General features: G+C 31.8%; 6 protein-coding genes across 8 annotated transcripts; 4 read left to right on the top strand and 2 right to left on the bottom strand.

Moving 5' to 3' along the window:
* Positions 1-22,142: 22,142 nt before the first annotated feature.
* On the top strand, positions 22,143-26,110 carry LOC113846682 (ribonuclease P protein subunit p25-like protein). The gene is made up of 9 exons (XM_027475206.1): positions 22,143-22,261; positions 22,412-22,534; positions 23,241-23,321; positions 23,424-23,512; positions 23,623-23,697; positions 24,240-24,301; positions 24,378-24,437; positions 24,804-24,986; positions 25,634-26,110. Exons 2-9 carry the CDS (start codon positions 22,412-22,414, stop codon positions 25,711-25,713), a joined length of 753 nt encoding a protein of 250 aa, XP_027331007.1. The 5' UTR covers positions 22,143-22,261; the 3' UTR covers positions 25,714-26,110.
* An 8,144-nt stretch (positions 26,111-34,254) lies between these two features.
* LOC113847040 (probable 26S proteasome non-ATPase regulatory subunit 3) lies at positions 34,255-37,983 on the top strand. 2 transcript variants are annotated; one of them, XM_027475879.1, is made up of 8 exons: positions 34,255-34,481; positions 34,570-34,766; positions 35,199-35,336; positions 35,430-35,566; positions 35,692-35,746; positions 35,822-35,932; positions 36,139-36,378; positions 37,158-37,981. In XM_027475879.1, exons 1-8 carry the CDS (start codon positions 34,403-34,405, stop codon positions 37,668-37,670), a joined length of 1,470 nt encoding a protein of 489 aa, XP_027331680.1. In that variant the 5' UTR covers positions 34,255-34,402; the 3' UTR covers positions 37,671-37,981. The 2 variants fall into 2 exon arrangements, with proteins under 2 accessions (XP_027331680.1, XP_027331681.1); XM_027475880.1 differs by lacking the exon at positions 34,255-34,481 and having other exon boundaries at positions 34,710-34,738; positions 37,158-37,983.
* Positions 37,984-39,014: 1,031 nt separating this feature from the next.
* LOC113845855 (expansin-A11-like) lies at positions 39,015-40,024 on the top strand. Of its 2 annotated transcripts, none has more exons than XM_027473503.1 (3): positions 39,015-39,132; positions 39,258-39,579; positions 39,718-40,024. In XM_027473503.1, the coding sequence occupies exons 1-3, from the start codon at positions 39,015-39,017 to the stop codon at positions 40,022-40,024; spliced, it is 747 nt and encodes a 248-aa protein (XP_027329304.1). The 2 variants fall into 2 exon arrangements, with proteins under 2 accessions (XP_027329304.1, XP_027329303.1); XM_027473502.1 differs by having other exon boundaries at positions 39,015-39,153.
* A 2,473-nt stretch (positions 40,025-42,497) lies between these two features.
* LOC113845854 (peroxidase 64) lies at positions 42,498-44,085 on the top strand. Its single transcript, XM_027473501.1, has 4 exons — positions 42,498-42,695; positions 42,894-43,082; positions 43,222-43,384; positions 43,688-44,085. Exons 1-4 carry the CDS (start codon positions 42,498-42,500, stop codon positions 44,083-44,085), a joined length of 948 nt encoding a protein of 315 aa, XP_027329302.1.
* A 2,818-nt stretch (positions 44,086-46,903) lies between these two features.
* On the bottom strand, positions 46,904-48,884 carry LOC113846277 (UPF0496 protein At1g20180). Its single transcript, XM_027474353.1, has 2 exons — positions 48,658-48,884; positions 46,904-48,316 (listed from the first exon to the last, which is right to left on the bottom strand). Exons 1-2 carry the CDS (start codon positions 48,698-48,700, stop codon positions 47,226-47,228), a joined length of 1,134 nt encoding a protein of 377 aa, XP_027330154.1. The 5' UTR covers positions 48,701-48,884; the 3' UTR covers positions 46,904-47,225.
* Positions 48,885-51,121: 2,237 nt separating this feature from the next.
* Positions 51,122-54,820, bottom strand: LOC113846278 (probable cinnamyl alcohol dehydrogenase 6). Its single transcript, XM_027474354.1, has 6 exons — positions 54,548-54,820; positions 54,332-54,445; positions 54,025-54,252; positions 51,860-52,148; positions 51,527-51,680; positions 51,122-51,322 (listed from the first exon to the last, which is right to left on the bottom strand). The coding sequence occupies exons 1-6, from the start codon at positions 54,640-54,642 to the stop codon at positions 51,123-51,125; spliced, it is 1,080 nt and encodes a 359-aa protein (XP_027330155.1). The 5' UTR covers positions 54,643-54,820; the 3' UTR covers position 51,122.
* Positions 54,821-71,890: the final 17,070 nt, after the last annotated feature.

Below are 71,890 nucleotides of genomic sequence, written 5' to 3'. Positions count from 1 at the left end.
GCTTGTTATACGATTAAGAACAAGGCACAATTCAATCGAACAATGCTTTCTATGCAATCGCAAAAGTGTGAGATCAGGAAACAAACTCGAAGCATCAAAAACATCTTGAACAAATGCGATCTGGACTTCAGCAACATAATTGAAATGGAAACATGGAAGAAAACGTCATAAACTTGCAAAAACTTAATCGCCTTTCAATTGTAAAATGTAGAGCAATGCAAATTCGAAGTGGGAAAAAAATGCAAGAGAAGAAGAGTATGGGTAAAAAAATTCAGAGGTTCTATTGGAAGCGAAAAAATTATTACAAAACTGAAAAACAAAAAAAATGAATTAAAGGTGCTTCCAAATCAGCCCCTGGCCTCTATAAATAGTAGTCCTAAAAGAGAAAAACTGAATGGGCCAAGGCTGGGCCAAAAATAAATACAACAAAACGGCAAAACAAAAGCAAAATAAAAACTATACAAAAGTTAAACTAAAAGTCTAAACTTCTAAAATTCGTAGAAAATAGCTCCAAACTCCAAATAGCACGATCCATATGTCCAAATTGAAGCCCTGAAAGTAAGGAATCCAATGCAAAAAGGATATCTACAGAAAAAGTTATGGTCAAATTAGTAACTAAAGGTCAGAATAGAAAACATGAACAAAAGTATAGTATTTACGAAAGTTCCTAATTAACATGATAAATGTAAAAACACATTAAATGGAAGAAATAAGGGAATGAAAAGACATGTAAAGGATACAATAAGACTATAAATGTGGGAACAAAATATGAGCTATCAATAGGCAAGCTTATGGTTAATCATGCTTCATATTGTGCATTTTGAGTGATACATTTTACCTTATACACTTGAGTGATTGAGAATATGTCATATGAAGATTCTATCTTTTATGGTTCATTCACTTGGTTTGATGAGTTCATTTGTAAAATTTGGAGTGAGAGGATTGATTTCCATTTAGCCATGACATTTGAACTTGATAGAAATTGTGCATACCTTAATTTATTTTACGTCCCCTATGGTTTGATTTTGTGATTTGCCCCAGAGGACAAAGTCTTAAGCGTGGGAAAATTTGATGTAACATATTTTAGGTTTACATTTATAATTTTATTTTACTTAATGAACACTTTTCATATGCTTTATTTTAATATGTTTTACTATTTTCTACTTATTTGAATAAATTAGGCCTATTACAAATAAATGCTTTAATTTTGTATTTTCGGTTATTCTGACCTTTGACTACTATTTCAGCTATAACTTTTTCTACAATAATTGCTTTTGGCTGATTCTAGTTGCAGTGGATAGGAAATTTTTTTCTACCCGAAAGTCATGTGTGGTAGGTTAAATTCTGACATTCCTAGCAAAATTTATGACACTTTTAAGTTTCACAAAAATTTTCTTCACTACCAAAGTGTATCTCTATTTCTACAAAAGCTTTTTCAAATCTACCAACTCTACACACTAATAGACAGTAAATGTAATGTGGACACAAAAATTTAGGTCAAAACTCGAACTCTAACTATTTTTTTAGAATTTTTCAAAATATGATGAATAGTATATGAATAGTGCAATCAGCAAGTGCAATGCATGAAAAAGGATTTCTACTACTCCTCTATTTTCTGTTTTTAGCATCAAGGTAATGCAATATATACAATATGCTATTACGAACCTATTGGAATTAATCACAATTATACAAATTTAACTACAATATAGCAATTATACACCATGCAGGCACAAACATGAATTGTCACAAAATGCACAATCCACAACCACAGAACTACAGATATGAGTATAACATAGCAAAATGCAAACGAACTATACTGAACATAGGACACTAAACACACTACAATGAACAATGCAATCAAAAAAATTGGTCCACAGAACAGAATTATACAATTACAGAATTCAGAACAACAAAATGCTACAGGTATACGACATAATCCAATACAAATGAACTATACACAGATCACAGATATAATTCACACATTATGCAGAACACAGAAAACACAATACAATTCACAATTGAACTACACAAACACAACCAATTTTTTATTTTATTTTTTTAAACACACAATGCAGAAAACACAATGCACCATTGAATCAAAGCAATATGAAATGCATCCTCGACAACGGCGCCAATTTTGATAGCCAAGTCGCAGTGGTATCAAAAGTAACTAAATTCCTCACAAAAATATGTAGTTTAGGGAGCAACCTAGGTCATCTCTCACAATGATGCAAATACACATTGCTTTAATATCAATTCCGTGTTCATGGGTTAACTGGCAACTATTATCTAGTTGAGTAAGACCTCGAGAAGTGCTGGAGGCATCAGTATCTGTGATTATAGTGCACTAGAAGTGCGTGTTGGAATGAGAGAAAGGAAAATGAATGATAAATTATTAAATGTTATGTGTGGTGTGAATATGTTTGCAAATATGAATTTATGAAATTGAATGTTATATGTGTGTAATATCATGATTATATACTAAATATTTATAAAGGATAGAATGGATACTCATCCTTACTAATAATTTCAAGGAATCAGGATGACAGTCTTGGGGAAGAATTAGATTAGTAGATAGATTTGTACATTTTAGATTAAATTATGTATTTAATGAATACCAAAGACTATGTTATTTTAAATTTGCTATTCTTGTAGAGAATGAGCCTAGAACTTTTGTTATGTTAGAATTGGAGTACTTTTACAACATTCCTTTTGACTTCCCTAGGAATAGAATATACCAAATTCTATGTGTATGTATGTATAGAGGTAGTGTTAGGAGTTCGACACCCCTTATGTACCTATTTGTCTACCATGATCACGACTCTCTCGGAAGACTGTCCAGATGGACCTTTGAGCGCATCACTGGCACAAAGGTCAAAGCTGATTCAGGCGATCTCTACTTGGGATCGGACGAGGATCTGGATTCAGAGGACTTAGCTGAGATAGAGTTGGCATAGAGTTGATGAATAAAACTGATCTTCAGTGTTGGTTCATAATTTGAGACTGCTCTGGGACTTCTATTAGTTTATGTGATGTAAATATTATTTTGAGACCCATATATTTTAGATAAGTGGTTTGTAAATTATTATACTGGGTCTATAGAATGTATGTACAGTCTTTTAATTTATGAATTTTGATTATGTGTATACAGAATTTAAAAATTTTGGCGTACTATTTATACTCATTTGAATGGAAATATTTATACAAATTACTATATTGTTAACGAAAAATTTCAGTAATTATTCATAATAAAACCCATTATACACAAATCTCGTATTTTACATCAAATTATAAAGTATAATATATACATTGTATGGATTTCTAAGAATAAGTACACCATTGTTCTAAGCTAAACCCAAAAATTGAGTTTAGAAATTATCAATTTAAAGCCTTATGAATGTTGTATCAAAGCTTTTATCAGATTATGCAATTTCTTCTAACTCAAAATAAAAAGAAAGTGTTGTCTTAGAGCTTATGCATCAATCATCAATATATTCAAACAAGCAAATCATAGTAATGCTCAGTGTATAGAACAATATTTGTAGGCAATACAAATCTCAAGTGAACATGTGCAATGTGTAAATGCAATGCAATTGTGACCAAAATACTATTCCAATTCAACTTTTTTAACTGTAAACATGTGAGTAACAAATTAATTAGATGCAATACAGCAATTTAGCAATTTAGAATATCATGATCAAGCTATGGCAGCAAGGAAAATCACATTAGCACCCACTAAAGCGCACAATGAAAACCTTCTCTACACACCCAAATATTAAAGAATTTTTTTTTTTAGAATTATGCAGAGTGTATTGATGATTCATATTTTATACTCACATTTATAGCCTTATTGCATCTTCCAAAATACCTTTTCTCTCTTTATTTATTTTATTTAGCATATTTTTGCATTTCTTGCATTAAATTGGAGTATACATGAATACTTGTTATCTTTACTTCATATTTCATATTTTCGCTATTTTGACCTTTGTCCACTATATCGGCCATAACTTTTTTTTCTAGATCTCCTTTTTGGCTAATTCTTATTGCAATGGATTCCTGACTTCCTGGGCTTCAATTTGAACATATGGATCATGTTGTTTGGAGTTCAGAGCTATTTTTTATTAATTTTTGAAGTTCAAACTTAAAACACATCTTTTATATTTAGGGTTTTTATTTAGGACTTTTATTTTAATTACTTGCAGCAGTCTTGGCCAATTATCAAAAGGTCGAGTTTTAACTTCTCTCCTTTTGATAATTTTCATTTTCTGTAAGACTTTTTTTGGCTTTTGAGAGAAAATCTTTTTCATTCCATTTACTTCCCTCTTTTCAGATTCTACTACGTTCTCAATTATTCTTTTCTCGTAAATCATCTCGTCGCAAACGTGGATTGCAAGATCCATTGATCGCTCTGAGTTTGTCTTTTCACTTTCTCGCAATTCTTGATTAAGATTGGCGCATACATAATTCGATTGAATTTGGATTTTATTCTTTAGTGTAAAATTGATCGATTGATATCTTTTGCATTTGAGATTAGGCAAATTCGGCATGATACTTATAGTTTGTGTCTGTGATTCATGATTTCAATTTGTGGCTTTAAGTCATGTTAGTCTTAATTGCATTCGTTCCTCTTTGCATTCGTTTTTGTTTTTAAATTCATTTTTATTTTTAGAACCATTTTTGTTTAAATTACTTTCCTTTTGCCTTTAATTCATCTTCAATTTTTGGGTTCAATTCATGGTCATTTTAATTGTTTTTAATCTGCATTTTCATTCTAATCTGCATTCATTCATTTTGATTTGCACACATTTTAATTGCTTTCTTTCTTTATTTAATTTTGGGTTTAATTCGATTTCTGCATTTTTTGGGTTTAATTTAATTCGTTGTTGCCAATTTTATGTTTATGTTTAAATTCTTAAAAACCACAAAACTCCCAATCTAACCACTGTTGCATGCTTAAAACTGGAACAGAATGGATTTATGTCCTTGTGAGATGACCTAGGTTTGCTCCCTATGTTGAAAAATTATTTGAGAAATCTAGTTTTGTTTAAAACCATTACGACGTGGTTGTCAAAATGGCGCTATTGCTGGGGATACAAGTTATTTTCTTTTGATTTTATTGTGTGCGCTAACTGTTTTGTTTAATTTCCTATGTAGTTCATTTGCGTTTGTTTGTTGTGTTACTTTTTGTGTGATTTGTTTATGCGTGTGGTATCCTGCATTATTGACCAAATTAAAGAATAATTTGTGCCTTTTAAGTCATAATAGAACACTTGCATGCTCAAAACAAAGGAGTAGTAGGCGTGAAAATTAGAGGAGTTAGTCTCAAAAGTGGTCGCTACTATAGTTACTATTCACCCGATTTTAGAAAAATCAAATAAAATAGTTAGAGATTGAATTTTGAGTTGAATTTTTGTGTTTACATTTCTTTTAGTGTCTTTTAGATAGTAAAGTTGGTGAATTTGCAAAAATAGTCGTAGTAAAAAAATTCCAAGTGAGTAGCAAAGAAAAAATTGTGGAAACTTAAAACAGACATAACTTGGGCTAGGAAACTCAGAATTGACATTATTGTGTATGCATTTGGGGTAGAAAAAAATTTCCTATCCATTGCAACCTAGTTTGGTGGTTGAGGTTTCCCAGATTTTCAAAAAATTTCTGTTTTCTAAAAAAATTTATTTTCTGCCATTTATTGACCTATTTTTTGTGATTTTAGGAATCTTGTTTACGTAGTTGTGCATTTCAAAAAGTTCTGAAAATTTTTGTGGGGTTTTCTTATACCAAAAAGAGATTTATCAAGGTTTCACTTCATCCATATCTCACATTTTCATGGTACTTGCTTTGTAAACTGACACTGCTCACTTAATAAGTGCTTATTAAGTGCAGGATGTTCTTGGTAATTGTAAACGTGCATGACCAGGTCTAGAGTAGGTACACTGTATCCATTAGATCCTAATATTGGGAGGACACGTTCACGGCTTTAGAGATTACAAAGAGAACATAGTACAAGACAGATGGCTGCAAATAACCAAGAGAGAACCTTCAAGGAGTTGGCTACCCCTGATGTTGGTCACTAGCCACTTTGCATCCAAGTGCCTTAGTTACAAGAAGGCGCAGCTGATGAATTCATATTTTTACTGATATTTTAGTGTAATTCTAACCCATTTGATAAGAAAAATATGTTAGAAAAGCATAAAAACTTAGAAAAATAGAATGGTTGAAGGTTTTCTTTGAATACTTAGTTATTTTAGCATTTGTGAGATTTCTGCTTAGAAATTAAAAAATTAATCTTGTTTTTGTAGGAATAATCTGAGCAAGGTTCATGGAAATGGAAGATCAATGGAAAGGAAGAGGAAGAGTAGCAATTCTGGACTCAAGACACAAGAGTTATGGAATGCAAGCTGGGCGTGATCACTATTATCAGTGAAAGTGATCACTCCAGAGCTTAAAGGAGAAGTGAAGTCTGGGCGTGGTCACTCTTGCTGGCGAAAGTGAGTGTTCCAGAGAGTTATTCAGAAGAACAAGCCCTGCGTTAACACTCTTGCTGCGAAAGTGAGTGTTCTAGAGAGTCAGAATTTCAGCGAGCTCTGCGTTAACACTCTTGCTGGCGAAAGTGAGTGTTCCAGAGAAGGAAAAATTTCAGACAGCTCTGCGTTACCACTCTTGCCAGCGAAAGTGATGTTTCAGAGAGGAGTGAATCAAGGCAAGTTGCACGTGGTCACTCTTGCTCTCGAAAGTGATCACGCGCAACCACTCGACCTCCTGCATTGCAACTCTTACTACTGAAAGTGATAGTTCCAGTTTCCAGAAACCACATGAGCTTCTGCGTGGCCACTCTTATCGGCAAGAGTGATAACGCAGAAAATCGAGATTTCTATAAATACATGTTTTAAGCTCAGAACTCGGGGTCTTTTGCTCATTTTCTATTTTTTCTGTTAAAATCTCGTTGAGAGAGAGGATTGGGGTCGAATTTCGAAGCTCCAAGAAAAGGCATTGGATTGGAGCTCGTGGAGATGGTTTCTCTGCAATTATTCTCTTCTTCTCCTTCTTTCTTTTTTTCTGTTACAATGTTTGCTTAATTCTCCATAGTTAGGAGTTTATGGAACTCGAATTGATGTATTGATTTGACTTTTACTTCTGAATTTTGAGTTCTTGGATTGATTGAATTGTTAATTCTGATGTTTTTGCAATCTATGAATGGAAATTCATATGGTTAATCAAAGAGGAACATTTACTAATGGAAGTTGGATTTGCTTCTCTGATTTGAGTTAGCAATCAGAATTGGGGGATTTCTTAGGGATAAAGAGACCTAATTCTGCAATCCTAAGGTTCTAAGTCTTAATGTAACTTGAAATTGAACTTCACCTAAGGGATTAGGGTGGTTTAGTTGCTTGTTAGGGTCAAGGAGTTACAGGATTAACCTTTGGCTATTATTATATGAAATTGATTGTCAATTAGCCAAGTTCTTGAATGTTTAGAGGCATAATTGAATCAATATTAACATTCTTGTGAAGTAAATTCCTAACTATTCTTCATTCTTATCCCATTTCATCATAGCTTTCATACTCTATTTTTACTGCAAGTTTCTTACCTTTTAATTGTTCCTGTTCTTGATTTCTGAATGCTACAAATCTTTCAATTTCGTATGGCTCAAATGGTTATTATTTTGTGAAGTGATAATTGATTTCCTAATTCCTTGTGGAGACGATATTTTGATCTTAAAAATTACTCATTACTTGCTGCAATTCCTAGTACACTTGCTAGTGTTTAGAATTGTAAACAATAGCAACCACTTATGAATTGAAGTCTGGTTCAATACATTTCCTACCCAAATTTCATGGACTGGCAAGAGAAGATCCACACAAACACTTGATGGAGTTCCATGTAATCTACTCTACCATGTGGCTAATAGATATGCTTGAAGACTTTGTTAAAATGAAGGCATTTCCATTCTCACTATGTGACGTGGCCAAGGATTGGCTTTACTTGCAGCCAACACCAATTACTACTAGGAATGACATGAAGAAGAGATTCTTAGAGAAGTTCATGCCCGCCTCTAGAATTGCAGCAATCAGAAAAGAAATAAGTAGGATCAGGCAAGTGCAAGGAAAGACTTTGTATGAGTATTGGGAGAGGTTCAACAGACTTTGTGCAACCTGTCCAAATCACCAAATCAATGAGCATCTTGTCAATCCAGTATTTTTATAAAGGTCTACTTCCTATGGAAAGGAGCATAATTAATGCCGCTAGTGCAGGAGGTTTGATGGACAAGACCCCTGCAGCTGCAAGGTATTTGATTTCCAACATGACAGAGAACTCACAGTCGTTCAGTTATAGGAGTGTGACCAAATTTGCACATGAAATAACAACCAGCAATGTGGCTGTGGTAGACAATCAGAGCCTAAAAAATAAGCTTACGGAGTTAACTTCATTGGTGAGACAACTAGCAATGGGACAGGCAGCGCCATAGACGCCATAGACATGTGGCATATGCTCAGATGATCATTACACAGATGCTTGTCCTCAGTTGTAGGAGACATGCAGTGCACCTTCCCATGTGGCAGGTATACATCCTATATACCAGCAATATAATCCATTTGCACCTACATATAATCCAGGGTGGAGGAATCATCCTAACATGCGATATGGTCCAGGCCCAGCACAACATAAGTAGAAGTATAATTACCAACAGCCATAGCCTATGCAGCATCCCGCCCACCACTAGTTAGCAAAGCAGCAGTAGCCGAAATACAGTCCTCCTCCTTTCATGTAGCAAGCTCCATAGCAACCACCACCCTTGCAACAACCCAATTCTGGACCTTCCCTAGAAGAATTGATGAACTAGATAGCCACACAGAGTCTGCAGTTTCAGTATAATGTTTCAGCTACTATACAAGATTTGCAGACCCAGATTGGGTAACTAGCTACCTCAATGAATAATCTGCACCAACAAAGGTCTGGAACATTACCTTCTCAACCTGTGGTAATTCCTAAAGGTAATGTGAGTGCTATCACTTTCAGAAGTGACAAGGAGCTGGACAGCAACCTAGTTGATAATTGTATAAAATAAGTGATTTGAGATGATGACTTGAGCACTTTTCATGTTAAAAGTTGGATTATTTTGTTAAATTTTCCTTAAACTTGGAACTTTTACAAATACTTGTATATTTCAAGAAAAGAATGCAATTGTAGTGTTTTGATCCCTTTTTTTTATCTATTTTGCAACTGGAATCAAATGAGAGACATCAAATAAAGTTGAAGAAGATTGGAAAAAGTCAGAAAAAAAGCTTATAAAACATGAAGTTGCGGAAAAAGTTAGCCTCTGGAGGTTTCTCGTTGGAGTGAGATACCTTCGCTGCAGTGAGAATGCTTATTGTAGAGAGGGTGAATCTGTGCTTCTATTGCTACAGTGAAAATGTGTCGTTGTAGCGAGTGTTTCTTGTCTCGTTGTAGCCAGAGTCATTGTTGTAGCGAGAAGCGAACTTAATGACCTAATTTGTATCAACATGTCTTGCTACAGCGAGAAGGTGTCGCTGTAGCGAGAAAAGTTCAAGCAAACTAGTATAAAAAGCGACTTTTATGTTCAGAAAATAGGTTACTGTTCCATATCAATTTTTAGAGAGCGAGAGCGGTGTAGAGCAGAGTAAAAGAGTAAGAATACTCGATTTTTGATGTTCTACTCCATTTGTATCTCAATTCATATTATTATGGTTGCCATGAGCAACTAAATCTTGTATGGGATTGAATGTAAATCTTCAAACTTGATGTATTCTCAGTAATTTATATAAATATAACTGTTTCTTCTTCATTTCTATTGGTTTGGTGATTTCAATCCGTGTTAATGGTTAAATCTGTCTATTTGATGGTTTCTAGAGCTCAAATCTGAGTTATATTTGGAAAAATATTATTCAGATCTAGATTTGATTGAGATTACTCAATAACTAGTTACTCTAGGAATAAATTTCAAGTTATTGATTGCTTTTAAATCCCGATTTTAATGCTGGATAGTTTGTTAACTGATTGTGAAATCAACATTCGATAAATTATCTTAGAAATATATTTTCAAGGAATTGAAATATAGGACTTTTGTATTTTGTATCAAATTCATTGGAAATGGTTGCTATATTTATCACTAAATTACTAAAATGCAGAGAGGGAGATAGATGAAATTCAATCACAGCTTGTTAATCTGACTTACCATATTTTACATTACTACTTTACAATTAAATTGTTATTTAACATTTCATGAAAATCATTTATAAATTCTATTGTTTATAAGCTCAATTAATTTGTATCTTATTAATTAATACATTTGATTTGCTCTCTGAGGACGATACTCCGGTACTCTACCGTTATTACTTACAACAAACCCAGTACACTTGCCGTGTTTGAAGGAATAGCACCAACACCAATGTAAGCCAAACCAGCCTAGTCTAGAGCAGATGTCTCGCAGAAGTCTGTACAGCAGTAACAATTCCTTCTTCCATTCCCATCTAGAGCTCCTACATCAAAGAGAGTGGAGTCTAATCAAGAGCTATTGGATACTTTCAAAAAGGTGGAGATAAATATATCGCTGTTAGATGCCATTAAACAGATTCCTAGGTATGCAAAATTTCTGAAGGAGCTGTGTACATATAAGAGGAATTTAAATAAGAGGGCAGTCCAAACCTTGTTTCCATTGGTTGTTTGCAGTCATCTGTCTTATACTACACTCTCTTTGTAATCTTTGAAGCCTCTAAAGCCTTGAATGTGTCTTCTTAATCTCAAGATCTAATGGATACAATGTACCTGCTCTAGACTTGGTCATGCACGGTTAGAATCACCAAGAACATCCTGCACTTAATAAGCACTTACTAAGTGAACAGTGTCAGTTTACAAAGCAAGTACCATGAAAATATGAGATATGTATGAAGTGAAGCCTTGATAAACCTCTTTTTGGTATAAGAAACACTACAAAAATTTTTAGAATTTTTTGAAATGCACAACTATATAAACTAGATGCCTAAAATTAAGAAAAATAGGTAAATAAATAGAAAAAAAAATAGAAAATAGTCAATTTTTGAAAATATGGGCAACCTCAACCGGTGGAGCAGATTGTAATGGATAGGAATTTTTTTTTACCCCAAATGCAAATGCAATAACGTCAATTCTGAGTTTCCTAGCCAAACTTATGCCCGTTTTAAGTTTTCACAATTTTTTCTTTGCTACTCACTTGTATATTTTTTCTACGACTGTTTTTGTAAATCCACCAACTCTACTATCTAAAAGACATTAAAAGAAATGTGGACACAAAAATTCAACTCAAAATTCAATCTCTAACTATTTTATTTGATTTTTCCAAATTTGGGTGAATAGTAACCTACACTAACGACCACTTTGGAGACCAAATACTCCGTTTTTCACGCCTATTACTTTTCTGTTTTAGGCATGCAATTGTTCCCTAATTTAATCAACGATGCAAGATACCACAGGTATTAACAAATCACACCAAAAGCAACACAAACGCAAACAATGCAAACAACGCAAACAATCAACGCAGGAAATTAAACAAAGCAGTTAGCGCACACAATAAACTTAAAACAAAATGACTTGTATCCCCGACAACAGCGCCATTTTGATAACCACGTCGTAATGGTTTCAAACAAAACTATATTTTTCAAATAATTATGCAATATATAGAGCAAACCTAGGTCATCTCACAAGGACACAAATTCATTCTATTTCCAATTTTAAACATGGAACAATGATTAGATTGGGAGTGGTTTTTTAAAGAAATTAAATAGAAACAAAAACCTAAATCCAAATCACAAAAATAAATTTAAAACCCAAAAAAAAAAACAAATTTTAAAACCCAAAAAAATGAATTGAAGAAAGAACAAAAGCAACTAAAACAAAACCGAAAACACAGATTAAAATGAAAACGCAAATTAAGAACAATTAAAATGAACACAAATTGAACCTAAAAATTAAAGATGAATTAAAGGCAAAACAAAAGCAATTTAAAACGAAAGTCATTTAAACAAAAATGGTTTTAAAGACAAAAAAGGATCTAAAAACAAAACCAGATTTAAAGATAAAAATAGATCTAAAAATGAAAACAAATTTTAAAAATGAAAACAAAAAATAATTTAACCTAGAAAAACAAAAATGAAACAAATTGAAAGCAAAATGAAATGAATTGGAAAACAAAAACAAAAACAAAAAACAAATTGGAAGCAAAACCCAAAAAATCAAAAAATAAATCCAGATTAAAAAGAATAAACGCAATCAAAACAAACGCAATTAAAATCACGAATCACAGGCATGAACTAGGATTACTATACCGAATTTGCCTAAATATCAAATGCAAGAGAAGCCAATCAATCAATATTACACTAAAAAATAAAACCAAATTCAATCGAATTATGCATACATCAATCTTAATCAAGAATTGCAAAAAAATAAAAGATAAACTTGGAGCGATCAATCAATCTTGCAACCTATGCTTGAGATGAGATAATTCACAAGAAACAAATAATTAAGAATGCAACAGAATCTAAAAAGAGGCAAGTGAATAAAACGAAAACGGTTTTCTCTCAAAAATGGGAAAAAAAGTCTTTACTGAAGAACAAAATTATGAAAACAAAATTACGAAAAGGGAAAGGAGAGAGGTTCAAAATCAACCTTTTGACCCCTATATATACTGGTCTAAAATGAAAACAGAAATAAATGGGCCAAGGCAGAGCAAGTAATTATAATAAAAGCCTTAAATAAAAACCCTAAATATAAAAGGTATGTTTTAAGTCTGAACTTTAAAAATTAATAGAAAATAGCTCTAAATTCCAAACAGCATGATCCATATGTCCAAATTGAAGTCCAGGAAGTCAGAAATCCATTGCAAAAAAAATCAGCCAAAAAGGAGATCTACAAAAAAAAGTTATGGCCGAAATTGTAACACCTTAAATTTAATTTCCATAAATAAGAAATTTTGCAAATTTTTGGGATAATAAAATTTTCATTTTTAATTCAAGTTTCATTAACCATTTCAAATAAAGGAAGGGGTTACAATTTATATCAAACAGTTGTTATAAGACTTATTCAAATACAACAAATTTCTAAAATAATATCCTAAGTCCTATAGCAGTTCCATCCACCCCTTCACTGAGTCCGGTGCTGATCGTCTTGATTACCTGAAAAATGAATGTAAAGGTGAGTACTCTACACTACCCAAAAACACACAATAAACGTAGAGTCTCACCTCCAGAATATTTTCAATACATTAACCAAGCGCAAACACAAGCAGCATTTCACATCCATAAGTATAATTCACAAACCCAATGCATATGCACGCCAACCACATTCACTGCAGCATTGTGATCACAGATTTACACCATGAATGGTCGCTGGTTACCCCCGCCTCACGGATACCACATGGGCAATCACGGGTCGCTCAACAAACGTAATTGTCAGAGGTCTAGTCAGGAAGAGAGTGTGTGGCTCGTGGTGCACTCATTCCGCAGTCAGTGTCACCACCACTCCCTCTTCCCCAAGGTATTTCTACCGTCCTCATCTCCCACACCCTTAGTGTATCGCTGAACCATTCACAGCACATTACAACGGCGCTAACACGCCCATTCACACATATTTCATTCACGCATGCAATAATCATGCTTACACACGGCACACAGCCCACATTGCATTCAAATTCACGGCACTAGGCCCACATTCATTTCACATTACATGGCACATAGCCAACATTCATTTATATTACACGGCTCTCGGGCCCACATTTGTTCACACACAACAATACATAGCAAAGTTTCATCAACCATATATTCTCTCATCCATACACATAATATTCATATATCACGGCACATGGCCTACATCATATTTCACAGTAATTTCCTATCCTCTAGTTAGCCACATCACAATATTAAGCTAAATAATGGTAAATTGCATACAAAGAGTAGGGTAGAGTCCTCCTTTACCTTAGATTGACGTCCCACATGCTAAATCCACCAAGAAGTGCTCCCCCTCACGGATTTCATCCTAAACACATGGAGAAACTCCAGGAGAACCCAGGGAAACCATGAAAATAGAGAAAGGGATGTAAAACTGAAAACCTAACCATTAAAACTCACTTTCAAGCGTTCTCCACACGGATTCAACCTTCAATCAAGCTCCCGAACGACTTTGGAGGCAATTTAATCGGTGGAAAGGGCTTTAGGCATGAGAGGATCGAAGGGAGAGGGAGAAATAACTCTCTCCGAACCTTAACCCCCTTTAAATCCTTTTCTGGTCGCGACACTCTCACTACAGCGAGATATTCTCGCTGCAGCGAGGTCTCGTTGCAGCGACACGCCCTCTCGCTACAGCGAAAAAAGCAGAGAAAACTACACTCTGGTTTTTGCATAATCTCACTACAGCGAGACTGCACCCAGAAATGCACCCCAAACTGTTGCTCTCTCGCTATAGCGAGACGTCTCTCGCTACAGCGAGAAAGTGACAAATTCAGTCCTTCCTCCTAGGGCCCTCTCGCTACAGCGAGAACAGCCCAGTATCTCGCCCTGTACTTAGGCACTTAGCCCATTTTAGCCCAATCAGTCATGCATACACACATATATATACACATACATATTCACAACATATATCTAAAAATACACACATGAATATACATTTAGATTTATATAATTATCAATAATTAATATTACAAAATTCAGGGCGTTACAGAAATAGTGGACAAAGGTCAAAATAGAGAAAATATGAAATATAAAGTAAAGGTAACAAATATTCATAAAAACTCCAATCTAATGCACAAAATGTAAAAATATGCTAAATGAAATAAATAAAGAAGGAAAGATATTTTGGAAGATGTAATAGCTATAAATGTGAGTACAAAATATGAATCATCATTATCCTTATTTCTTTTCATTACACTTTCTTTTAGTTTTCCATGCATGTCTTTTCACTTTATTTGAATTATTTTCATTTTCTATCCATTCCCACAATGTGGAAAATGTGTGATTCAAGTGTGGGGGGTGTGCCTTAGCATATTTTTCATTGGATTCATTTGCTTTTAGATTTCATTTGTGTGAGCAACTTTTTATTTGTCATTCTTAGTTGAGATTTTCATGATAAATTTGTTTAGTTGAGTTTAGGTAGTTTTTCATGATAATTAGATTCTGGATCAATGATTGATAGAATAATTACCTTCATAAGATTTGAGCTTATTGTCTTTCTTGTGTGATTTACTCATGTTTGTAGGTATTCTAGAACTTGACTTGACTCTTTTTGAGATTATTTGTTCACATGCACTTTTGATATGATTTAGGCCTTCTTTCACATTTTAGCTATTTAGCCAAATTGATTCACCTTACATTTATTTCACTTGTTTACCCCTTTTGAGCCTTATTAACCCTTTCTTGATGATTTTGCAACTCATTACAAGCCATGTGACTTGAAAAACCATGATTCACCCAACTTTGGAGATTAGTTGAGCTTTGGAATTATTTTGGGAGTTAGTTAAAGATAAGTGTGGGGGTATTGTGTTATATTATGCTTTGTTTAGAAATTTTGATGCATTATTAGTCACTGAACAGTAGCTTGAAAGAAAATTGAAAAAAACAAAAAAAATTAATGAAAAAAAACAAAAAACAAAAAAATGAAAAAAAAATAGAATTTCAGTGTTGAATTTTAGGTACTTTTCTACTTTTTTTAACCCATTCCCCATTGCTCTTCTTTCTCTTTGTTTTTAGCCTTGTATACTTTCTTTTATCCCGCCTTTTTCCTAGCCTTGTATAAAAGTCCTACTGATCTTTTGATGCATGTGTTTCAAATAGTGGAAATTAGAGGCTCTTCAAGCCTATGGTGGTGCTTACTTTCATAATGTGCTTTGAGTGAAAATGTTAACTTATACACTTGAGAGAATGAGTGATACACATATCCTTAAGAGAATTTTTGCCAATTGTGATCCATGATTTAGTTAGACTGAAGTTCTTCTTTATTTTTATGTTTGGAATATATTCTTGATTATTTTTTATTCTTTCATACTTTGATTTATGAATTCATTTTCTTTCTTACTCACATCACTTTCACTTTAGGATCCATTGAAAAATTTTACTTTGTTTTGTTGTCTTCTCTTTTCTTTTGCTCGGGAGTGCAAAAGCTTAAGTGTGAGGGTATTTGATAATTCATATTTTGTACTCACATTTATAGCCTTATTGCATCTTCCAAAATACCTTTTCTCTCTTTATTTATTTGATTTAGCATATTTTTTCATTTTTTGCATTAAATTGGAGTTTTCATGAATACTTGTTATCCTTACTTTATATTTCATATTTTCGCTATTCTGACCTTTGTTCACTATTTCGGCCATAACTTTTTTTTTTGTAGATCTCCTTTTTGGCTGATTCTTTTTGCAATGGATCCCGAACTTCCTGGGCTTTAATTTGGACATATGGATTATGTTGTTTGGAGTTTGCAGCTATTTTTATTAATTTTTCAAGTTCAGACTTAAAACACACCTTTGATATTTAGGATTTTTATCTAGGGCTTTTATTTTAATTACTTGCGGCAGCCTTGGCACATTTATTTTGACCTCTCTCCTTCTTATAATTTTTGTTTTCTCCTTTTATATTTAGAATTTTTATCTAGGGCTTTTATTTTAATTACTTGCGACAGCCTTGACACATTTATTTTGACCTCTCTCCTTCTTATAATTTTTGTTTTCTGTAAGACTTTTTTCGGCTTTTGAGAGAAAACCTTTTTTGTTTCATTTACTTGCCTCTTTTTAGATTCTGCTACGTTCTCAATTATTCTTTTCTCGTGAATCATCTCGTCGCAAGCGTGGATTGCAAGATCAATTGATCGCTTCGAGTTTGTCTTTTCACTTTCTTGCAATTCTTGATTAAGATTGGTGCATGCATAATTTGATTGAATTTGGTTTTTATTCTTGAGTGTAAGATTGATCGATTGATTTCTTTTGCATTTGAGATTTTGGCAAATTTCGTATGATAATCGTAGTTTGCATCTATGATTCGTGATTTCAATTTGTGGCTTTAAGTCATGTTAGTCTTAATTGCATTCATTCCTCTTTGCATTCATTTTCGTTTTCAATTTGTTTTCATTTTTAAATTCGTTTTCCTTTTCAGATCCATTTTTGTTTAAATTACTTTTGTTTTAAATTACTTTTGTTTTGCCTTTAATTTGTCTCAATTTTTAGGTTCAATTTGTGTTCATTTTAATTGTTTTTAATCTGTGTGTTCGTTATAATCGCATTCATTCGTTTTGATTTGCACACGTTTTAATTGCTTTCATTCTTTATTTAATTCTGGGTTTAATTTGATTTCTGCATTTTCTGGGTTTAGTTCAATTCGTTGTTGCCAATTTTATGTTTATGTTTGAATTCTCAAAAACCACAAAACTCTCAATTAACTACTATTGCATGCTTAAAACTGGAAATAAAATGGATTTGTGTTCTTGTGAGATAACCTAAGTTTGCTCTCTATGTTAAAAAATTATTTGAGAAATCTAATTTTGTTTGAAACTATTACGACGTGGTTGCCATGTATTCACATTATTATCTATCATCACAATGCAGCCAAATCACATTAAAATTCTCTAAGAAAAAGCCTTATGTTTATACCACTTAACACAACAACATGTACATAGAAAAAGCCCTAATTTAGTGTCGAATTTCAATTAAAAACAAGAATTTCAGCATGGAATCAACCCTATTATCCTTCAATTACATATCTAAATCAATAATTTCACAGAATAAACTCTCAATTCAGATTCACAAATTTTTCCCAATTTTTTCCTCTCATGAACCATAATCAGAAATTGTGAAATCAGAGGAAGAATTACCTGGAATTGAAGTGTAGAAAATGTGTAATCCTACCCGCAAATGAGTGAATTGTAATTAATCAGCAAGTACAAGGACAATGATGAATAACGAAAACTATTTCAGAGGTAGGATTTTAAGAAAATTTGAGTTCTTAGGATTTTGGGTGCTTTGCGTTTTCACTTTAAACATTTTAAATAGCTACGCGGAGCATGTGAGCACTTTATATGAAAGATGTGAACATGCTGGAGTAGTTTAATGAATTAAAGTTTGTGCATGTTCACTTTAGATGAATGGAGTTAACACTTAAAAATCGTTTATGAGTGGTGCAGTGCGTGTGTCAACTTCAAATGGACATATGTTTATGCAAGAGATGTTTTTGTTGAATGCTTCTCAATGATAAATCTTGAGTCTTTGGCCATTAACTTTGAATTCTCTTCCTGTGATCTTCAATTAAAATTGCACCAAAAGGAGATACATTATTCACTAGAAAAGGTCCTGACCATCTTGATTTGAGCTTCCCTAGAAATAGTTTCAATCTTGAATTGAACAATACAACTAGTTGTCCTGGTTTAAGTTCTTTTTGCAGAATAAATTTATCATGAATTCATTTTAGTTTTCTCTTTATACAGTCTTGCATTTTAATAGGTAGTTTGCCTAAATTCCTCTAATTCATGCAGTTGAAGTACTCTCTTTTCTCCAGCACCGGTCAAGTCAAAATTTAACCACTCGGTAGCCCAATAAGCCTTGTGCTCTAACTTAACAGGCGGGTGACATGCCTTTTCAAACACTAATTGGTATGAAGACATACCAATTTGTGTTTTGAATGCAGTTTGTAGGCCCATAAAGAATCATTCAATTTCCTTAACCAGTCCTTTCTTGAATTATTGACCACTTTTTCTAAAATTTGCTTTATTTCTCTGTTTGAAATCTCAATAAGCTCACTTGTTTGAGGCTGATAGGGAATTGTCACCCTATGTTTCACTCCATATTTTGCTAAAACAGATTCAAAGTACTTGTTACAAAAATGTGCACCTCCATCACATATCAGAATTCTTGGTATACTAAATCTAGCAAATATGTTCTTCTTTATGAAAGAAATCACCACCTTGGCTTCATTAGTTCTGGTTGGAATGACTTCCACACATTTAGAAACATAATCCACTGCCACAATGATATATTCATAGGAAAAGACATGGGAAAAGGTCCCATAAAATCTATTCCCCATACATCAAATAACTCTACTTCTAAAATGTTTATCAAAGGCAGCTCATGCCTTCTAGTTATGTTGCCTGTCCTTTGACACTTATCACAACTCTCCACATAAGTTTTTGCATCCTCAAAGAGTGTAGGCAAAAAAAAGTCTATTTGTAAGACCTTGACAACAGTTCTTGAGCTTCCACGATGACCTCTATATTTTGAATTATGGTAATGCCACAAGATATCAGCCTGTTCATGTTGTGGAATGTATCTTCTCAGCAGACTATCTACTCTCACTTTAAAAATATCGATATTCCCAAATGTAGAACTTGCTATCATTTAAAAAAAAAAATTCTTTGCTGTCAATTTATCTTTCTTGGGATGCGTATAACTCTGTTATACTTAATTAGTTTTTTAAAAATTAATTTATTTATAATGTTAATTAAAAATATTAATTTTATTAAGTTATCAAACAATATAGAATAATTTAATATTTTAGAAAAACTCAATTCTATATTTTTTTATTAATAATTAAATTTATAAATTAAAAATATATATTACATTATTATTAGTTTTTATTTATAATATTTTGTATACTAATTTTATTTATATAAAAAATCAACATATTTTTATTTTTAAGTATTAACATATAATTTTCTATATATTTATATTAAAATTATAATTTTAAAATTTCATACATTAATTAAATAAATATATTTTTTATTTTTATTTTAACTTAATTACTGTATTTTTTGCTTTTATTTAAATTATTATTATTATTAGTCTGATGATTTAATTTTAAAAAAAATATTATATTATCTTTTAATAGTTACATAATAAAACTTTTATTAGCAATTTTAAATTATAATTATAAATAAAAGATGAATCATATAAATCTAGTTGAACATATATATACAAATGCATAAGCAAAAAAATTATGAAATATTTTATTTAAATTTTGTAATTTATATTAAAAAAATTTATATTAAAAAAATTTATATTATGATTATTCATTTTTAAATTTTATAATGACAAATAGTTTTCTAAAATCATAAAACAATTTTAAAAATAAAATTTTTGATAAAATTTTGGTGCTATTTAAAATTAATTTTTTAATTTTATCATAAATAATTTTTTAGTTTATTAAATATTATAAATTAATTTAATTAATTCTAAAAAATACTAAATTATACATATTTTATTTTTAGAGTACTGTCCAAATACATATGATATATTTTTAAAACAAATTTAGTTATATAACGATAAAAAATAATATATTTTAATTTACAGATATTATCATATAATTTTTTATGTATTTATACTAAAATTATTATTATTATCATTATTATTATTATTATTTTAATAAAATTATGACAACAATAAAAAATTATTTTCTTTATCTATATTTTACAGAATTAACATATTTTTTTAATCTAGTTTTTTAAATTTATTTACTTTTATTTATTAATAAATAATTAAAACTAAAGAATATAAAATATATTATATTATTATTTATTTATTATATGTCATATTTTTATAAATTAATTTATTCTTCATAATTTTAAAAAATAGTATACTTTTTAGATAGTAAATGTAATATTTGTTAACATTATTATTAAATTTTTTAATTAATTTCAGAAATTTTTTCATGTAATAATATTAATATCTAGGTCTGTTGATATTTATTTATTTTTTTTAAAAAATTATTATAATTATTATTGTATGATACTTATTTATTATAATTTATCTTAAAAATAATTACTGGTATATATAAAAAATTAAAAATGTACTTATTTATTTATTAATATTTTTAAGATATAATATTTTATTAGTTCTATTATTATTAATTGATAAATAATTATTTAAAATTATTTTATATTATAAAATTAATTTAATTTTTTATTTTAATTAAAAATTCATGCAATGCCTGTGCATATTTATTAGTAATAATGTATTTGTGACAATTTTTTAGATCGGTAAAAAATAATCGCAAAGAATAAAGTTTTATTGTTTAACATAAAGTTAATTTTAAAAGTAATAAATAAAAATAATTAATTAAGGATATTTATATAAAAAAAAATTAGAAGTTCAGTAGTTTTTGTTATAGTCTTACAAAATAATAATTATTTTTTAGTTTTTTGGATAAAGCTAGATATCATATGTCAAAATACCATACTATATAGGAAGGGTGGCACTTTAGAACTAAAGTAATTTTTTTTTCATTATTTGAAAAATTCACAACTGAAATTTAATAATCACATAATAGATTAATATTACTTACTTATTAAACAATATGTTAAAACTATTTAAATAAACTTATTTAAATAATCAAAATATCATTACCATTTACTTAATATTAATTTTGTCTCCATCTAATATTTATTATACAAAATAATATATGAAAATAATGTTAAAGTTGGTTTTAAAATAATATTTTCCATGATTTTTATTTTTAAATATTTTACTTCTTTTATAAAAAATTAGAAAATAAAACTAATATGTGATATTAAATTATTATTATTGTTATTATCTTTAATTATCATAACGTGTTTATTTCATTTAAATTTTTATCAGACTTTCATCTTTTTCTTTTATTTCTTATTTTTAATTATTTTATGAAGAGATATACTTTTCTGCATTATTATTTTACTATAGCTATGAGATATATATGTACATAATTAAGTTTATATTATGTATTTCTTTGACAATAAACTTATCCTTTAATCGTTGATAATCTATAACTTATTTTAGTGTTAAAGATTAAATTACAAATAAGTTATAATGGATCAACATTTAACAATAATTATCATTCTGCACTCTAATGTCTTGATTATTTACTAATCTTAAACTCAATCTATTAACAACAACAATTTAGTAATTCACCTAAAAGCTACCGCATTTTTTGTACTAAGAAAGATTTTGGTTTGAAACGAGATTTTTTGAATTATTGAGCGAAATCTGAGAAAAGAAATATCGATAAAATGAGAGGGGTGATAGGCCAAGGAAAGACTGGGCCGAGCCCAGGCCCAGTGAGTGGGGAGTTTGGGTATGAGGTGTTGAGAGGAGAGTGGACTGGGAAAAGGAGTTGGTTAGGGTAGTTTGGAGAGGAGAGGGTGTCGGGTGTTAGGGGGTATATAAAGTGAAACACATCGCAGCAATGGGGTTAGGGCGCAATAGAAAATACAAGCCGTAGAAGAGGGCTCGCTCTTTGTGTTCGGAAAGGAAACTCTATCCTTTGCAATCGCTGTAAGTCTCAGATCAAATCTTCTCCTACTTCCTTAACTCTTCTCTTCCAAGCTCTCCTTCTTTTTTCTTTTTTCCTCTTCCAGTTAATTTTATTCGGTTCTGTGGCTACGTTTCTGCTTACACGGTGTTGTGGTGTGTTTGGTGGCTTAGATGGATCGGTACCAGAAGGTGGAGAAACCAAGAGCCGAAACTCCAATCGATGAAAACGAGATCCGGATTACTAGTCAGGGAAGGATGCGCAACTACATTACTTACGCCATGAGCTTGCTTCAGGTACTCTCTCTTTTTCTTTTAAGCCAAATTTGGGGTGAGGTTTTATGAAGACTTACTGAGCTGGGAGACTTTGAATGCCTTTGTTTTAACTCGAGTGCTGTGGTTATTAATTATTATATTATGCTTGAACTCTTAAACTCTGAACATGACCAACACCCCGACCTCTTTTTTTTTTTTTTCCTTTTTGTTCTTCCTCTTTGCATTTGGTTATGTGAAATTTTGCATGTTTTGGATTTTGGAGGGAATGGGGAGGGACGAGAGTGTGGTAGGTGGCATACCTTACCCTACTTTGGTTGTACTTTTTTTCCTTTTAAATAAAGAACAAAGGTAACTAATAAACTTATTATCACAAAGATACCAATAATAATTGATGTTTAAGATAAGGTTCTTGAAATATAATTTAAAGCATGTGAGTTGTGAGAGGTCCTTTCTTCCTTTCCCCATCTCTCCCCTTTTTCAATTGTTTGGATTGAAGGGGGGAGGGGTTGTTTTTCACTCCTGCTCTTTCCACCATGAAATTCCCAAACTAGGGGAGCAGTGTATCTTCCGTTACTGTCTGTCTTTAGCCTTTACTGGGTGCTTTGAGAAAAGTGAAGCAGTGAGAAGTTTGTCTCAAGAGTTTTTATTTCCTGAATTTTGAAGATATAGATTCTCAATTTTCAGTGCTAATCTGTAAGCTCATGCAATCTTGCTTGCTTCTTCACAGGAAAAAGGTTCTAATGAAATTGTTTTCAAAGCAATGGGGAGAGCTATCAACAAAACCGTAACAATTGTGGAGTTGATCAAGGTTCGTTTGCTTCTATGATTAGCTGAGCTGACAACATAATCTTGGTATCATGTTTCATTCTGATGAGGATTTTACTTTGTGTATTTCTTGGAGTTAATGCAGAGGAGAATAGTGGGTCTCCACCAGATTACAGCTATTGGATCCACTGACATCACTGATACTTGGGAGCCACTAGAGGAAGGCCTCCTTCCGTAAGAGCAGTTTCTGAATAATATTATTTTAAACCTGAATGGCTTAAGTGCTTAACATTTCAATCAGTGGATGCTAGTGCTTAGGCTTTACACTTTATTTTTTCTTGTAGTTTGGAAACAACAAGGCATGTGTCAATGATAACAATAACCCTTTCCAAGAAGGAACTTGATACATCATCTGTGGGGTAAGCTGGCTTTCTTTCTGATGCAATCACGCAATATTAATAATATCTGACTCACAAGGTGGAGTTAGGGTGGATATATGCTGAACAATTTCTTAGTGGTGCTTTCTATGATGGTTCCTAGTTTTGTTTCTCAGACATATGCTGCATGCAGGGTGGTTTCATCCATTAAAATGAATATTCAAAGTACTGCTTTCAGTAAACTGAAATAAGTTGTCTTTTAATCATAAAGCACTTTTTTTGTTGGAAATAATCTGAAACAAATGGGTCTATAATTACTCTTTTATAGAAAATATGCATTTTGTATTATTTCAAATTGGATACTGATGTGAAAACCGTAAATAATTATGTCATGATTGTTGGAGATAGTGATGATAAAAGCTAAACTCAAGTAGAGAAAATAAAAGAAACTCTGGTATGGGGGATAAGAAATTAGAGAGTATCTGCACTTTCTGATTGTATACATTTCTTTAGCAGGTTTCAAGATTTTACGTATTAATTAAAAAGTGAATCTTATGAAATCTTTAATTTCTTGTTTCCTTTAGGTATCAACCACCATTACCAGCTGATCAGGTGAAGGCTTCTGCAGATTTTGATTATGAAGGAGGTGGGTACACTTAACACTTGATCTGTTTTCACTCCCCTCAATTATTTATATCTGTTTTAACCTTTCTGTTCTGCAGAGGGTTCACCCAATGGCCGTGTTCGGGGCCGTGGCGGCCGAGGCAGGGGAAGGGCCAGAGGTACGTGTGTTGTGTGCATTCTTTTGTTCCTATGAACATGTTTATTAGGTGTTTGTTGTCTCCAGGGTAGATTATCTGTGATTGACGGAGTTGTTTTACCTAGTCCAGTATGTATTTTCTCATCATTACGTTGCAATTCTATTGAAGCTATTGCCTTAGATGTTATGGGTCATGTTTGAGAATTTTAGATTTATGATCTTTTTTAATAGGGGATACTTAACAATGTCAACAAGCCATTTGTCATGTTAAACATTGACAAATCATCTTTTAAAATAAAAAATCTTGTTAGTAGGTTTTCTAAACCCTAATGAAGGGTTGAAGAATGAATGTGCTAGTTTTTGACATGGTTGATGTATTTTATTTCAGGGAATGGTTTTATTTCAGCTGATTATGAGGATGGAGGTTGGGATCGTAGTAGGGGAAGTGTTAGGGGCAGGGGTAGAGGAAGAGGACGTGGCTTTCGAGGTCGTGGAAGGGGTGGGTATAATGGGCCCCATGTTGATATGCAGCAAGATGGAGGATACAACCAAGATATACCTCAAGGCCGTGGTACTTGTTCCCTATTGCCTTTTTTCTATTCTATCGGTTAGATGCAAGTGTGTTGTCTACCAGTATTAGGCTATTCGCTTTTATCCTCTTCATATTCTGGAAGTGGTTAAGCTGGTTGTGTCTTATGGATCTTGGGCACTGTCTGGAATGGTTTCATATTACCTAAACCTTATCATCTATATTTTGCTTCACATACCACCCTTAAAGACTGATATATGTTCTTATTTTGAATTTAGCTTCATAGGGATGAGAGAAGTTGTCATTTTGTTACCTTGTGCAGTTGTGCCATTCACCATTTTGAGAATTTTCACCCAATACTTTATGCTTTGTTTAAGCTTGTTATTGGCTGCCTTTGTTGAACCTATGTCCGTGATATGTGCTATATATAATAATTTGCTTCCATTGTTTATGGATGAGTTGAAGTCGGGTATTTCTGATTGATTATGTGACAAATAGTCACAATGGAATAGTTACAGTAATGTAACCTCACGGGACCTTTGGGAAGTTTCTTTCTTTAAGTTGTTCGGTAGCTTATGTTTTTTTATCTTGAACTCAAAACAGGAACAAATGACGGATAAAAGAGGAATAGAAAATTTAGTTAGCTATTTTTAATTTTTTTAATAATTTTATATTAAATTTTGTTGTAGGTCGTGGCCGTGGCAGGGGTGGATATCGTGGAAGGGGTCGTGGCTTTAGATCCAATGGACCGATCCAGGCAGCCGCCTGAGGCAACCGGTGGGCCACCTGTAGTGCAGTGCACATGACTAGTGAAAGAATGCCATGTCTAATTTTATGTTTTCTTGTTAGCTTTATTTGTTCAATTTTCTTCATTTCCCCCTTCTTTTTTCCCTGGGGCCCTGAAGAACTGTAGGGCATTTTCTTACAGTTTATGTAGACGTAGTTTGAGACTGCTGCCGCCTAAGGCACCATTTATGTTTTAGACCTTGGTCAGATGCTTGAACAGTTGTACTTCTGTTTTGGCCCTGAATCTCATTCTTTAATTTTTATTTTCTAGAGTTGTGTTTAAGTCGATGCCTTTTCTCTTTCCTTCTCTGTGATCATCTTTTGTTTTTGTTTCTACGTAATGAAAAAAAAGACCATGCTCCAGGCGAATGCGTGGTAATGAAAAATATACCTGCGTTTTTCTCTGCACCGTGTTACCTGACTAAAGAAATTGCACTACGGATTCATGATAACATTTCCTTCTTTTTTCTTTAGCAGGGACAAAAGTCGGCACGGGCCACTTTCGTTGTAATAATCAAAATCAAAATTGTTATGTTATGTCCTTGAGAATGAGTATCACTAATATTCTTGTAACGATAAATTTGTTCGCATTATACATTTGGGTTTTATTAACCAAATTTTGGTAATATTTTTGAAAATGTAGATTTATTTTCTTTAAGTGTTTAAATTTGTTGATTTATATGTAAGTTGAGATTTATTAGATAATTTAGAAGTAACTATTTTGATTTAAAAGATATTATTGTGAAATAACTTTTTATGTAAGCTTGTAAATCAGATAAAACTTTGAAAAAATTAAAATCAAATTTTAAGTCTTATATAACCTAATCCGACTAATTTATATTCATGACTAAGAAAAGGCTTTCTTAAAATATATATACATAAATAATATTTTAAATTTTATTTATATATTTTTTAAATATGATATGTTAAAATAAAATAATATAATAAAGTATTTATTCATTTTATATTTGTATGAAAATTTATAAAGTTAATAATACTTGCTAAAAATCTTTATCAGTTGAATTGTTGAATTAACTAATCTTATATTCTTTAAAGATATTAAGCTATTCTTTAAAGAGTTATTAAGCTGTTTTAGTATTTAAAGTTAGTCAAAGAATTTTCTTAACTCATGTAATTTTTAATTTGACTTATTATAACAAATAACTCACTTATCATTATATTTTTTTAAAGAAAATGTTAACATCAATTGTATGGTTGAAGAGAATATTATTTTGTTCAAGTCAAATGGTTCCATTTTATTACAACTTCTTCATTTCCTTTTTTTATAAGATTTCACACATGCTTAATAAAGTCTTGTGTAAATTTTTAGGTCAAAATAAATTGATACTAAACCATTTAAATAACATGTACTCCTTATACTCTAAATTTATCCTTAATAAAATATTGATGTTTAGCAAAAAAAAAAATCAATCATATAATAAGCAAATAATAATAATAATAATAATTTATATTAGGGTTATAGCGTAAAAATTAATTCTCTCTATTTCGGTCTTTTGGAAAAGATTGAATTTCTTGTGCCGTTAGGGTTTCGAGAAAGACCCTTTCCTCAGCTATGTTGCTGAAGGTGGGTTCTTTCTTTATTGTGGCTGATTTCCAACTAGGAAATCTCGTTGGTGTTGCGATAAAGAGTCCTTGGATATGGATAAGCCTTATCACGTGATTTTGGAGGTTGAGGATGGTGTTGTTCAAGGCTCAGTAAAGCAAAAAGAGACGACTACAGAGGAGTATGCTAAAAGGAAAGTTTTGATTTCTCAAGATGTAGAGCATTTGGAGGAAGGTTCACAGAAAAAATCAGATCTAAGGTTTCTACAGGGAGTGGATATGACTGAAAGAAGTTACAAAAAGGCCAAGGTAGTAGTTCTCGATAACAAGGAACAATCCCAAATCATGATAGATCTTGAAGAAAAGCAAGGCGTTATGTCTCAAGTGTTATCTACTCTTAAGACATCTATGTGTGACGATGTTATTTCTTATAAAGATAGACTATTAGGGTCAAATAATATGGATTACATGTTTAATCATAATGAAATAATTTCTTCTGTTATGGATGATTTTAATTTGTCTACTGATTATGATGATCCTCCTCCTGTTATGAATGATAATGTTTGTCTTTGTCCTAATCTTGAAGTATCTTTAGAGGACTATGAATTATGGTGTTTACCTTGGAAATCTACCTTGATAGTAAAGTTGTTAGGAAAAAATGTTAGTTTTAAATACCTAGAACAAAAAATAAAGAACTTATAGGAGAAGAATGGGGAAGTTCAAGTTTTAGATCTTAACAATGAATTCTTCTTAGTTCGCTTCTCAGAGATGGATGACTATAGGATAGCTTTATTTGATGGACTATGGTTAGTGTTAGACCATTTGCTTGTCCAAAGGTGGAGACCCTTTTTTAGATCTAGGGATCACTCTTTTAGGAAAGTTGATTTTGGCTGAGGATCCTAGACCTTCATATCGAATTGTATAATGATAAGTTTCTTTGGCAGATTGGTTCTACATTAGGTACTATGCTTAAAATTGACTCTCATACAACTATCTAATCTAGGAATAAGTTTGCCAGAATATGTATTGAGATTGATCTCCGGAAGAAACTTATACCTTCTTTTCAAGTATTAGGGCAAAAGTTCAATGTTGAGTATGAGGGTTTGCATTTGATATGTTTTTCCTGCAAAAAATATGGTCATAGGAATGCTAATTGTCCTGAAAGTATGATGTATGAAGATATGGAGCCTATTATGGGACTCAATTCAGAAAATAATCAGAAAGATGTTATTGATAATTTGGAGGAAAAATCCAATTCCAAGGAAGTAAATGAGAAAGTTGAGGCTCTTGACAAGGGGGAGGACCAACAAAGGTTTGGTCCTTGGATGGTAGTTAAGCGACCTCAAAGGAGTAAGGTAGGGCAGAATAGGTCTCAAATAAGTGTAATTAATGGTCTATCCAATATTGGAAAAGTTTTAGGATCCAGATTTGAGTCTCTTATTAATAATGAGATAAATGACTCATTAGAATTAAAGACGCACGCTTAGCAAATTAGTGCCCCAATTGAAATGTTTTCTTCTACCTCAGCTTTTCCTTACCAAAACCGTACTAGGTCAAACCTTAAGCAGGTTTTAAAAAATAAGAAATTGAGTAACCTTAAAGTCTTAAGAAAGCATAAGTTAGGTTCCAAAAAGTATACAAAATAATAAATTTGAGGCTCAAACCTTAAAAAATAGTTGTGACAAATCTCTTGTTTCTAATTCTATCTTGGAAGGAAATTTTAGTAGGGATAAAGAAGTTTTAATGTTCATGAAAAGGTTCGAAGATGATCTTAATAAGAAATATAAAGAAGGGGGATCCATCTAGGATATTTTATGTATGGGTAAGAATAAGAATCTTACTATACAAGAAGGTCATTATCCACTTCCTAATAAACCTCCTATTCTTGATTATGAGAGCACTATTGTAAATGATTGTTTCAAACGACAATATGTCTAATTTAGATAAATCTTTGAATTTGTATTGTGCTAATCCTGCACAAACAAACCAATCAGAATATTAACCAATTAATGCTATGTTTTGAAATTGTAGGGTTGCTGGGGGGAAAACTTTTTGCAGATTAGTAAATGACCTAGTGAAATTATACAACCTGGATTTTTTTTTCCCTTTTAGAAACTAGAGTTAGTAAGGATAGGGTTGATTATATTATTAAAAGAGTGAATTTAGATGGTTGTATTAAAGTGGACGCTTGTGGTTTTTTTTGGTGGTATTTGATGTTTTTGGAATCCTAATAAGTTAAATATTTATGTGGTTTCCACATCTAAATATTCTATTCATTTGAAAGTTAAGATAGGTGATAATTAGTATTGGTTGTTGTCAACTGTTTATAGAGTCCTCAAGACCACCTAAGATCGATATTATGGGATGAGTTGATTCAGTAATAATTTAAATATGCCTTGGTGTGTGGCTAGGGAGTTTAACTTTATTTTGTTTGATAACGAAAAGGGTTGAAGGAGGTCCTGTGAGGTATAATAAAATTGCTAAATTTGCAACCTGCCTTGATACTTGTGGCTTAGTCGATTTAGATTTTAAGGGTACTCCTTTTACTTGGTAGCGAGGAACCTTGAAAGAAAGATTAGACAGAATAGTAACTAATGTGTTATGGAGGGAAAGTTTTCCGTCCAGTTCTCTTATAAGCGTCGTGATTCCTAAGTCAGATCATGCCACACTATGGTTAAAAATCAGACCTCTTAATCAATCTAATAAGTGTGGCTCTTCCTTTAAATTCCTGGCCCCTTGGTTGCCTCATTCTGATTTTTTTAATCAAGTCAAAATGTCTTGGTCTAATAATTGTTCTTAGTCTCAGAATATTATTAAATTTAGGAATAACATTTTTGTTTGGAATAAATCTGTTTTTAGTAATATTTTTAACCGCAAAAGGCAAATTTTAAACAGAATTAATGGGATTGTTTGTATGTTGGCTAGTGTTGAGAATAAATATCTTTCTGGTCTTATGAATAATCTATGGTTGGAATATGAACAAATTCTTAATCAAGAAGAAATATATTGGTTCCATCAATATAAGTCTAAATGGATTAGGCTAAGGGATAGAAATACCTATTATTTTCATAAGGCTGCTATATATAGGAGAAACCATAATATGATTGAAGCTCTGAGGAACTATGATGGCAATTGGGAATTTAATCCTGAAATTATTAAGCAAATGGTAGTTTTTTTAAAAAAGCTTTATATGGGTTCCAGTTATATTCCTTGTAATCTCTCTAGTGTTAATTCTTTTCCCCCCATTAAAGCTAGTGATATAGATAGGCTGAATAGTTCTGTAAAAGTTGAAGAAGTTAAGATTTCTTTATTTAGTATTGGAAATTTTAAATCCCCTAGATTTGATGGTTTACATGTTGTGTTTTTTAAATTTGAATGGAATATTCTTCATCCTTATATTTTCAAATTTGTGCAAGATGTGTTTCAGCAACCCAATCTCATAGAAACAGTAAATCAAACTGTTATTACCTTAATCTCTAAGGTTGATCATCCTGAATTTGTCCACTAGTTTAAACCTATTTCTCTTATTTAATTATAAAGTAGTTACAAAAATTTTGGCAAATAGAATTAAAGGATGTTTATCTTATTTAATTTCTAAAAATCAGAGAAGTTTTATTGTTGGAAGGCAAGGGATTGATAATGTTGTCATCTTACAAGAAGTTGTTCATTCTTTTAATAATTTTAAGAGACAAGGAAATTTTATGATTTTGAAACTTGATTTGGAAAAGGCTTATGATAAACTAAATTGGAATTTTATTAAAGATACTTTATCGTTGGCTGGTTTTGATAGTAAGATTATTGATCTTATTTACCATTACATTTCCTCCTTTTATATGTGTGTCAAGTGGAATGGTAATAAAACTGATACTTTTTTCCTTACTAGAGGAATTTGACAAGGAGATCCTTTATCTCCTTATTTGTTTGTGTTATGTATTGAAAGACTAGCCCATTGCATTAAGGATGAGGTAGAAGCTGAGAATTTAATACCTTTCTCTTTTAGTATAAATGGCCCTAAAATTTCTCACCTCTTTTTCGCATATGATATACTTTTATTGATCAAGCCATTAAAATCAATCAGGTTCTAGAGAAGTTTTGTTCTACTATTGGTCAGCGTGTTAATAGGATGAAATCTAACATTCTCTTCTCAAATAATATTGATAGGGTATTAGCTAATCAGATTAGTGATGCTTTAGACATAAAAAGAGTTACTGTTTTTTATTCCTATCTTAGTCTTCCCATTCTGCCTATTAGACCTAGCAATCGTTGTTATAATAATTTAATTGATAAAATCAAGAAGAAACTTTCTCTTTGTAAAGCTAAGTCTTTATTAATGGCTAAGAGAGTTACTTTAGCTCAAGTTAGTCTGATGACTATACCTGTTTATTATCTCCAAACTCATATAATTCATGTTACTGTTTGTAAAGAGATTAATAAACTGTGTAGGCAATTTATTTGGGGATCTATTCAGCAGAGGAAATATCATTTAATAAGTTGGTCCACCATTTGTGCTTCTAAAGAAGATGGAGGTTTGGGGTTTAGAGATATTCAAAATTTAAATACAACTTACTTAATGAAATTAGGTTGGAGATTTATTACTTCTTCTAATGATCTTTGGGCTCAAACTCTAATTGCTAAATATAGATTCCACGGAGATCTATTGTTGTGAATAAGAACAAAAAAATTTCAAGTACTTGGAAAGCTTTAGCTCATATTTAGCCTAAGTTCTATAGTTGTCTTGATTGGAAAATTAGGGATGGAATGTGTACAAGTTTTTGGATTGATAATTAGGTCCCTGGTTTTAGCAATCTTAAGGAGTTTACTATTTGTCCTATTCTAGAATTTGATTTTGATATTCCTATTTGCTTATTTGCATCTCCTGCAGGTTGGAATTTGGATAAATTTAATCATTTGTTGTCTCCTCATATTTGTCAAAGAATTGTCACCTTAAATCTCCCAATAAAGAGTTGGGAAATGATATTCCTATTTGGTCATAATTTATGGATGGTAAATTTTCTATTAAATTTGCTTATGTTTTATTATATAAGGATAGTCATCCTATTAATAATAATAATGATTGTTTCAAATTGGCTTGGAAATGGCCTGGGCAACCTAAGAATAATTTATTTCTTTGAAAAATTGCTCATGGTAAATTATTAACTAATGTAGAAAGAGTTCATAGAGGTGTTTCTGACTATTATCTTTGTCTTAGGTGCTTTGCTGCACCTAAAATGATTATGCATGTTTTACGGGACTATCCATATACTTTTGAGGTTTGAAACTTGTTGATTTCTAATACTGATTGGTATAAGTTTTTTAGTGTTGACTTGAGTAATTGGTTGATCGATAATCTATCTCAGCAAAAAGCTAATAATTTTAAGCATTGGAATGTGATTTTTGGTAATTTGCTTTGGAAAATTTGATCTTATAGGAATTCTTTCATTTTTAATAATACTTCTATTCCCCCCGGTTATTGATTGCTCAATCTATATCATTTGTTTCTTATTTAGTCCCTTCTTGCAGGGACTCTGACCATTTTTCTAAGCTAAAGGATTTTGCGCTTGTTAATTGGTCTCATCCTCCCAAAGGTTATGTTAAACTAAATGTTGATGGTTCTATATTTGCTAGTTCAGGTGTTGCTGCTTGTAGGGGTCTTATTCGGAGTCCTAATGGAGTTTTTCTGAAGGGCTTTATGTGCAAAGTGAGTTGTTGTTCTCCTTTGGATGCTAAATTATGAGCTGTTTTTTATGGTCTTCAATTTTTTAGAGCAAATGGTTACTTGAATGTAATTTTAGAGTCTGATTCTAGGGAAGCTCTCCAAATTATCAAGAATAACCATAGATATGTTGGTCAATATCCTTATTTAGTTCAGAGTATTCATACATTATTACAAGATTTACCTTTCATCCATTATTCTCATGTATATCGTGAAACTAACCATTGTGTGGATAAATTAGCCCGGTTGGCTCATGAAGGATACATTGACTATACGATCCTAGATATTGTCCATTTTTCTTTAGTTGACCATATTAGGCTAGATTATTTAGGTATTAACATTCCCAATCTTATAATTAGTTTCATCTTTAGGCGTTAAACCCTGTTTATTAGAAAAAATAATAAAAAATTATTAAAAATAAAAATATTTATTATATTTTTTTAACTTTAATATAATAATAATTTTTTTATAACAACTTTTTATTCATAAATATTTATACTCACTTGTATGAATGAAAATAGACTAACATAAATAGAAATTGGTCTTGATCTATCTAATAATTTTAAAATCTAAGTCTGACATATTGTTTGTTATGGACTTTTTATTAAGTGTTTGCTTTGTCTTGTTAGTCTTTTTAATTATACTTTGTACTAAAAAAGAGTTACATATGATATAATAAAAATAAGTACAAGCAAGAAGATGATAGATGAAATGAGATGAAAAAATAATAAACATAATTGAGAAGACATAAATATAAATAAACGTAATAGATATATAATATACACAAAAGACTTTAACAAATAATGCTTTTTTTTTTTCAAAAGAGTATATATTAGAGACACTCTTTAACTTTAACTATAAAAATTAAAATTTTTAATTTAAGATTTTATTTATTTTAAAATTTAATTTATTTAATATATTATTATAAATTTTATGAATTTTAAAAAGACTATTCTATTAAGTAGTTTTTTAAATTTAAGTCTTACTTATTTAATTAATTAAATTTTTAAAAAATTAAAATTAAACCTTTTAATTAAATAAGTTAAACTTTATAAAAGCTAAGTCTGTTAAGAAAGCCTGTTTAAATCTAATATACTGATAATTTATATTTATATTTTACACTTCAACATATTTTTAGCCATTTTTAATAATAAATTAAACTGTAAAAAAATAAATGCTAAAAGCAAGCTACCATTAGCTTTTTCTTTGAGAAGAAAAGCCTAAATAAGAAAAGTTTTCTGCGTTTTAACTTGGGAAGAAGAAGCTGCCAACTACTAATTGCTTCCTCTATCGTCTTCTCTAGTATTTTCCCTACCGAACCAGATTAGGGTTTGCTTAGTTTTGTTTTGCAACTTACAGATCGTAAAGCATTGTCAGTATCGTGTGTGTGTTGAATATGGGCGAAGACGTGGAGATGAAAGATCAACCAACGCCCTCGCACTTTGTCTCTTCAGCTCCTTGCTCTACATTGCACCGTAACTTTCTTCAGCCCTTTACTTTCAATCTCTGCAACATTCATTCCATTTTTACTTTATTTTTATTGAATTCGACCCTCACTCACAGATTTGAAGGAGATAGCATCCATCATTGAAAATGGTTCATACTCAAAGGAAGTTCGTAGAATTGCTCGTGCCCTGCGCCTCACTTTTTCATTGAGGCGTAAACTGACAGCACCGCTTCTCTCATCTTTTCTCGACTACGTTCTTTCTCCTTCTTCTGAAGCTCACACTAGGTTATCCTCTTATCTTCCTAATGGCAAGGTAAATATTTTGGTGTTTTCCTTTCACCGTTGTAATTGTAAATACGGTTCTTCTAAGTTGTGGACATATATCTTTTTATTAAAAATAATAAGATGTTACGTAATTTAATGCATTAATAAGATTGAATGCCCCAAATTTTAATAAAAACTTACTTTTTTTCTTTTTTTATTTTTTAACATGTGACACATGAACGCATGTAGAAAAACCGTTGTAAAAATTAGTTATTATCGAATAAGCGTTCTACTGCGTTGCCTTTATTCAACTTGTGATTGCCATTTCATTGTTTAGATACTCTGATCAATTATACATTTATGGTACAAATGTGAAGAATAGGAACTGTGCATGAGTGTAAAGTATTCTAAATTGTGTAGTTGTAATGTTTTAATGGACGTGATGGTCTTCGAGTTCTTAATTTTGTAACTGGCTGTGCAGGACGGTGATCAGGAGATGGAAGTAGACACTGCAGCATCTTCTATTCAAACTCCGACCAAGCACTTGTTGCCTGAGCTAGAAATATACTGTTACCTCCTCGTCCTGCTTTTTCTGATTGATCAGAAAAAGTACAATGAGGTTGGGTTCTGTATGCTTAGATTTTTTATCAGCTATGCCTATGCCTTTAGTCTACTGATTATATGCTCAAGTTGCTTTAATTTTTCATTTTAGGCCAAAGATTGTTCCTCGGCAAGCATTGTTCGGCTGAAGAGCCTGAATAGAAGAACTGTTGATGTTATTGCATCAAGATTGTACTTTTATTACTCGTATAGCTATGAGCTTACAGGGGATCTTGCTGAAATTCGGGGGTGAGTTAGGTTATTATCTATGCAGTTCGAAAATATATCAGGGGCAGGTGTTTATACTGTTAAGAGGGTTTACAGCTGATATTGGCATTTAACTAACTCCAAATGAAATGACATTTTCATTTCAGCAACCTACTTGCATTGCATCGGATTGCTACCCTGCGCCATGATGAGCTGGGTCAGGTTTGTTTCAAACTTACAGATTGATTTGTTTCGTAAGTGGCACATATCTTGTACTTACCTGGTGATATGATGCAGGAAACACTTCTTAATCTGTTACTTCGGAACTATCTACACTACAACCTGTATGATCAGGCAGAGAAGTTGAGGTCTAAGGCTCCACGTTTTGAGGCACATTCAAACCAGCAGGTATGGTGGTTTTTGTTCTAGGCATCAAAGGGATTTCTTTCCTATGGTGAATGCAATTTCCCCCTTCTATACCTGGCTTGACTACCTGTTTTGAGATGGCCTCGTGTTGAACCTTCTCAATGATTCTAAGATCTATTTGCTTAGCAAGTTCTTTTTTTTTTCTTTAACTTCATTTTGCTTGACATTCTTGTGTTTCTTTTTTTTAGTTCTGTCGTTATATTTTCTACCTTGGCAAAATCCGGACAATTCAGCTTGAGTATACCGATGCCAAAGAGTCTCTCCTTCAGGCTGCTCGGAAAGCTCCTGTTGCAGCACAGGGTTTTCGAATTCAATGTAACAAGTGGGCTGTGATAGTGCGTTTATTATTGGGAGAAATACCTGAGAGGACTGTCTTTATGCAAAGAGGAATGGAAAAATCTTTGAGGCCTTACTTTGAGCTTACTAATGTAAGTCCACATTATAAACCAGAATTAGCTATCTTGTGGTCCAGAATAAAAGTGAACTTCTAATTTTTTTATTTGATTACGTTTAGTTCTTACAGTTTCATCTTGTTAAGGAATGTGTCTTACACATTTGTTTTATGACAATTGGATCCTTGCAGTTTTTTATTATTCAACTAGGTTGCCGATGTCATCTTATATTAACTCTTTCAAAACGGTGATGTGGCAGATGACATGCCTGACACATGATTGGTCCAGTGCGGTTAAAATTTTTAACACAAGCACCCCACTTTTTTTTTTACTGCTAGTGGCACATCATTCCACCCTATGAGCTCTATCTCTTTCATGTTAATTTTTTAGTTATTGGATTTTAAAGCCCATTTTTACACTATATTGTTAGTGAAGTGATACACTGATCCATGTTTGATTTTAATAACGGTCACATTACAAAACAATGAGGCATAGTCTTCCAGTGCTTTTGAGAAGCACCTATGAAATGGTTTTGAAAGTTGTGGCAGTCAAAATAATAAAATATCTTCAATTTACTTTTGTTGAAATTCTGTGATAAAACACAATTTTATGTGTTGGTATGGACCGTTGTTCAATCTTTGATACTCTGTTGGAAGTTAATTTTTTGTGTTTTGAAATCATAATTTTCTGTTTTTCATGTGATATTGAGGCCTCTTCCAAATCCAATATAGATATTTTTTGTTAAGTCATAACCATAGTAATATTGTTTGTTGTGGTCCTTGGTGGTAGTGTTTGATTATGTTTTAGAATTACAGGCTGTACGGATTGGTGACTTGGAGCTGTTTAGAAATGTTGCAGAGAAGTTTGCTACCACTTTCAATAGAGATCGAACACATAATTTGATTGTTCGGCTGCGTCATAATGTCATCAGGACTGGTTTACTCAACATCAGCATATCATATTCACGCATCTCATTATTGGGTGTAGCTAAAAAGTTGAGGTTGAACTCTGCAAATCCTGTTGCTGATGCTGAGAGCATCGTAGCAAAGGCTATTCGTGATGGGGCAATTGATGCTTCATTGGATCATGCAAATCGGTGGATGGTGTCTAAGGAAACTGGAGATATTTACTCTACAAATGAGCCTCAGATGGCCTTTAATTCTCGGATTGCCTTTTGTCTTAACATGCACAATGAGGCCGTTCGAGCACTGCGATTTCCACCAAACACACACAAGGAAAAGGAAAGTGCTGAGAAGAGGAGAGAGAGGCAACAACAAGAGCAAGAACTGGCTAAGCATATCGCAGAGGAAGATGATGATGATTTCTGATAATGATTGTGCTCTTTTTACCTTACTTGTTGCTGTCGGGATCTCTTTTTTCCTGCATTTGCTCATATTTCTTCATTGGAAAACTTCCATTACCATTACCATATTGGAACGTGGGAGTTTTATTTTCTGCATAAACGGTGTCTGGGAGTCCTTTACCATATTTGAAATATTTACTGTTAGTTTCCTACCATGGTGATACCGATGTTTTGTTTCCTTGTTCGGAGAACTGTTTTAGGATTTGTAAAAAACTAATCAATTATTTAGGACCATGTCAGAGATTCAGTTCAAAAGTTTGACTATCGAAAAGTATTTACTCATTGACCAAAAACAGAAGGTATGTACTCTATGGGACTATAAACTAAATGGACCTGGCTTTTTAAACGTGAAAAGTGTATTAAAATGGAAAGTAAATGGTATCTAGTACTACTGTTGTAGGGTGAAAATTAAAACGAAGTACCCCATCTTAGAGAAGTAGAAGCCAAACTGTTTTAACATGATATTTTAATTATTTCACGTCTTGGACTTTCAAAAATAATATTTCACTTCTGGAAGTCCCATGGATAACTTCCTTTTCCCTCTTAGTTTGCTTGACGGTGCCGTAATAGCGTAGCATGGCTAGTTTAGCTTAGGCTTATAATAATTTATGAATACATGATAAACGAGAAAAATTGGATGCTCAATCTCCAGTTGGATAATTTATTTATTTTGGAAAATTTAGATGTCAATATCACATAATGTTCTCACATTGAATCAACGGTGATTACTTTAGAGTTGCTAGCTAACCGACAACTGACAATCTGTATAGCCAAAATGGGACATGTGGATGTAGCTCACAAAAAACGACACTGTCAGCCATTTCCATGTGACCATGTATGTTATGATCTACGCCGTTTGTTCCATTTCACAAAACTATTCTTGTCATTTTATCCGCAAAGAGTTACAAGCCAACAGATCCATATGACGAAACATGTAATCATTGGGATTTGAGATGAGTTAATATATATAAAAAATAGACGACCAAATGGGCTTGTGGGTTTTGATACATTCACGGCTCTTACGTTGGGACGGGCATGTGGGTGGGAAGGGAAGTGTACTGAAGAGAACGTGGGAATAATTGAATGAAGTTCAGAACTCTGCAGACTTGCACAGTTAAATTTAATGATAAATAATAAAAATTGTTTCTTGAGTTCTCTCATCTTGCAGGACCTCACATGTACCATAGTTGCCGTAGCGGGTCTAGTCCCTTATTTAAAGACATAGCTTCTATGCTTGGAAATGACAATAATTGCAAATACAAATTCTAGTCTTTTGGGGTCCTGGGCATACAGCATAAGCAAGAAGAAAATGGGCAAAGTGATGCTTGTTTTGGCCAGTCTCATTGGACTATGCTGTTTCACAATCAACACTTACGCCTTCTCACCTTCTGGATGGACCAATGCACATGCCACTTTTTATGGGGGAAGTGATGCCTCAGGCACTATGGGTAAGCCATTGTGTTATGGTTCAACCTTCTAACATTTAATTGCTATATTCTTTTTCCCCTCCCCTACTCTTCAAAGATTGAATTTTGCACACATACTTGTGTAGGGGGAGCTTGTGGGTATGGGAATCTGTATTCAACAGGATATGGGACTAGAACTGCTGCTCTGAGTACTGCCTTATTTAATGATGGAGCTTCCTGTGGACAGTGCTACAAAATCATATGTGATTACAAAACAGACCCCAGATGGTGTATTAAAGGAAGATCTGTAACCATAACTGCCACCAACTTTTGCCCTCCTAATTTCGCTCTTCCTAACAACAATGGAGGTTGGTGCAACCCACCTCTCATGCATTTTGATATGGCCCAACCCGCTTGGGAAAAGATTGGTATCTACAGAGGAGGGATTGTGCCAGTCTTGTTCCAAAGGTTTGTATTTCTTCTACTTAAGAACCTTAACTTGGTATAGTAAAAAATATTAGTATTACTGATCCTAATATTCTCCGCAATGGCAAAAACAAAACATGTTTGTTAGTTAATTTCTGTTACATGTTAATATCTTTTCAGGGTTCCATGCAAAAAGCACGGAGGGGTTAGGTTCACTGTGAATGGGAGAGACTACTTTGAACTTGTGTTGATCAGCAATGTGGCTGGGGCTGGATCCATTCAATCTGTGTCCATCAAAGGCTCAAAAACCGACTGGATGGCAATGTCAAGAAACTGGGGTGCTAATTGGCAATCCAATGCGTATTTGAATGGTCAATCTTTGTCCTTCAGGGTCACAACCTCTGATGGAGAAACAAGAGTTTTCCAAAATATAGTTCCAGCAAATTGGGCTTTTGGACAAACATTCTCAAGCCCGGTCCAGTTTTAAGCCCCCCACACAGACAGGGCTCTTGAGTTCTGGGTTCTGGTTTTTGGATTTTAGATTTTCCCATAAAACCAGAACGGCCGAGGCGTGCTTTTTATTTCACTGGAGCAGCCCGCCACCCCTTTTTCTGGTTTTGATTATTTGGTGGACCAAACCCATCTACTCCAAGCCCTTAATGAAGAAGCCTTAATACATAGCTTATTGCATAAATTGTTATCAATAATAATAACCACCATCATATCATAAGCAAGCTCAAGCATGTAGAAATCGAATAAGCATCTTTGAAGTTTATATTTATACTACAAATTGTTGTAATATGAATACTATAGCTGAATTGTAGCTCTATCCCGGGAGTTGATAAAATATTAATTCCCTAAATTTTTCAATGTAATGTTGTCACTGTTGTGTATTAATTGAATTCCATCGATCTTTGAAGCCAGGAAAAAAGAGAACAAAACCTGTTAGATGCAAGATGCTCTTACAGCTAGCAGAGAATCTACGCATTTTTTTTTGTTTGATTAAAACACATGACATGAGTTTATAAAAGTGAGACACACGACATTAGCTGGCATTGTTGCAACTAATGTCTCACACATAAACCGTATCGGGACAATGACACATGTTTACCCTTTCAGATCAACTGAAACTTGTTAACTGCATCAACTTCAGCGAAGATGTTACGTAGCAATATCTCACATGAATTCAAGTGACAGTTGTCTGTCTCTACCTTCATGGAAATTTCTATAATTTTTCAGAAAGCTTAAATTACTTATAAGTATATAAGCTCTCTTCTATATTGGAGATAAAACCGCATCACTAATGTCATAATGTGCCTTCTACACGTCAATTTTTACTATTGATAATGAGCCGAGCCATATAGCTAGTCAATGTCATAACGGGGCATTCTACAATGTTAATGATTAGCAGTGGACAATGAATTGATGAAGGTGTTAGGCACATTAAATAAACTATTTTCTTTTCAGCATATAGTGTATATTTTCTGTCTAATATGCACTCAAGACCTATTTAAACTAAGAAAAGCATAACGATTGATATTCGAACTGAAAGACTATGTTAATTAAAATAATTTTTACTAATTTAACCACATTCTCGATGGTAGTATATAGTTTATGTTTTTAAGTTCGTAATTAGGTTCTTTACTAAAGAAATACTATGTTGAACTACGATTAAGCAAAGATATCCGTATTGGTTGTGGCCAAACCAACTAAACCATTCATTTTGGGGTCAATATGCTAGTCCAAACGAAGACCCCTTTCCTTTACTTATTTTTAATTGGGATTCAAGCTAGTAAAATTGTAGTGAAATATATTCCTAAAATAAACTTGTTTTGTTCGAAAGAATAGTGTTATTTATAATTCTACGGGAGACGGCCAAGTAATGTACAGCAAGAATGCAGCTTTTATTTTCATCATAAAACAAAAGAAAATAAAGGAAGGCACCTAACATTTGGGAATCTAACCTCAGATAACTCATAAATAAAAAGAAACATTCCATCTTTTCATTAATTGACAATAATTCCTCTCTCTCTCTCTCTCTCTCTTTGCAGTGTTTAGTTTATGAGAGTAGGAAAAGAGGAATAGTTTAACTTTGAATAAATTCTAAATTCATCCTTTGAAGATTAAGGTATCATTGGATTAGTTCTTAAAATATTTTCATCGCTATATTAATTCTTTGAAAATTAAAGTATACTATATCAGTCCTCAAATTAATTTTTTTACCAAATTAATCCTCATAAAATTGTCACTAAATTTATTTTTTCTGCCAATACTTTAGCCATTCATAAACTCACTGATAATTTTATATCTTAAGTAGTTTAGTAAAGGAATAATCTTTGAAAAATTAAACGGTGATGCTTTAATTTATGAACAGAAAATCAATTACAAATATCTAAAAAAACTAATGTGATAAGACCAAAATCAGAACTTATTCCTTAATTTATACGCATTGTTAACGAATACAATAAAATAAAATAAAATTTGATTCAATTTAATTCAATTTAAGGAAGAAATGCTAAAATTTCATATCATTTAATGAGTTTAACAGTATTATCAAACTCATCGAATAATATGAAAAATACACCATTAAATTTAATTACAGTAAGATATTAAAAATGGGAAAATACATCACCATAATGAAAGTGTGAAACTTATAAAATAAAGCTCAAAGGGAAGGAGGTACCAAAAATTGAGCCCATGTATGGGATTGCTTTTGTGATAATGTACCCTTTTAAAAGCAACTAAACCAAATGCAACTTTTGTTTATTAAATAGATGATGCTTGAAAACACTGCTCCACTAACAGGGTAATAGATCATCAAATATGCTTAACAACCATGTATGATGTATCCGTAACAACTCCAAGTTTCCTGTGTCATCGTCACCTTCTCTATAAATACCATCCTCATTAATATTGCTTCTCACAAGTCATAAACAAAGCTTAAATTTGTCATTTGAAATATGGCAGCTATTATCACAGTGATGCTCATAACATTGTCCCTCGCTTCTCTTGCTAGTGCACTAAGTGTGAATTACTATGACCATACGTGCCCTCAGGTAGAGTCCATTGTAGCTGGTGCTGTACATAAAGCAACCATAAATGACAAAACTGTCCCTGCTGCTCTGCTTCGGATGCATTTTCACGATTGTTTCATAAGGGTATGCAACTTTTTGTTCGATCTCCTTCTTAGCCTATGTTAATGTTCATATGGGCCAAGCAACTTTCCCTTACGTGCTGGTTAAATTTTTATTTTAAGGATATTATTATTATTAAAAGATAATGTTCCAAACATGCACTTAGTCAGTTACATTGTAGTGAAGTGGATACGTATAATACTGATCATTTCATATTGTAAGGGATGTGATGCTTCTGTTCTTCTGGAATCAAAGGGAAAGAATAAAGCAGAAAAGGATGGGCCTCCTAACATTTCTTTGCATGCATTCTATGTAATTGACAACGCCAAGAAAGCAGTGGAAGCCGTTTGTCCCGGGATCGTGTCTTGTGCTGATATTTTGGCTCTTGCTGCTAGGGATGCTGTTACTCTGGTCAGTGTCACAAACTATTAAGTCATCATTATTTTATTTTAGTTATTAATTTAAGGTTGTTTTTTTCAAGCTCTCAGCAACAAATTCAACTATTTAGGCCAATTGAGAATTAGAAATTTACTATTTATTTATTTATTAGTCTGGAGGACCCACTTGGGATGTACCCAAAGGAAGAAAGGATGGAAGAATATCAAAGGCCATTGAAACCAGACAATTGCCAGCTCCCACATTCAATATTTCCCAGTTACAACAAAGCTTCTCTCAAAGAGGCCTTTCCTTGGATGATCTTGTAGCCCTCTCAGGTAAGACTGAAATTATAAATTCAATTCACAATATCTAATCATGAGAAACATGTAGTTATCATGATTCCAGATTTGTTTAATTAATATTAGTATTTAGTTCCTAACTTCCTATTTCTTTAACCAGAAATAAAGATTGTATAGTAAATTAGCTGTACAACAAAATCCAATTTTACTATCTTATAATCAATACACACAAAAGAAAATGTAATAATCACTTATCTAAAATGGTAGTTACTATGTTATCCATATTGATTATACATATCATGATATGATGTTTTTTTTTTGTAATGATGTTATGTTCAGGAGGTCACACGCTCGGGTTCGCTCATTGTTCATCCTTACAGAACAGAATCCACAACTTCAGCCCCAAACAAGACATTGATCCATCAATGAACCCATCATTCGCAAGCAGGCTCCGAAGTATATGTCCCTCACCGAACAAGGTAAAAAACGCAGGAGCCCCATTGGATTCTAGTTCCACCTTGTTTGACAATGCTTATTACAAGCTACTCCTTCAAGGAAAGAGCATATTCTCTTCTGATCAAGCCCTTCTCTCTCATCCAAACACTAAAGCTTTGGTTTCCAAGTTTGGTCATTCCCAAGAGGAATTTGAAAGAGCCTTTGTCAAGTCCATGATCAAGATGAGCAGCATCACCGACGGTGGACAAGAAATCAGGCTTCACTGTAAATTCGTTAGATGATTCGTACGCAAAGTGTATGTATTATAATCCTATGATGACCAATGTTTTACAATTCAACAATTAAAGGATTCAGGAAACAAGGGAGATAAAATAAAAGGAAAAGGAGAAAATTCCCATTTACACTACATACCTTCATATTAAAGATTAATGAAAGATTCACTTGTTTTGTTAGTTGTAACTTGCATGTTGTAACCTATGTTCCCTCCAGCTTCTCTAGCAGCTGTGAGCCCAAGTGTGAAGTTCAAGTTTGTTGTAATTATTAATTAGAAAATTAATGAAAAGAGACTGATTCTCAACGATTAAATATATATTATTATGATATAAAATTTTATTAAGTAATTTGTGTTAATAAATTTGAATGCTTATTCTGCTCTCAACCCTGCAGTGAAAATAAAATATGAGAGGATCTTGATCCAGAATTAATTTTATAAATTTAAATAATTATGTAATTTTAACACTTACTATATTTATTTAGTACCGATTACCTATAGACTTGAAAAGATATTTTGTAACTTTTTTAAATTAACAACCGTAATTTTTTTAATATTTTAAAAAGTAAAGGGTATTAATATTTTTTTAACTAAATCACTAAATATCACTATTTATTAATATAAAATTAACAGTGATTATTGTTAAATTTGTAAAAGAAAGTAACAAATTCTCTCAATTATATAAAGGATATAATAGATTTTACTTATTTATAATTTCTCACTTAGCTTTTAGAGTTGAAAGAGTCACCTGGAAAATTTTTTAAGATATTTTCCCTGATATTAAAAAACCAAAAGCAGAATTGAAAGAGATTGCTGGAATGTAAAATGTTTTATTCTGGGAGATTTTGCATAGAAAAGATGGAAGCAGTCTAATATCCACGTTATTTGATAACAAAGTTATAATACTACCATTAGGAGTGAAAGCATTGAAACGTGGGTTATTAATATATAGAGACAATATCTTAATTAAGGTTTGAATGGCACCACATATTTACCTTCTCAAAATTTGCTTGGTGCAAAGGGCTTCCGCGTTCAAAGTGTAGGGAGTTATTTACACGCTTTCAATTTCAAACCTTAAGGATCAATCTAGACGTGATCCCAATAAAGTTAGAAGGCACATGTTACAATTCATATTTCATAATATATTTATTATAGGTATTTCTACACAAATATCAAAATTGAACTCAAGACCATGTATTTGTTGAGGAATCCAAATCTTTTACTCAAACCAATACATGTTGATATCTATTTTTATTGGTTTGAATGAAAAGCCAATGGCCTACGTAATTTACTTTAATATTTTTATTTTTACAAATTAGTAAAAATATCATTTTTAATGTTTTTTAAATTTATGTAAAAATAAAAAAACTGAGAAATACTTTTTTATTTTTTATAAATTTAATTAAAATATTTTGATAATTTTAAAAAATATACATTGTCATTCAAATATGAATTGTCATATCATTAACTTTTATAATAATTATTTTAAAAATCAAATTCATGATTATTTTTCATTAGTTGACAATATAAAGAAATTATATTAATAGTGTATGAAAATTACATTTTTTATATAATTTTTTTAAAAAAATATATTAAGAAAAGATAATATTGTTAGTAATTTTTTTAATTTTTCTTTCTCAAATATAAAACTTGGCTGGCAACAATGTTTTTAGGGGTAGAAAAGGACTGAATTGGGATAAATTATTGTTGCTCTTTATAGGACTTTAACTTCACTTATTTTCCAAATCTAAGACTACATTTAACTAATTACTTGATATACAATTCCTTTTTTAATTTCTAATCTTTTTAAAATCATGATCTAATCTAAAAATCTATTTACAATTTTCTATTATTATATGACTTTTTAAACAAGCCTGCAAACTTACAATATTCAGGTATATAGTTAACGAATAAAATAACCACTTCCTATGGAGGATAAGTCAACACCAAAAAGAAAATAAAAACCTAACACGCCTAAAGAGATTTAGTTTTATTGATAAAATTTTTTTAATTTATTTTATTATATATGAATTTAATTTTAATATACTGTCATTATAAAAAAATTTACACTAACAATTAAATAAAATTTATTCTAAATATAAATTTTGAAGCAATTATTATAAAAATTATAATTTTAAATTACATGACAATTATATTATGAAAACGTTCAAATTATATGTGTGTAAAATTTTTATCATGTCAGATATCAGTTTTTTTTTTTTTTTGCTAATCAGATATCAGTTTTTGAACTATATTATTCTTGTTATTAAATATTATAATATTTTTCATAATTTATTTATTTTGATCTTATTGTACATAGCATCATCTGGAGTTTCTTTTTTTCTCTCTTACTGCTTCTTGCATAGTTATAAACAAATTATATAATTTTACTGTACAAAAATATTTTTTCTTAATTTTTAGATACACATTAAATTATTTAATGACATATATGTCCACGTGGATTTACTAATATAATTTTTGTGCTAGTATGACAGTGCCACGTCAGTTTTTATTTATTTATTTCTCACCATTAAAAACATGCGGAAATCGTGGCAAAAAGTTTTCTTTTTTTTTTTCTTTCGGGTTTAAAATTCTTTGACAGGTAAGGAGACTTCTAGAGTACCAACTTTGTGTTACAAGCTGACTACTATAATTGCGTGTTACTAGTTTAGTCCACTTTATTAGAAAATAACTATTTAATATCATCGTTTTCAAAAATATTTAAAGAAAAATTATTATTTTTCTAAAAATAACCTACACAATATATACGCGTAACCAAGAGATCAATATGTACAATAGAAATTGATAAAGCATAACAAAAAAGTGGAATAAGATCTTTTAGTTGACATGAACCTTTGATTTTTAACTTATTTGACCTTTCACAAACTTATATATGTTTCTGGTAAGGAAAATTGAACGAAACAAAAATAATAATAAAATTTGAAGCATTAATGAACAGTCATCAAAACCACCTTGCCATAGGAAAGGAAGAGACCCTTTTGAGTTGTGAAACCTTCATGCACTGTGACAGCTTGCGCAGAAGCTTCATATATATATATATTTATATATATATATGGAAGTAACTTAAGACTTTGAAAATTTTTCTCAAATTTGTATCAGCCGGAAGGAAGAGTTGTGTGTAATTGTTCTTCAATGATTTTTCTCTGTAATTTCTTGCACAAGAAGCCTTCTGGATCTATTTGTGGTGAGAAAGCACAAGTAAATATGTTCCTGAAGCTCTTCCAACTGCTCCAAAAAGCTAGACTCATGCTCACGAAATTCCCTCATAACCTGTTTCAATATTTCACATTTTCCATTCCTCACACAAACATCAGCAATCATTTTCCTGTGCTCCACCTCATCATGTAACCTCTTCACCATCCTATTCATAGTATCCAAATCATTGATCAGTATATAAATCCCTTTTGCAGCAACATCAAGTTGCTCGCATAGCCTCTCCGAAGAGCTTGTGCTCAGACTCTCACGTGCCCTCTTTGTTTTCTTCATGAATAAACCAACCAAGCCACCCACAATGCTTGGTGCAGCCACCAACCCAACTATGCTATGGAAAGAAAAGACTAATAAAGCAATTAAAACAGCACTATGTGAAGTCAAAAGAACAATTCCTCCAATGTTCTTGCAAACCCTCTTCAATGTCAATTTTCTTCGAATTTCCCTTCTCTTTGATTTTAGTCTATGAAGGAGTTGCATGTATCTGTCGTGTATGTCAGGGAACTGCGTGGTGCTAACAATGGACAAAGGGTTGTTTTGCAAAGCAAAGGAAGCAAGATCTCTATAAATATCATCCTTGTGGGTTAGGCCATTGGCATCATAATCATTGTAATCAAGCACTGTTTTGCTTAACTTAACAACCCGTGTGATTCGTCGATAAGAAAGTCGCATTGAATGGATAGCTTGAAGGATTGTGTCACAACAACGACATGCTTCTAAGCTAGCTTCGAAGTAGTCCACAAGAAGATGGTGCACCTTCAAACTTTGTGTCATGTTTGCTATGATTTCTTGGCGGGGTTCGAGCAAATACTCGGTAAGCTGAATGCATAAAGGAAGAGGAGATGAAGAGGAAGCGGAAGAAAGTCTTTTGGTGCTGGTCTTTCCAAGTTGTCCTTGCGCTTTGTTGCATATTTCGATATATGACTTTGTTCTGAATGCTTCAAGATATTCTTCATTCACGTTTGGCCTCTTGCACAAGCCATCTTCCTCACATTCTTTCCGTGGTCCACCTGCTTTGAAAAAAATGAACTTCATTATTAGCTAATTATTGGAACCATTCTGTGGTAACTACTATTACCTTACCAATCACTCTATGGTTTGAGTTGAAAAAAAACAAACATCTAATCATGAACGAAGAAAAGCAAACAAGACTTGTAATTATGGCCAGGAGCTAGATTAAATTATTAATTACTGCTTTCAACACCCCTCAAATTAATGAAAAATCTTAGCATAAGAATGTTAATTAATGGATTTGATCACGGCTAGAAAAAGAAGCTTAACACATATATGATATTTAATTTTTAGATATTATGAACGATGAAAAGAGTTGAAAAAAATTAAACGAACTTGCCTGTTGTTGGTCGTAGAGAACAAAGCCACCCAGTACATGTCATATCTCATAAAGAAATATTAGAGATGGAGAATGAGATCTAATTTTGTGTTGTGTGGAGTCAGATGGAGATATAATGAATTAAGTGGATGAAGGAATGGTGACACCAAAATATATATAGAGAGGGAGGGTGTTGTGTATTGATGATTTGGGGGAGAAGCTAAGAAGAAAAGAGAAGGAATCCAGTTGGCAGTTAGCAATACCACAAATGGTTAAATGGCTTTGCTCACACGTTAGCGTCCCTCACACGGTGTGTTCTCCCACGTCAACACCAAGTAGCTCCTCCCATAAGCTCAATCCCTCCATTTTTAAATATCAAATCATATACACATATCTTAAAATATATAAAAAAGAAAAGAAAATGTGAGTACTATTCACTTTAATATTAAAAGGCATTTTTCTACTATAACATTGCTTAGTACTATAATATTGGTGGGCAGGGTTGTGAACTGAAAGAGGTGTTATGCTTGAATAGATTGTGGATAAATCTCCAAAAATCATGTTTGATAGGGAGTGTTAAGTCACGGCTTGCCCTGATATTACTGATAATTGATAACGAACGCGTTTGTGTGTAAGATATGAAGCACAGATGGCAATAAATCAGGATATTAACGTGGGGTCCTACGATTCTCATTCAATGTATATCTGTTTGCCACGTAGACTCCGTAATGATTGCAGATGTTCCGTAGCAGTTTGATCCATGTCAAAATTCTTCTTAAACCTAAATTGAAGCCAGGCCATGAATTAATTAAAAAGTTCTTGTAACGAGTCAATTATTAGTCCTCGTGCATTGTAAGTATATTGTTTTAAATTTAAAATATACTATTGTATAATTTTTTAAAAATCAATAAAAAATATAAATTAATAATTTTATTATTAATAATAAATATTTTATTATATTAAATAAAAATTTTTAAATGTGATTTAAAAAAAATTATTTAAGATATTTTATAAAAATATTTAAAAATATATTAAACTAATAACCAATATTTATTTTCATTTTATGCACCGTTCTGACTAGTTCGTTGTATATATAACAAATTTAATTCTAGGATATTAAGTTAATGTGGTGTTAAAAATTATATTAAAATATAATATTATTATGAAACTTTTTATTTTTGATTCTATAATTAAAGTGGTTTTTATAGATATTAATCAGAATTTTTTTATATTATAAATTTAAGTTTATAATTTACAATACAAAAGTTATAAGAATATTTTTTTTCTTTCTTCAAGTTATGTTGTTTAACTTCTTACATTATTGATTATTTTTTAAATATTCTTATTTAAATTTAAAGGTAATTATCATTTTTTTTATTTTAAATATTAATATATTATAACAATTAAAAATGCTTTTAAAATAAATTAAATATTAAAATATTATTATCTTAATTAGTCTTAATTTAAATTTAATTTTTAATTTAAATGTACTATATCAATAAAATTATTTTATCCTTTTATTTTATAATTTTCTTGCAACACGTTCTTTTTATTGATTGATTTTTTTTTTATAATAAAATTATTTTTTTATAAAAATAATAAATCTAGAAGATAAATAATTTGACTTTTTTTTAAAAATAACCTCTCACAGAAAGTGTGATAAGAATGCATTGCTAGTATTTCTCATGCCCACAATATCACATAAGTAAAAACATCCTTTAAATAAAATAATTATAAATTTAATTAATATACATATATTTTATAAAAGATATACTATTTAATTATGTTAATATTGATATAAAATGCAAGTGAAATATACTTCTATATCATAAATTTAAGCTTAGATTTTGTAATGAAAATTTTAGAGTTATGTGATTTTTTTACATTAAATATTTAATTTATTTTTTATTTTATTCAACTTATTATTTAAATTTAATATATTATATCAAATTGTCTAAACTTAACCTATCTTTGTATAAGTATACGGTAAAGAGAAATAGGTCATTTCAATTTCCGTACAATTTTTGAACAGAAATTGAGCAGTTGAATTTTATTTTTGTTTAAATGAAAGTAAAAACTGAAACGTTCAATTCTCGTGTAAATTAAAACGAATTTAAATTTATGATTAAAAGTAAAACTGCACTGTCCAATTTTTTCGTAAACTGAAATGAATCTAGATTCATAGTATAGTTATTCAAACAAAATTATTATGAATTTAATCAATTAAAAGTAATTGTCAGAGAATTTAAAACCAATCACTAGACTTTTTATTGTCTTCTGGTAAGCCATAAAAAAAATATTACATTGTAATAACAGGGAGAGTATTACAGGAAGTAAAGACACCAATGGTATTAGAAACAAGACAGGAAGTTGGACCAAGTCCATGAAAGCTTCAAACTTGGTCGTGGGGGTTTTTAAAATTTGGTCTCACAAATAGTAAATATTGAATAACAATTTGATACTTAAAATAGAACCCCAATTGAAGTCTAGATCTTTGAACTGCCAGCAATGTCAATGACGAAACGGTAGCGAACATCATTCTTAGCAAGGCGCTCCAAAGCCTCATTGATTCTGTCTGGCGTAACTAACTCAATGTCGCTCGTGATATTGTACTTCCCGCAAACGTCCAACATTTCCTGCGTCTCTTTTATTCCTCCAATGATGCCACCTTTCACCGATCTTTTTCCTGTCACAAATGTTAATCGATCATCTTATCAAATTATTTCTTTTTTTAATAAATCCACTTACTGTTAACTTCAGTATATTTAATTACTAAAACATGATAAATTATTATTTTTAAGTACTTAAACTAAACTCTAACAGTTAAAAGTCAACATTTTTTTTAATTAAATAGGAAATGCACAAGGGGAGTGGAGGTTAATATTAGTACCAAATAACAATGGGAAAGCAGGCAACTGGAATGGCTTGTCCGGTGCCCCCACGATAAATAAGGTCCCATTTACTTTGAGCAATTCCAAGACAGTCAAAAGAGAGTGCTCTGCGGATACAGTGTCCAATATAAAATCTAGGCTTTTCCTTGCAGCCTGTCATCTCAGAATAAACTAAATTTCAGTGGCCCATTTTAGCCCAAGCCCAAATGCATCAAACCAAATTTCAGTGGCTTTAGTTTTGCTTTTGGACCACATGGTGATGGCAAAATTTTGACGAATTTGATCCATATTGACAGATAATAAAAAGTTGAATGTGAAAAGAGTTAGCAAACCTGTAATTGTTTAGGGTTAGAGCTGATTATGAAATCATCAGCACCCAAACGCTCCTTAGCTTCAGCTTCTTTGGAGGGCGAAGTGCTGATGACGGTAACATGGTGGCCAAATGCCTTGCCAAATTTGACTGCTATATGTCCAAGGCCTCCCAAACCAACTACCCCAATCTTTTTCCCCGGTGTTGCTACCAAATCGTGGTCTTTCAATGGACTGAACACTGTTATACCCGCACAGAGTAGAGGTGCTGTTGCATCCAATGGTAGGTTTGCCGGAATGTGTACCACATACCTTCATATTCAATTTTTATAATCTTTAGAAAATTAATTGAATTCAGATTAGAACATTAATGAGGTGTGTGCTTTGTTTTTGTAAAAAAATTTTAGGTATATTCAAAAAATTTAGATCAATAAAAAAAATGCATATCAAGTAATAAAAATTGTTATATATAATTTATTTAAAATTATATTATTTATATTATTTGTTATATAATTTTATTATTATGTATATTTAATTTTTATTTTATTTTTTTATATTTTCTTATAACGTTTTAGTTTTAAATAAGATATAATTTATATTAAATTTATTTAATAATAAATTATTATATTTTTTATATTTAAATGAGCTAGAGAATGATTAAATTTTTGAATAAAATTAAAATACAATCAAAATTAAACTAACTAAAATTATTAAAAAATAATATTATATTAATATTTAATTATTATATTAATATATTATGTTATAATTAATTTTTATTTAAAAAATAAAATTTTTAAAAATTTATAAAAAAATAAAATAAGAAATTAAATATATATATATATAATATAATATAATAAGATTATATAGCAAATAATATAAATAATATAACTTTAAATAAATTATATATAATAAATTTTTTTAACTTAACACTGTCTCTTTTTTTTTAGTCTAAATTTTTTGGATAAGATATTCATAAAAAAAATTAGAATACCACAAAATGTACCTATTAATTCTTTTTTTATAAATAAGACTAAATATAAAAAAATGATATTTAATGCTATCACATATTATTAAAATAAAATTTTATAATTAATAAACAAAATAACATCACTTAAATTTTGTCCATTTCTGTGATAGCCTCTGATCATATAATATTCAAATCGCAAGAAATGTAGATTGAAAAGCTTTCCAAAGGATAAGTCTCCCGGTTGGCCGGCCTCATAAATAGAGCATTCATTACTTTTAGATTTTGGGGAAAAATATATATTTTATTTAATATATACTTTTTAAGCAATTAAAAATATTTTATAAGTTTAACTGTAAACATCTTTTTTGTTAAGCCTTTGTTCAAGTCACTATATAAAATTTAGAAAACATAAATAAAAAAATCTACATCAAATTTCGAATCACATAATGTTTAATTATTCTATAGTTTCATGTATCTTTCTTTTTTACTTTTTCTATAATAATGAATTGTGTCAATAGTATTACTATCTTAAAATTAACAGAATATTAGAGCAATAACTTAGATATAAAAAAAACTAGAAATAAAAAATTAACAATTTTAACCTTTTATATAAGTTCAACTAAATAATTTTTAAAAAAATCCTAATTATTTAATTTAATAATAAAAAAAACTTAAAATAAGGAGTAGAAAGGGTACTCCGTATAGTTGTTAAAAAAAAAATATCTAAAAAATCAACCAAAAACTTCAATAACGAGTCTCTTCAACAACCACTGCAATTACTTTAAAAGCAACGCTGTCTTCTGTTGCGTGTTCATCTTACTCCGAAAAAAAAAGTACTTCCAAGTTAAATGATTATTAATAAAATAATTCCACCCATTCGTAATATTTAATGTTAAATTAAAAAAATATATTTTTGATTAAATAAAGATCTATTGTTATATTTGATTGTATAACTGATTAATTAAGTTTAATAAAAAATTTAATTAAATTATTTATTATTATAAAAATGGAAACATCACCTAATATATATTTTAAAACACTTAAACCATGTAATATAATAACTAAATTATTCGTCCATGAATATTACTATGAAGGTATTGATCAACAAAATTATGAACTTATTCATCAGTATGAGATTAAAATAGAAACCATATTCTGAAAGAACAAGCATGAGTGGGATCTAGTATAATCCCTACAATAAAAGAGAGAACTATAAGGAACCTGTAATCAGCGACGAGCGTTTCGGAGTAGCCACCATAAGTGATGCTGCCATCCCAGAAAATGCCGTTGTAAGTGAATTGTAACTTTTCGCAATAGTTTTCCTGATCGTTCTTGCACTGCTCACAGTCCAAACACGTGGCTGCCAAACACCCCACACCCACTCTGTCTCCTTCATTGAACCCCTTCACATCACTCCCCACCTTAGTAATCTCTCCAACAATCTCGTGCCTACACAATACAATAGTTAACTTTGTGCATATGTTGAAGAAATTGAGAGGACAGAGAGAAACAGAGTATGGAAAATTACCCAGGTACCACAGGATACATAGTGATGCCCCAGTCATTTTTAACGTGGTGGATATCTGTGTGGCAAATCCCACAGTACAATATCTTTATGCTCACATCGTGAGGGCCATTCTCCCTGGGTTTAATCAAATTTATTCACAAACAAATTCATGGTTTTCTTTTCTCAATATTTCACCAAAATAAACAAATAAAAATGGATAGTGAAATCAATTAGTACCTTCTTTTGAAGGTGTATGGAGTAATCTTGCCAGAAGGATCATGAGCTGCCCAGCCAGATACGGTGAGTGTGTGATTCGGTGTAGTCTGAGCCATAGTGCACAGTGAGAGCTATTAGAGGAAGGAATTGCAACCCACCCACCAACAACACTCTCTTATCCACCACTCTGTTGCCTCCTCCAAAGCAATGAAGAAATCAATGATTCAACTATAAAGTGAGTGGTGAACCTTCACTATTTATAGAGAGAAAAGTATTGAAAAATATTAGAGTTCACAAGGCCGCCCAAAATTAATTAATTTATATTTATAAAGATAATGTCTAAACGAATAAAATATTAAATTTTGGAGGTTTTAGCAAATTTAACTCTATCATACATTTTATCAGAATGCAAAACAGTCCAGTAAGATAGACCTATTTTTTTTCTTTAAAAATGTTTAAAGTTTTCTTCCCATAAAATATTAGCCCATCTCGCGGCACCGAGGGAATTATTACCTGCGTTGCGTGATCCACATGCTCTTTATTACATTTTAAATGTATTGGGTGGCGAGCGCATGTTCGGAAATGATGAATATAAATGTTGTTTTTGTTTTTAATCAATGTCTTACAATTTTTCATGTGCTATTTATTAAACTAATGCTTTTTAAGTCTGCGCTTCACAAGATCATTTCTCATTTAGTAAACGCAGCTGGTGTACAAAGAATATTAATTAATATTACCAATTAATAATCATCTTTGATTGAATTTTTTTATATTTAATTACTCATTTACAAGTTGTTACAGGATAGTCATTTAGAGTAGTACACTTGGCACATCTTCTTTGATTCACTGTTAGTTATTTCTCAATCCTATAGACAATTTGTATGGTTGATTCTGAATACTTGTATAAAACAATACTATTGTAATTCATTTTTCAGTGAATCAATTAAGAACATTCTTCTAGGAATTAAGAAAGATTTAACACGTTCGTTTATTTTTAATTGCTAAAAATACATTAAATTATATGATAATTAGATGATAAAATTCTGATACATTACAGAAAGTAGGGTTTTAATCTCTAACTATATTTCCTAGTCCTACTATGTACTTTTTTTTTTTCCTTTCCACCTTCCTTTGGTTGGTCTCATGTGAATAATTTTAAAAACTGTTTCAATGATAAATGAGAAAAAGCACAAATGAAAAAAAAAAACTATAATTTTCTTATTATATCTTCTTAAGCATAAAAGATGTGATTAGTTATATGTTTCCAATGTTAAAAGTTCATTTTCATAACGTGAAAACAAAATTACATTTCACTTAAGTACTTTTTTACGTAATCCAAAGAAGCCCTCAAAAGCAGGAAAGCAAAAAATTGTGATATTATATAGTAGGATAATATACTAAAAAAAAATCTATTTAGTATCTACTGTTTCTGAACGGGCAATTTTTGGTCAGATCATGTAGACTTTTTCTTACCTTAGTATATGACTAAAAATGAAACTAAGTAAATTAATATTCATATGATTAAAATAATATAGGTCTTTATTTTAATAATAGTAAAAAATGTAAGAGAAACCACGATCATGAAAATAACTAGGAAGCTTTCCAACTAACTTTATTATTGGTTGTTTTCCTCAACATTATGTTATATATGTATTTCTTAAAAGAGCTAAGCCAGTTGACTTGTTTATAGTTCTTAGTAAACTAAATAGTTGAATGGAAATTACCCAGAAATCATTAAGCGGTGATTAAGAAAATCATAGTCTTCCATACCTACTTTTTTTTATAAGCAAATTAAACAAATCAATTTGAATAATAATGAAAAAAACACTCGAAATGTCCTTGAATATCGAGTTTAAACAAGCTTTAAAAATGACAACCACTCCAAATTGTCTCTTGTACCATGTTTACATATAAATGTTGCAACCATCTTTTTTATTTTTATTTTAAAAAATAAACTAATTAATTACTGTATAAAAATAAATATTAGTATTTAAAAGAAAAAAAAAACTAGTGAAAATTTTGCCATGACTACCTGGGTCCTTCACAGCCACAGGGCAGTACTAATCAATTTATTTATAACACTGGTGACGCAAGGGTAGCCAATGCGACAAATTTATAGTGGTTGGTGTGGTCCTGACTATATTAAACATAATTTTCTGAGTCTAACTAGAGCTACGGAATAGAAAATGAGAGTGTGGATCAACATGTTCAAACGAAAGACAAATCCAAAACAATTTTACTTTTTGTTGATGTTGGTCCTGTCAATGTCACTTGGGAAATTTCCCAGTCTTGTTTTCGTTCGTCTTTTTTTTTTTTTTTCTTTTGGTCTTGATAGGCCTGGAATTTGGAAAATGATTAAAGTTTTTTAGTTGGTTGGCTCATGGGCTACGTCCATTTAAAAGAAAGTTCTTGAAAGCAGGTTGACCCAAACTCAGTCTGTCTTCACCAAAAACACAAGGTACTCGATCATAGGTTTTTGTTGTAATTTCATTAGTTTTTTTTATATCATAGATCACTCTATATATATATATATATATATATATATATATATATATAGAAAAGATCGAGCACAACAATATTCTGATTTAAATATTTTGTATAAAAAATGAGCAAAATAGTTAAAGATAAATAAAAGAACTTACAGAAATATTGTTCTTCTTATTGAAACTTGTTGAAAGTTTGATAATGAGATATTGTAAGGATATTGGAAGAGTACAAGGGTTAAGATCTAAAGAGTACAAAACTTGAAATCTAAGAAATATTGAGAGAATAAGAGGCTATTATATTTTGGCGTACTTTCTAATGAGAAATGATCTTCTTTTTATAGAAGTTCTTACTCCTATTATAGGATTCCTCCTTATTTCTTGTACTATTGTATTGTCATGTCTTGTTTACTTTTGGTTATTTCTTGTCTTATTATTCAATTTTTTTTCTGGTGTAGTCTTGTCTTTACTTTTTTTTATTGTCTTCTCTTCTTTGCTTTTTAGTGCAGTCTTGTCTCTGCTTTTCTCTATTGTCTTCTCTTCTTTATCTTTGATGAAAAGGTAAATAAATCCTGTAGCAATCATCTTCATTATTATCAGCTAAATCTTCATAATCTTCTAGTAAATTAGGACTGTTATCTTCTGAATTATTATCAGTATTGGTGGGAGATAATAAAGCCATAATGTTATTAAATTCCTGTTCATTTCTTGTTGTAGATAATTTTATCAATATTTGAGTTTTTTGAGCAATGAACTCTTGATTAGCTTTTTCACCAGTAACTGTTCCTATATTTTTCTTTGGAGTTTGTCCATGCTGGATCAACCAATGGTCTATCTTTTGTGTATTGAATAAGTCAATATTAAACTTATTCCACCATTTTATTTTGACAGTTCTGACTAACATTTGTATTGTTAGCTTTTCTTCTGGCTTAGCTGAGTCATATTTCCATATTGTAATCCAAGTTACTCCAAAACTTGCTATGAAAGATATTAATTGACATTCTGGAGTAAAATGATTGTTTTTGATGAAATATTGTAACAAGGTCTTGGCTGTTTTAGGAAATATTTGTAAAGTTGGTCCAAAATCATGGAACCAATAATGAAACCATCTTGGAAATTTAAGAGAAATTCCTTTTCGAAACCAAATAAACTAAGAATGAGTTGCTGGCTGTAAATACATTATATTTCTCCAAGCATTGATATAATCAAATTATATTGTGCTGACTGATAATTGATTGTAAACAACTTGTAATGGAAAAAGGGACAACCCCAATCCTGTATTGTTAATATCTTGTTTATTTAAACTTTGAAAATATTATTTCTTGAGTTTGCTAATCTCGCTGATGAGTTAGCTCAATGGAATGGATATCTGCCAAAATAAGCTCATAAAATTCCCTCCTTTGTTGTGTTAAAGAGGGGATAACATGACAATTTTGAGGGAAGATCTTTTTTGCTATTTCATTTCTAGGCAATGAAAATCATTCTGGTTCTATGGCCATTATTGGAATACATCCTTCCTTTTCAACGTATTATTTTTCTAGGGGTATTTGCTTTGTCACACTTAGAGATCCTAGTACTGTAAATTTATTAGCTGATTGTATAATTTCTGAAGAAGTAATTGGTTTAGTAGATTGAGTTGAAGTTTGTAGAGCTTGTAAGGCTGTCATCACCTTTTCCCCTTTTTCTGGTTTATGTTTTGAAGGAGTAGGAGGAGAGGGAGACTTTGAGTCCTCCTTCTTTTTTGGAGTACCATAATGGGAACTAGTTATTTTGGACATATTTATCTTGTAAAAATTCCTTTTAAGATAATATGGTAAATAATTTTTATTTCCTTTAATATGTTCTATGTCAAAATCGAAATTAGATAGTAAAGCTTGCCACTTGGCAAAGATATGCTTTGAAACTATATTCTTGACATCTTTTTGTAAAACGAAAGGGGCTGATTTACAATCAATTCTGATTAGAAATTTTTTGTTAAATAAGTCATCTTGAAATTTTTGCAAACATAAAATAATTGATAAAATTTATTTTTTTTACAGTAGAATATTTTTGTTGTGTAGGATGCCATATTCCCAAATGGTATCGAACTATTTGTTCTTTTTCTTGTATTTTTTGTTTTAACACACCCCTATATCCTAAATCTGAGGCATCTATTTCTACTATTAAAAAGACTTTTGGATCAAGAATTCCTAAATAGGGAAGAGTTTGTACTAAATTTTTTATTTGTTGACAACATTAGTCATTTCTATATCCCATGCAAGAGGACATGTTAATAATCTTTTATACAATGGTGCATATATTGTTCTAATATTTGGCATACAATCTGCTATATAATTTAAATATCTAAGAAATCTTTGTAACTTTTGTTTTTCTTTTATTTCATCTAAAAGTTTGTTTGCAAATTCTATTAACCTCTGTATTGGAGTAATCTTTCCTTGATATATTTCATATCCTAAAAACCTAATATTTTCTTGGAAAATTTTCATTTTCTTTGCTGATACAACTAATCCTTTTTCTTTTATTAATTCTATAAATTTATTAAGATGTTGTATATGTTGAGAAATATTTTTTTTAAATATTAATACATTATCTACATAAACAATAAAAAACTCTATATATGGATAAAAAATATTATTCATAATTTCTTAGAACTCACTAGGAGCATTTTTAATCCTTGTGGCATAAAATTCTATTCATAATGCCCAAAAGGTACTACAAAAGCTGTTTTATATCTATCTTCTTCTTTTACAGATATTTGATAATATCTCGATTTCATGTCAAATTTTGAAAATATTTTAGCATATATTGGTCTTTTAATTAAATCTTGTTTATTAGGTATAGGATACCTAATCCATTTCAAAACTTTATTTCATGGTTTATAGTTAACAAGTTGTTTTGGGGCTCCCCTTTCTTGTTCTGAGGCTTTATTTATCATGCTTGGACAGAGACATTCTTTCAAAAGATGGTGTCATCACTAGGAGATTTTGTATGCATGGATGATAATACGACTTCCCGAAGATATATGGATTTTGCAAGAGTTCACCTACGGGCTCAAATACATGCCCTAATTAATGAAGATCTAAGGATTCATGTTAATAATCTTCTGTTCTCAATATAGATGGTCGAGGAACATGGGGAAGAATTCTCTCAAGGAGGGTGGTGGTATCATGATTTAAATACTTCATCGTTAGAGAGTTAAGTTATGACGATACTTCATTTGATTTGGATGCTTTGGAGGATGAAAGTTCAAATAATGGTGAGTAGGGCAGCGATCTAATGGCACAAAGTGCAGCAAAAAAAGAAGTGACCAAAGATAGTGTGGAGAGTGGGGAATAGGGAGAACAAGGATGGATTATCGGGGACAAAATTTACGTGATTCTGTGCCAGACATTGCACAATATTAGAAGGAATTTGAAAGTACAGAATCAAATTCCATGGAGAATATATAGATGTGCGAATGATAGAGAATTCAAATTATGAAGTGAATATCAATAATGACTTTGTCAGATCGGTGTATTTTCATATATGTATTATTTCTTTTGAATTATGTTATGTATGCTTGAAGTGTATGGATTTTCATATGTTGGAATATAAATACGAAAGTTGTATGATTATTGATTTAAGAGTTGGGTAATTGCAGTGTAGAGTGGTTGTTGTGTTTAATATCATTGAGTGCATTAGGTACCGTATATTATAACCTAAGGATTGTAGTCAAGAACTTGTATTGCTTCATTTTAGGAAGAATTAGTTGTTCTTAGTGCAGGGTGTCTCGTTGAAGCGAGGTAGTTCTCGCTTAAGCGACACTGAGTTGTGCAGAATTGAGCATTGTGGAGTGTTCTCGCTCAAGCGAAATCAAATAGGATTACCCCAACTGTCTCCTTGCCTAGGCGAAAAGGTATCTCACTTAGGCCATAGGCGACCTCGCTCAAGCGAAAGAAGCTTGCTTAAGCAAGAACTCTTAAGAAAAATAGGTAGCTCTCTAGACCTAATCTCGCTTAAGAGAGAACGATGCTCGCTCAGGCAAGATGCAGCTTGACAACCATGTCGTAACGGTTTCAAACAAAACTAGATTCCTTAAATAATTTTGTAATATAGGGAGCAAACCTAGGTCATCTCACAAGGACATAAATTCATTCTGTTTCCATTTTTTAAATCTGCAACAGTGGTTAGATTGGAGAGTTTTGTGATTTTTAAGAATTGAAACAGAGAATTGAATTAAACACAAAAAACACAGTAAAACAAATTAAATTGAAATTGAATTAAATAAACAAATTAAACCAAAATTCAAATTAAATCCAAAAAACCAATGCAGATCAAGACGAATGCAAATCAATTTGAATGAAAACGAATTAGAAAACAAAAAACAAAAAATGAAAATGAAAACAAATTGGAAAAAGAAAAACAAAAATGAAAATAAATTGGAAAATGAAATACGAAAATGAATTGAAGATGAATTGTAGAAAAACGAAAGTGAAAAACAAATTGAAAACGCAAAATGAAAACTAATTGAGAGAAATCAATCAATCAATATTACACTCAACAATAAAATCAAATTCAATTGAATTATGCATGCACCAATCTTAATAAAAAAATTGCGAGAAAGTAAAAAGAAAAACTCAGAGCGATCAATTGATCTTGCAATCCACACTAGAGACAAGTGATTCGTGAGAAAAGAATAATTAAGAACGTAGTAGAATCCGAAAAGAGGCAAGTGAATGGAATGAAAAAGATTTTCCCCAAAAACGTGAAAAAATCTTACAAAATCTAAAATTATGGAAGGAGAAGTCTTGAAGCTAACCTTTTAACCCCTATATATACTGGTCTTAAATGAAAATGGAAATAAATGGGTCAAGGCTGCCGCAAGCAATTATAATAAAAGCTCTAAATAAAAATCCTAAATATAAAAGGTATATTTTAAGTCTCAACTTAAAAAATTAATAGAAAATAGCTCTGAACTCCAAACAACATAATCCATATGTCCAAATTAAAGCCCAAGAAGTCAGGAATCCTTTGCAAAAAGAATCAGCTAGAAAGGAGAATTATAGAAAATGTTATGGTTGAAATAGTGGACAAAGGTCAGAATAGAGAAAATATGAAATATAAAGTAAAGATAACAAGTATTTATGAAAACTTCAATTTAATGCAATAAATAGAAAAACATTCTAATTGAAATAAATAATGAGAGAAAAGGTATTTTGGAAGATGCAATAAGACTATAAATATGAGAACAAAATATGAATCATCAAATACTCCCACACTTAAGCTTTTGCACTTCCAAGCAAAAGAAAAGAAAAGACAACAAAACAAATCAAAATTTTTCAATGGATCCTAAAGTGAAAGTGAGGTGAGCAAAAATGAAAATGAATTCATAAATCAAAGTATGAAAGAATAAAAGACAATGAAGAATATGTTCCAAACACAAGAGTAAAGAAGAATTTCAATCTAACTAAATCATGAATCACAATTGGCAAAAATTCTCCCAAGGATATGTGTATCACTCATTCTCTTAAGTGTATAGGTTAATATTTTCACTCAAAGCACATCATGAAAGTAAGCATAACCATAGGCTTGAAGAGCCTCTAATTTCCACTATTTGAAACACATGCATGAAAAGATCAATAGGACTAGAGAAAAGGTGGGATAAAAGAAAGTATATAAGGCTAAAAAACCAAGAGAAAGAAAAGCAATGGGGAATGAGTTAAAAACAAGTAGAAAAGTACCTAAAATTTAACACTAAAATTCTTTTTTTTTGTTTTTTCTTTTTCATTTTTTTCAGGCTACTGTTTCAGTGACTAATAATGCATCAAATTTTCAAAGCAAAGCACAATATAACACAATACACCCACACTTATTTTTAACCAACTCTCAAAATAATTCCAAAGCTTATCTAATCTCCAAGGTTGGGTGAATCATAGTTTTTCACGTCACATGACTTGTAATGAGTTGCAAAATCAGCAAGAAAGGGTTAATAAGGTTCAAAGTGTTAAACAAGTGGAATAAATACAAGGTGAGTCAATTTGGCTAAGTAGCTAAAATGTGAAAGAAGGCCTAAATCATATCAAAAGTGCATATGAACAAATAATTTCAAAAAGAGTCAAGTCAAGTTCTAGAATGCCTACAAACATGAGTAAATCATGCAAGAAAGAAAATAAGCTCAAATCTTTAAACTAGAACACTTTGCGCATGTTCACTCTTATAAGTGAGACTAACTACGTGCGCCCAAAGTGACTACTATTATACACAAGAGTGATCACTACAGAAAAGGGAAAAGCCTGAGGAATGCTGTTCGTGATCACTCTTATTTACAAGAGTGATAACTATGAGGGCATGTCAGACTTAGTATATATGGATTTTTAGAAATTAGGGTACGGATCTTTTCATAATTTTAGATTCTTTTGCCACTTTGGGAGCATTTTGCAGAGCTTAGGATTCTTGGGTGACAGCCAAGGCCAATCTTAGGGTTTGATTTACAATTTCTCTTTACTTTTCTTTAATTCTTGGACTGATGTCATTGAATTCTCTTTGCTTTCATCTTAAATTTGTAAGACCCATCCTTATCGAGGGCTAAACTTTCTTGTAATCCTTAGTGAGTTCATGGATTCTTGAATTCCTGGGTACGAATGTCAATATAATTCCCTTTCCTTTATGAATTTATATTTCCCAACTCTTGAATTGAATTAATGTTTGAATGAGGGAGATATTGCTTAATTAACCCTAATTCGTTTTACCCTAATTTGTTTTAATGAAATTTTTAACTTGGTTTGCTTAATCCTAAGTTAATTTCTAAGGTTGCGTAATCTTAGGGAAAAGAGTTGGAGTCCATGTAAATTGCTTAATTCGTATGGGACTTTAAGGTTAATTCTTGCTTTTTGAGTTACCCTAATTTAGAGAAAGATGAAAAGTATTGAATCTTGAGGGATAGGGATAGAATTACATGAACAAACTAAGGATTGCACATTTCGTTGATTGGACTAATTAATTTCATTACTTGCCTTTACATTAAAATTGGAATCACACAAAACCCCCTTGTTTTAATTGCTTTTATAGTAAATGTTTACAGCATGTTCAATAGATGTTACAAATCAAAGTCATCAGAGACAACCTAGGCTTGTATCCTAGACTACATAAATTTTTTTGCATATTTTGATAAAGGTTGACGACAAATCTTTATACAAAACGAAAATAACCCGTTCATCAAATTGGCACTGTTGCCGAGAACTTTGGTGTTAATTTTGCATTGAATTTGTTAGTTGCTCTGTTTTAGTGTTTAGTTTTTTAATTTTCCTGTACTTTGTTATGTTTTTATTGCATAATTCTGCAGAATTCTGTAAAATTTGTTAGTGTATGTTGCATTTTTTTCTTGCCATAGTTTGCAACTTCTTTCTGTTTTGCTGTTTAGTGTTAATGCTTCATTTTACTGCACATAGACATTAGTTTTTTTTGCATAATTGTCATCTAAATTTTTCTGCATTTTTGTTGTTTCATCTAGCTTACTTCTTTTTATTCCTTATAGTTAGTTTCTAGTGCATGACCAGATCAAATCCTGGAAACTTGTATCCACTTGACTCAGAGATTGATAGGACATTTCATAGTAGCATTAGATTACATAGACATAATTCTGAACATTTTGAGGAACCTTCATCTCCTTTATCTATCTGTTCATCACATTATTTAGAATCTGAATTTGAAAAAAATGGTTGACAATGAGAGAACATTAAAGGAACTGGCTGCACCAGATGTGACATATCAAACTTTATGCATACAGTATCCTGACATTGATGCTCCTTTTGTTTTAAAAACTGAACTAACACATTTGTTGCCAAGATTTCATGGTCTTGCAGGTGAGGACCCGCACAAACACCTTAAGGAGTTCCATATTGTTTGTTCAACCATGAGGCCACAAGGTGTGCCTGAGGAGCATGTCAAATTACAGGCCTTCCCATTCTCTCTTATGGATGCAGCCAAGGATTGGCTCTACTATCTCCCTCCAGGATCCATTACCAGTTGGGACAACTTGAAGAGGCTTTTCCTGGAGAAATTTTTCCCAGCATCAAGAGCTGCATCTATAAGGAAGGAAATTTGTGGGATAAGATAGCTGGAAAGAGAAACCCTTTATGAATATTGGGAAAGATTCAAGAGATTATGTGTCAGCTGCCCTCACCACCAAATTATTGATCCAATACTTTTATGAGGGACTGCACCCTATGGACCAAAGCATGATAGACGCTGCAAGTGGAGAGTCATTGGTTGACAAAACTCCAGTTGCAGCCCGGAATTTGATTGAGAATATGGTTGCCAACTCTCAAAAATTTGCAACAAGGCAAAACTCTTATGTTACCAAAAATGTGAGTGAAGTACAAGTTGCTAAATCTAATAAGCTGGAGCATAAGCTTGATGAATTAGCGTCCATAGTGAAGCAATTGGCTTCCATGCAAAAGAGTGTTGCTGCATCTTCTACTCTTCCACCATCTATTCCAGCCATGCTGTGTGGCATTTGTTCAACTATAGACCATTACACTGATAGTTATCCCACACTGCAAGAGTCTGACACTCTAGAAGGTAATCCTCAGGCCTATGCTTCAAACATTTATACTAATAAATTTCCTTTTCAAAATTCGCAGCAACAACTCAACTGGGATCTATCTTCAAATAGATACAACCCAGGTTGGAGGAACCATCCAAATTTGAGATGGGGGAGCAAGTCTCAACAGCACAACCAACAGCAAGGCACTCAATATCAAGCACATCATTCTGGCCCAAATAGATCCCATCCATGCCAACACCCACCACAACAAGCCCAGCACCATCACCAACCATCTTTCTCACAACCAAGTGCATCCCAAAAAAATGAACCATCATTGGAGGAGCTCATGAAGCAATTGACCATGAACAACATCACTTTTCAGCAGAGAACTGAGGCTAGTATCAAGACTTTAGAGAATCAAATGGGACAACTAGCCTCCTCTTTGAACCAGATGCAATCTCAAGGGTCAGGAAACCTCCCTGCACAAACTGTTGTAAATCCCAAAAATGTTAGTGCAATTACCCTGAGATCTAGAAAAGTGATGCAAGAGTCCACAATACCCAAGGAGAAGGAAGACTCAAGCTGTACTCCACCTACAGTTGGTCAAAATGGAGAGGAAAAGACTCAAGAATAACCAAAACCTATACCTGCCCAACAAAAGGTAGCAGAAAATGTTGAAAGGTCAATTCCTCTACCATTTCCCTAGAGAGTTATCCAGCCAAGCAAAAAGATTGAAGAGGATGACAAGGAGATCTTAGACACCTTCAGGAAGGTAGAAGTGAATATACCTTTGCTAGATGCAATCAAGCAAATGCCTAGATATGCCAAGTTCTTGAAAGATTTACGCACCCATAAAAAGCGTCTTAAGGGTAATGAAAGGGTAAATATGGGTATAAATGTTTCTTCACTTTTTGAGAAACAAAGAGCTACAATGCCTGAAAAGTGCAAAGATCCAGGAACATTTATTATTCCATGTGCCATTGGTAATAACAGGATTGATAATGCCATGTTAGATCTAGGAGCATCCATTAATGTTATGCCATTGTCTATTTTTACTTCACTATCTCTTGGCCCTCTGCAACCTACAGGTGTGATTATTCAGTTGGCCAACAGGAGCACAACACATCTAGCTGGACTTGTGGAGGATGTGTTAGTGAGGGTGAATGACCTCATTTTTTCAGCTGATTTTTACATCCTAGACATGAAAGAGTCAATGAATAGTGTTGCACCAATCATTTTGGGAAGACCGTTCTTGAAGACTGTAAGAACAAAGATTGATTCGATGTCGAGTCACTTACCATGGAGTTTGGAGATAGTGTTGTCCGCTTTAACATACTGGATGCTATGAAGCACCCAAGTGAAGAACACTCTGTTTTCCACATTGACCGTCTTGATGAATTAATAGATGATAGTTTGTCTGAATTTTAGGAGACTATTTTCTTAATTTTTCTGATTGTGTAGATACTGCCTTTTTAAATCTTGGAATAGTTCTTCTCTATGTGACATTTGTGCTGAGATTTCTGATTATTCAAATGCAAATTCTGCTACTTTTAATGTTAATGAAACTGAAAATTCCATAAGGTTAGAATGTGATGTATTGAGTACAACATATATAGTTTAATCTAACCCCTTTGATTTGAATATTGCAGAGATCTTGTCAAATGAAAGGTGTCAAATCACTTCCTTCTGTGGAGCAACCTCCCACATTGGAGTTGAAGCCCCTATCGGAACATTTGAAATATACTTACTTAGAAGCCAATGAGAAGCTCCGGGTCATTATCTCCACCAAGCTTGAAGGCGAACAAGAGGAGATATTGTTGGAAGTAATTAAAAGGCACAAGAGAGCTATTGGATGGACTTTAGCTGACATTCCTGGTATTAACCCTTCCCTGTGCATGCACAAAATTCTATTCAAAGAGGGGTCTAAACCAGTGAGGCAGCTTTAGAGAAAGAGGAAGAGGAAGAGGAAGCCACAACTCCAAGAACTGGAAGAGCTGCGTTTAGGAGCATATGCAAACTCAAGAATCTACAAGGAGAGAACCAAGCAGTGTCATGATAAATTGGTAGATAGAAAAGAGTTCTCTGAAGGTCAAAAGATACTTCTATTCAACTCACGCCTCAAGTTCATACCTGAAAAGTTGCATTCTAGGTGGATTGGTCTATTCATAATTACACAAGTATTTCTTAATAGTGCAGTGGACATCAAGAGTGACTCCATTAGCATAAGCTTTGTGGTGAATGGACACCATTTGAAGCACTTCTTACAATGTTTAGTCCCCTTGGAGGAAGTTGAGGAGATTGATTTGCACATCCCATGCACAACCCTCAACCAAAACCTTTGGCCTATATAACTCACTTCGTACGTCAAGCTAGTGACGTTAAAAAAGCGCTGTGTGAGAGGCAACTCACAATTTCTTAGGAATTTTAGTTATTTTTTTTGCAATAAATGATGGTCTTGCATTTGAGCTTTTCTATTCTTATATTTCATTATCTTGATGTTTAAGCATTTCTCTCTACATTTGCCTCAGAAATTGACAGTGTTTTTCTGCATAACCCCCATTTTTGCAGCGTGAGATTGTAATTATGAGGGCCAAGTATTGCACAAAGTCAAGTAAATTTAGTTGCAGCAGGGTAGCAACTATTTCCAAGGCTTCAGAGAATGCCCTTAATTGCATCAAGATGAGCATGAATTTGATCTCTGAGTGTGACTCTGAAAGGGGGGGTGATCTCTTTGCCTCTGTTTCACATTGCCTTATTTTGTTTTTCCTGCATAGTTCATAGATAAAATACAAAAAAACATTGTTATTATTTCTTTATTTTCAATGAAGTTCAATTTTGTAATTCTGATTTTATATTCTAATTACACTTCTCATTCAACTCTCAATCATTCTCTGTTTTGTAAATAATCACCATTCCTACCATACTGAGCATATTTTCTAGTAAGATGAACTGTACTCATATGTTGCTAAGTAATATCATCTTTTACCATGGTAGAGTATTGAGCCTTAAATTTCTTTTATGTGTGCACATTACATGTATTTTTGCATCTATCCTCTAGAACTTGCCATATTTCTTAATTGAATATGCATTATGTAATTTTTCATCTAGATGATTGAGGCTTTCTTTGCACATACCCATCCACCCTATAACACCCTTGCACCTAATTTTTCTTGTTTTACATTCCCTTCTTTTGCCAAACTTAGTTTGCAAACATAATTTCCTTCCCTTAAGAGAGGTATTTCTTTTGAGTTGCATCAAGAGTGATTGTAAGAAACTAAGTTTGGGGTGCTAATTGTAACTGTAGTTGCTTGAGGACAAGCAAGATCTTAAGTTTGGGGTGGTGAACATTATACATGTCAGTATTACATGTAAAAAAAATGCTTGAATTTAAAAGAAAGAATGATTGTCAAAGTCCAATAAATCACAAAATTGAATGAATAGAAGTGAAAGGAAAAGAAAAAGAAAAATACAGCAAGTCATTTTGATAGGAAAAAAAAAATTCCCACATAAGGCAAAATAATGAAAAATATGGTGAAAGAATGTTTGAACCTCATAAAATGCGTCATTTAATGCATTCCATTCTAGTTGTTGTACTCATTCACTCAAAGGAATTCCCTCCTCTTATAAACCCACTTGAGCTTTTGTTCTTCCTTGATCAAAATTGAACCTAATCTAACTGCAATTGTGACTAACAAAGCCCTTATGATAGGTGGTTCATTGTATCTAGGCAAAGAAGATTGAGAATATGGGCAAGCATATGGTAGGTGAGGAAAAATGCATGAATTGAGAGAAACATCTAGCCTAAAAAATTAATGAGTGAAGAGTGAAACACTATACTGTGAGCTGGATGATTTCTTTGCATTGTGTGAATTGCATGAAACCTTGCTAGATTTTTGTTTCAGTTTAGTGGGACTTTGCATGAAAATAATTGATATGAGTGTGATTACTTTGTTGAATGAATCCATGATTTTGGAAATATTGGAAGTGCCAATTGGAGTCTAAGATTGGAATGGAAATCTTTGGGAAAGTTTTTTGGATAAATCCAACCCCTTACATTCAATTTTCTTAAGTTTTAATTTGCTTGAGGACAAGCAAAAGTTTAAGTTTGGAGTTGTGATGAATCCACACTTTATAGATATTTTGTCTAGTTTTTCATAGAGTTTTAATAGGAAAAATAGACTTAGAGATTGTAAATAACATAAAAACCTCATTTAGGTCAAATATTATAGCTTTCTTAATTTTTGTCTTACTTCCACTAATTTTTATGAATATATTTTGCAATTTTGATCATTTGAATAATTGTGCAGGAAATTCTAGACAAATTTTATGAATTTTTGGCTCTTGGGGAAAATGTGAACTGAGAGTAATCACTCTCAGGTACCATAGTGATCACTCTAGGGAGCTGATTCCAAGGGATAGGCCAGAGTAACCACTTTCAGAAGCAGCAGTGATCACTCCAGAGCTAAAGAGAATCACCAGGCCTGCGCGTAATCACTCTCAGAAGTGATAGTGATCACTCTAGAAAGCTCCAGGATGAAGTGCCTGTGCGTAATCACTTTCAGAAGTGATAGTGATCACTCTAGAAAGCTCCAGGATGAAGAACCTTGCACGTAAACACTTTCAGAAGTGAAAGTGATCACTCTAGTGAAGCCTAAACCAGAACACTTTGCACGTGTTCACTCTTATAAGTGAGAGTAACTACGCGCGCCTAGAGTGACTACTATTATACACAAGAGTGATCACTACAGAAAGGGAAAAAGCCTAAGGAATGCTGCGTGTGATCACTCTTATTTACAAGAGTGATCACTATGAGGGCACGTCAGACTTAGTATATATAGATTTTTAGAAATTAGGGTACAGATCTTTTCATAATTTTAGATTCTTTTGCCATTTTGGGAGCATTTTGTAGAGCTTAGGATCCTTGGGTGACAGGCAAGGCCAATCTTAGGGTTTAATTTACAATTTCTCTTCACTTTTCTTTAATTCTTGGATTGATGTCATTGAATTCTCTTTGCTTTCATCTTAAATTTGTAAGACCCATCCTTATCGAGGGCTAAACTTTCTTGTAATCCTTAGTGAGTTCATGGATTCTTGAATTCCTGGGTACGAATGTCAATATAATTCCCTTTCCTTTATGAATTTATATTTCTCAACTCTTGAATTGAATTAATGTTTGAATGAGGGGGATATTGCTTAATTAACCCTAATTCGTTTTAATGAAATTCTTAACTTGGTTTGCTTAATCCTAAGTTAATTTCTAAGGTTACGTAATCTTAGGGAAAAGAGTTGGAGCCCATGTAAATTGCTTAATTCGTATGGGACTTTAAGGTTAATTCTTACTTTTTGAGTTAACCTAACTCAGAGAAAGAGGAAAAGTATAGAATCTTGAGAGGGATAGGGATAGAATTACACGAACAAACTAAGGATTGCACATTTCGTTGATTGGACTCATTAATTTCATCACTTGCCTTTACATTAAAATTGGAATCACACAAAACCCCCTTATTTTAATTGCTTTTATAGTAAATGTTTACAATATGTTCAATGTATGTTACAAACCAAAGTCATCGGAGACAACCTAGGCTTGCATCCTAGACTACATAGATTTTTCTGCATATTTTGATGAAGGTTGATGACAAATCTTTATGCAAAATGAAAATATTTCTTTCATCAATGACTAAAGTGCTATCTAAAATAGGGTAAATGATCCCACCCTGTAGTAACTTGGTGACTTCCTTCTTCACCATGTCTGAAATGATGGGATTCACCCTTGTCTGAGGTTGCCTCACTAGCTTAGCACCTTTCTCCAACAACATTCTATGCATGTATAGAGAGGGGCTGATTCCAGGAATATCAGCGAGGGTCCAGCTTATAGCTTTCTTATGGCTTTTTATCATATCAAGGAGTCTCTCCTCTTGATCAATATTCAGCTTGGTAGAGATTATCACTGGGAGCTTTTCATTTGCTTCTAGATAGGCATATTTTAGATGTTCTGGTAAGGGTTTGAGCTCCAGTGTGGGAGGTTGCTCCACAAAGGGAAGTGATTTGGCACTCTCAGTAGAAGAAATTTCTACAGCATTCAAATCAAAGGGGTTAGATTCAACAGTACTTTCTGAGCTCAATAAATCACATTCTACCCCCACTAATTTTTCAATTTCTCCAATAACAGAAGTTGTAGAATTTACATTCAAAAATTCAAAAATACAAGAGTCACACATAGAAGAATTATTACAATATTCACAAATTGAAGTGTCTATAAATTCAGAAAAATTAAGAGAAAAGTTCTCTTCTAAAAACTTAGGAAATTGTTCATCTATATAATCATCAAACAAATCAATCTGGAAGACAAAATGTTCT

This window comes from Abrus precatorius, unplaced genomic scaffold (assembly GCF_003935025.1).
Source record: "Abrus precatorius isolate BTA unplaced genomic scaffold, Abrus_2018 Scaffold8, whole genome shotgun sequence".
NCBI lineage: Eukaryota > Viridiplantae > Streptophyta > Magnoliopsida > Fabales > Fabaceae > Abrus > Abrus precatorius.
The sequence above is the reverse complement of the archived record's forward strand: the minus strand, read 5'-3'. Positions and strand labels throughout refer to the sequence as shown.

Coding starts and splice junctions, on each gene's coding strand:
- LOC113845854 (XM_027473501.1), top strand. CDS start 42,498: ATGGCAGCTATTATCACAGTGATGCTCATAACATTGTCCCTCGCTTCT. Junction 43,083..43,221: donor CTAGGGATGCTGTTACTCTG/GTCAGTGTCACA, acceptor TTTATTTATTAG/TCTGGAGGACCCACTTGGGA. Junction 43,385..43,687: donor TGATCTTGTAGCCCTCTCAG/GTAAGACTGAAA, acceptor TGTTATGTTCAG/GAGGTCACACGCTCGGGTTC.
- LOC113846277 (XM_027474353.1), bottom strand. CDS start 48,700: ATGACATGTACTGGGTGGCTTTGTTCTCTACGACCAACAACAG. Junction 48,317..48,657: donor TTCTCTACGACCAACAACAG/GCAAGTTCGTTT, acceptor TTTTCAAAGCAG/GTGGACCACGGAAAGAATGT.
- LOC113846682 (XM_027475206.1), top strand. CDS start 22,412: ATGGATCGGTACCAGAAGGTGGAGAAACCAAGAGCCGAAACTCCAATC. Junction 22,535..23,240: donor ACGCCATGAGCTTGCTTCAG/GTACTCTCTCTT, acceptor GCTTCTTCACAG/GAAAAAGGTTCTAATGAAAT. Junction 24,438..24,803: donor AGGCAGGGGAAGGGCCAGAG/GTACGTGTGTTG, acceptor ATTTTATTTCAG/GGAATGGTTTTATTTCAGCT.
- LOC113846278 (XM_027474354.1), bottom strand. CDS start 54,642: ATGGCTCAGACTACACCGAATCACACACTCACCGTATCTGGCTGGGCA. Junction 54,446..54,547: donor CCATACACCTTCAAAAGAAG/GTACTAATTGAT, acceptor GATTAAACCCAG/GGAGAATGGCCCTCACGATG. Junction 54,253..54,331: donor ATGTATCCTGTGGTACCTGG/GTAATTTTCCAT, acceptor TGTATTGTGTAG/GCACGAGATTGTTGGAGAGA.
- LOC113845855 (XM_027473502.1), top strand. CDS start 39,015: ATGGGCAAAGTGATGCTTGTTTTGGCCAGTCTCATTGGACTATGCTGT. Junction 39,154..39,257: donor TGATGCCTCAGGCACTATGG/GTAAGCCATTGT, acceptor ATACTTGTGTAG/GGGGAGCTTGTGGGTATGGG. Junction 39,580..39,717: donor GTGCCAGTCTTGTTCCAAAG/GTTTGTATTTCT, acceptor ATATCTTTTCAG/GGTTCCATGCAAAAAGCACG.
- LOC113847040 (XM_027475879.1), top strand. CDS start 34,403: ATGGGCGAAGACGTGGAGATGAAAGATCAACCAACGCCCTCGCACTTT. Junction 34,767..35,198: donor CTTATCTTCCTAATGGCAAG/GTAAATATTTTG, acceptor CTGGCTGTGCAG/GACGGTGATCAGGAGATGGA. Junction 35,337..35,429: donor ATCAGAAAAAGTACAATGAG/GTTGGGTTCTGT, acceptor TTTTCATTTTAG/GCCAAAGATTGTTCCTCGGC.